The sequence below is a fragment of the Adiantum capillus-veneris genome, chromosome 13 (assembly GCF_014529385.1).
Source record: "Adiantum capillus-veneris isolate H3 chromosome 13, ASM1452938v2, whole genome shotgun sequence".
Classification (NCBI taxonomy): domain Eukaryota; kingdom Viridiplantae; phylum Streptophyta; class Polypodiopsida; order Polypodiales; family Pteridaceae; genus Adiantum; species Adiantum capillus-veneris.
The window spans coordinates 10,757,633-10,810,985 of NC_140943.1; the positions used below are offsets into that span (position 1 = coordinate 10,757,633).

Consider the following 53,353-nt stretch of genomic DNA (forward strand, 5'->3'; position numbering starts at 1 on the left):
CCAATTCTTGGACATTGCTGCTAGTGTGACTTGAGCATTGATCCAACGGCTATGACTCAGCCGCTCTAACCACGGAGCTTTCCACTTTTCGGTGTCCCAATTTTAGCAACCTTTTTGGGTCGACGAGCCCACAAATAGGGACCCGCCCCATTCCTGCCCCTGTATCCTTTATGCTGAATTCATGCACACAAAAGTATACCCCGGCAAAACAAGGTAAACCCCCCCTCCCCCCCCCCCCCCCCCCCCCCCCCCCCAAAAAAAAAAAAAAAACAACCCACCCCCAAAACATAAAAAATAAACTAAAAAAAATCGAATGACTAGAGCTTTGTTGAGACAACTCATTTGTTTCAAGAACACAGTCGCAGCTCGTGTGCTCTGCTTCCTCTCGGTGGCAGCTACCATCGCCAGGTAAGATCATGGCTTAAAGTTTTGAAGTGAACGCGCGCGCTCGCTCTCTCTCTCTCTCTCTCTCTCTGAGAGAACAGAAATGTTCATCCGCTCAACGGCACGCTTGTGTACACACACGTGAGCTGCGTTCCATACATTCTGGCATTGGTGAGATCATTCATTAATGTCTGGCCCTGGTGTCCTCTTTGCTATCCCTGGTTTTTGGTCAGGCTTCTTCTTCACATTGAAGACCTTATGCAGACATAGGTGGGCTTGGTAAGCCATTCATCTCATAATATTCCTGCTGAGGAAAGTATTGATCGGATAAGAGTTATTCTGTTTGAGGAGTCACGGTTTCAAAGCCTAAATTGGATAGAAAAGGACCTGAACATTTATGAGCTTTTCGCTTCCATGCCTTTTTGTACTGCTTGCATTTCTACTCTTTTCGACAGTGTCTCAGTGTATGCCATGCCTGTACTATCTAGGTGGTGGCAATCTTTGCATGGTGTTAGTGTCAACTGATCTTCGTGCTATATCTGTTTCGACAGCCCTAATCTTTGGATATTCCTTCTTTGACGTGGGTCTGTCACAAACTTATGAAATGGCACTGCCAGATGTATGGGTGGAGGTTATACGGATGCTGGTTGATGACGTGACACTGCTGTAAGGACGCTTTGATGATGTGCGACTGATGACATAGCTGTCCCATTGCAGAAACTCTTATTGGCAGCCCTTATGTGGGAACTTTGTGTACAAGTTGTTTTTACTAAAATATTGCTTTTGAGAGTCGACTACCTTTCAGCGAGGCGAGTGTGCCAGACACGCTCAAATTATGTGAATGGTCTCTTTGAGTAGAAAGTAGTTGTCCTATGTTGCTTGACAGTGATACAGTAAACAAATACTGCAAGGGGAGCCTACCTTAGCGGTCATTGCATCTCACAAGAAAACTCTGTGGCTTTTTTGTCGCTTGTTATAATCACCCATTGAATGGATGACTCACCGAAACATGTAAATTTGCATTGAAAGACTTGAAAAGAAACGAGGAGATCACACTTGCACTTCGTACGTAGACAACACGAGAGCGGCGGAGTTCTGTTCTAGAGAGTATCGACCCTCAAGCGAGCACCCCTTGCGATATTTCTTTATTTACAATTGTGCCGTCACGCGATCATAAACTGAGTTACAACTAAGGCTAGGCCTCAAATTTAAAGGCACCAGTGCATAAAAGCGTTGGAATTAGGGTTGCAAGAAAACACACACAGCTTGGAGAAGACGAAGGAAGCTCTGGCACACAACAAAGAGTATATTACTTAGTGTGCAATGGAATGATTGATAGCCCTAGAGTGATGGGCGTATATACAATGCACCTCCTAGCGAGGGAAAAAATGCCTTGGCAGTCCTAAGTGTGTTCACACACATCACTACCACATGTATATGGTAACAAATCTCCCCGGGGAGTGATGCGGTGAACGAGAGCTTGCACTTAGAGTATAGGGAAGTGCCATGCCCTGATGACATGATCAGTCCACAAAGGGGAGTGAGTCCAAAGCTTTGCGGAAAGCTTCTCACTTCTCACAAGACAATGCCTTTGTGAAACGATCTGCAAGGTTGTCCTGTGTTCGCACATAAGCCAAGCTGATCTCTCCTGCTAAGAGCCTCTCCCTGACATAGTGGTAATGCACCTCAATGTGCTTTGTGCGAGCATGAAAAATTGGGTTCCTCGCAACTGCCAATGCTCTCTGATTGTCAGTGTAGATAGTGTTGGCAGTGTCCTGTCTTAACACCTAAATCAGCCATAAGGCATCTGAGCCATACACACTCAATCGTAGCTGTGAAGATTGCGTTGTACTCAGCCTCACAATTGGAAGTGGCCACAGTAGCTTACTTCTTGCTCAACCATGATATCCATGAGCTGCCAAGCATGAAACAAAAACCACTTGTGGACACTCGTGTGTAAGTACTAAGAACAACCAACCCAATCTGAGTCTGAAAAAGCATGTAAATTTGGCGGCAATGATCCCCTCTTGGGATAAAACAAGCCAAGATGTAAAGTGCCACTTAAATAGCGAAAAATCCTCTTGACAGCGTGCCAATGCTTAGACCCTAGGCTATGCATGAATCTGTTGACCTGTGAGACTGCAAACTGAATATCCGGCCTTGTGTTGTATACATAAATGAGGCAGCCAACAACAGTTTGGTAAAGAGTGACATCGGCAAGATCACCAGCATCATGAAGACTCAATTTTAAACCTATTTCCATGGTAGTGGCAATAGGTTTGCAATCCTCAAGTCAAGACTTACATATCAATGTCTCTATGTAACTTTTCTGACACAAGGCAATACCACCATCACACTGCTTCAATTGTATACCCAAGTAACGATGCAACAACCCGAGTTCTTTCATCTTGAAAGTAGCATTCAAATCAGCCTTAAATTCAATAGTATCTCTCTCTTTTGGTCCAATGATCAACAAATCATCTACATAGAGAACCACATTGAGAAGTAGATCACCCTCACGCTTTACATACAATGTGCTTTCTGTTGGACTGTTACGAAAGCCTTGTTTGACCAAATGAGTGTCGGTCTACTCATACCAAGCACGAGGAGATTGCTTCAACCCATACAAATCTTTCTTACATTTGCACACTCTATCTTCTTGTCCTTTCTTGACAAAACCGCGAGGCTGCGTTACATAAACTTCCTCAAATATGCCACCATTCAAGAAAGCAGTAACAATGTCTGACTGATGTACATCCCAACCAAAATGAGTTGTCAATGCACATAGAAAACGCACAGTAGTCATACGACAAGTGGGAGCAAAAGTCTCTTCATAATCTATGCCTTTTTGCTGTGCATAACCTTTTGCAGCAAGTCGAGCCTTATAGCGATCAATCTCACCATCCGGCTTGCGTTTCAACTTGTAAACCCACTTCGTACCAATGGTCTTTTTGCCAGGAGGCAAATCACCTAAAGTCCAAGTGTCATTTTCTATAAGTGCATCATATTTTGATTTCATGGCAGCCATTCAATTTTCTGAATTCTGTGCTTCATCAAAAGACAGAGGTTCCTCAACATCATGTAAGCTAGACATGGCCAAAGCTTAACAATTTGATGCATAAGATGCATGGCGAGAACCTGAACGAGTCCGACTAGACAAAGGTGCATCCAATTTATTGTCACGCAAAGTATGCACCAGCCGTTTAGGCATACCTCTAGCTTGCTCATTCTCAGCCCTTTCCTCCTCAAGTACATCATGTACATCTGTATGAGTACTAGGCTGATCTGTAACATTTTCAGAAACCCCCATAGACTGTATATTTGCCTCATTGGAATCTACATTCAAACTTCCACCACTGAAAAGAGACAACAAAGTGTCATAAATGTCTTATGACCTTACATTACTGTCTCTAGTACATGACAACAAGTGCTGAACAGAATCTTCCACAAACACAACATCCAGTGAGACCAAGATACGCTTTGTTTGGGGTTGATGCAACCTGTAACCTTTGCTTTCAGCACTATAACCAACAAAACTACATTTGACAGCCTTATCATCCAATTTCATGCCCTGCATTTATGGCACCAAAGCATATGCCAAACAACCAAAAACAAGCATGTGCTCAATAGAAGGCTTTCTATCATGCCATGCTTCATATGGAGTCGTATGAGATTGAGAGATAGAGAGAGAAGAGAGATACGACACCAGAGACGTTATAAAACCCTCCTCCGAAGGCCCCACTCTCATCGGCGAGAGTGGTCTACTTATGATTGCACAATCTGGTACAAATGGTATGCATGAGACTGATGCAAGTCTAGGCTATGTCGACGATGACGACGGTGATGACGAAGTCGACCTAAGGGCTGAAATCTGCAATCTTTTATCTGCTGTCCAAAAATGCTATGGGCTGAAATCTGCCAATCTTCTATCTGCTGAATTCTGACTCTATGTCGGTGGCGATGTCGATGGTGACGATGCGACGACGACGCGCTGAAAACGCAGATGCTGAAATCTGCTTTTTCCGGGCTGAAACTGTAAACATGGCAGAAACTGACCGTGCGGTGAGGAACTGTTGCGGGAAGGTGAGATCTGCGAGGTTCGGGACTTGATCTGTGATGTCTAAAGGCTGAAAACTGAAAACGCTGGTGGTCCTTGATGTTTCGTCGCGATGATCTGCAAAAACGCTGAGGTTGTGCTGCAAATAAAAAACGCTAGGGGCTGAAATTGGTCTTTCTGTCGCCGTGGTTTTTCAAATGCAAAAACGCTAGGCTGATCTGCTGTGTAGCGATGGCGCCGGGGCTGATCTGCTGTGCACCAACACGCTAGGGCTGATTTGATCCCAAAACGCTAGCTTTAGGCTTCTGATCCAAAAACGCTAGGTCTCCTAGGGGGTTCTGCTGAGAAATTGCCTGTTGAGCATGGAGCTCCTGCTGCCTCTTCTGCCATTGAGTGCTAACTTGGGTTTGCTTATATACAAACTTAGCAAAATTGCCCTACCTACTTTTGTTGGAAAGTCGCTTAAATTAATAGGTGAAAAATGCCAAAGGGAAAATAGACTAAATGCACTGGAAAAATCCCTTAACTGATTCTAATGGATTCTGATGGGAATACTGATGATCATGCTGTGTGCAACCAGAGGATATGCATCTATGCTAAGTGACTGGGCATGCACGGTCTACGAATAGACTCACAAAAGTGCCAGATCACTTCTAATCTAGACTGACTGGACTCACTGAACCCTGATCATGTTGTAGCTTGTCCACGGACACATAGGGTTGGATGTGTCACGTGACAATATACTGTTCGGAATGCATAGTTCTTTGAATTGCATTTCATATAATGTGCGGGGGGTTATGCAACCACGACAAGTGGCGACTTACCTGGCACTATGTAAGGCGGACATAGTTGTTCTTTGAGAGCATAACCAACACCATTTCGTTGGACAAACTTCCTTATTTGCCGGTTATTGGATGGCTTATGTGTCACCAGCGTGTGACTACTATCTATCCTTTTTGTTGATTTCTTTCTTATTATCTATTTACTTTCACTTTTTGGAAACACCCCTCGGGAAATCTAACTGCCCTGCATTGCATAGCTAGTGTGGAACTGTCCAGAGGGAGTCCATGCCTGAGGGCAAGAGAGCACTAAGGTTGGACAAGGACTATGGTTAGCCAAGTGGGGTCATTGACTAGCCAAAGTGGAATCCTTTGCTACAGAGGCTACATTTCAGTTCTGGATGTGACCGCAGTGTACAAAGAGGGTCGGATGACCTAGAAAGATACAATGGCAGCATCTCCTAAAATTTAGGGAACTGCTATTTTGGGACGTGAAAATGTGTTTGCGTCATTACCTCCGGAATGACAAGGGGAACATTTTCTTACTCTGTCGTGAAGTCAATTGGGCAACCGGTTGAGAGATTTTTAGGCGGCAACCCCGAAACGAGAAAATGCTTATAAATGTGCCAAGTGGCACCTTCTGGTGCACTTTCCCGCAACAAGAAGTGGCGCTGAATTTGAAGGAGGGAGAGCCTCATTTTCAGTTTTGTCACAGGTTAAGAGCTATGGAGTGCTTGCTTTCCCTCTTATGCACAGTGCGGTGCCAGGAGTGATACCCTGCACGCTACGCACTGCCCTCTCTCTCCCCTTTGGCAGTATGTGATGCCCCTCTAGTGGTTTCTTCATTTGACCAATGTACAGTTGTGTGGGTTCATGCGCGATTGCCGAGGCAAGAGCCTCTTGCACAGGTACTGGATTAGCTAGCGGCTAATCCCCCCGCAGGTACAGGTGAATTCGGAGAGGTTTCATGCCAGAAATCTCGTCCGATTCAAAGGGCAAGTAGCCCTACAGGTGCGGGAGCTCGAGGACTTGCTAAGGATGTGACCGGCACGCGAAACGGAGCCTGAGACAGTAAATTACAGCCTGCTGTGTATTTTTGCAGGTTTAGGGTTTTGGCCCTAAACGGACCCTAGTACCCCCAGGAGGTTCGGGGACGCAAGGGGACCGCTGTACAGGCGATCTGGCGCATTTTCAGGGCTGAAAACAGAGAATTCAGCGTGCTGCAGATTCTCGCCAGGTTTTGCAAAGTGCCCGTATGCGTCGGGAAAGTCGGCCAATGCGTGGGAATATTGACTGTGAAGGGTTCTAGTACAGTTATGCTGTCGAAATCGGGCTGGAACAGTGGAAATTGAGCCGAGTTTGTGCGGGGCAGCTTGTAGGGAACCACAACGTTTATTCCCTCTTTTGAACAATAAAGAAATACCGAAAGGGGCGCCTAAGTTAGGGGCCAATCTGGTGTCCGTCTACTCATACAGGTGCAATCTAGCAGCCTGTATCCCTCTCCCCTTTGTTGTGTCTTGAAAGTACAGGTAAAATAGATGACTAATAATGGGTGAAAGCTAAATCAAGGTTTAAAGTAAAGTCTACCGTCCTTTTTGGATTGAACAGGCCGGTTTCATTATGTGTATCGACTGGTTTTTTTGGAGTGCTCATGCTCGTTCGGCATGAGCTCTTCTTGACTTTGGTCTGCAATGACCCCGATGGGAGATGGATGGTTGTCCAATGTATTGTTAATGGGGAAGTATTTGAATTCGGTGGATTATATGCATACAGAGCGTGTGTTGATCGAGCACGGTTGTGGAGTGGCGTCTCCTTGTATTCTTGGTGTTCCAAATTCTTTTCTCTGTGGGGATTTTAATAATGCTCCGAATATCATAGACAATACTACTGGGCGCTCTCATATGCTTCGGGTGGAATGCCAATCATGGGATCATTTTATGCTGACTTGTCATGGTTTGAATTTATTGTCTCTTTTGAATGCGGATGATCCTGGATTCACATTTCAACATAATGCTCAATCCATGTATCGTGCTCGACTAGATCGCTAGTATCTTTTCAATATGCAGTAGTATGATGACTTTGTATGTGACGTAAGGATTGATTACACCCTGTGCCTCTCAGATCATGCTCCCATTTGTTTGAAATTGCGCTTCGGATCTTTTTCTGCTGACGGCTCCCTTCCTAGGAAACATCTTTTGCATGTCAATAATGCTTATCTTAAGCATGATCTTTTCCGCTCTATGATTGGGGATATAATCCCGCCTTTGACTTTGCAGATGCATCTTTTTTTTTCGACACACCAGAGGGCCCACAGGGGGAGGTGCTTATCCCTTCCAAATATTAGCCATGTTACATGGTTGAGCAAGGGCCGCGTACCATCGGGCAAGAGCCACGCGTAGGCATCACCATGGCCACCTAATTGATGCACCACATGCTGGGAACGACGGAGAGAACTCGTAGCAACCAGCTGCAGATGCATCTTGATATGTACATTGTCACAAAGTGATGACGTGGCGGGACCACCCGGACTTTCCGCTAACTGGCTGACGTGGACAGGCGATACGAAAACGATGACGTGGCCTGCTGATGTGGCATATTGTACGGAATTCCACTCTGTTGTGCTGGATGCTTTTATTGGCAGATTTTGAGTCAGTTGCTTTTGGAACAAATTGCTTTTGAGTTTAACAACTTTTGGGGATCTGCTTTTGGCATCCCTTGTACGAATAAAAGAACCCTTAGGGCCTCACTTCTCAGAGCATCTGGACGTAGAGTTTGAGAGTAGAAGACCCCGAGGGAGTTGTACTTTGCTAGTTGTGAATTATTTTAAGTGATTCTCTCGTGTTGTGACCGATTCTCGACTTGGGGTGCCCAAGCTTGTGACAGTGGTATCATAGCATTAGGCGTGTGCTTTTCTCAAAGCATACCGGTCGTATCAAAGAGCAAACAGGGCACTTGGGCAATTGTTATTTCTTCGTGTCCTGACCCCTAACTTATTAGCCATTCCCACCCTTCATCATGCATCGGGCGCGCTCCTGACTTCATCGCTCTGTCTTACAGGGCATAAGCCATAAAGAACCCCAAATTACACATGGGTTCTTGAAGAACCTGAGGGAGATAACACCTCTCAACGGGAAGGCAAAGAAAAGATGAGCGGCGTGGGAACTGAAGAAAAGAATAAAGACTTTCGATTTTTTTTTTTTGGGTGGAGAAGTTTGCCTGAGCAGAATACAAGCGTCCATTGCAGGTTGACATGGGTGTGAAAAGATTGATGAAGTACTCCAGAGACCTGAGATTTGCGAAACACCTGAAGAATTACCCGATTGATGAGATTCACTTGAGATGGCGTGAGACCATTGAGTCTCCTTTCAGGATGGGGTGGAAAGGTGAAAGGACAGACGATGCAGAAAAGCGGAATCTTTACTCGCAGGAAGAGCTGAAACAGAATCGTTGACTTGAAGATGAACCAGATACTGGAAAGGACACCGAAAGGGATATTGATGTACTGACAATCTACTCGCTTATATATGGATTGGGAAGCATGGAGCCGGACATCCACTCTTTTGCAACGAGGTGAGCTATCTCCTTGCCTGCTTTGTAGGTGAAATCAAGGATGAGATGGTGAGATCGAGAGCGACGACAGCTCAGGAATGAATCGGTTATCCTTTCGATTCAAGAAAGAATGATGAATTTGAATGGATGATGATGCATGTTGAATGATTCTGGTGCATCAAGACTCCCATATGAATGAGATGATTGGATACTGTGGTGAGCGCATCAAGAGTTCCTGCGGGATGAGATGGCTACATAGGGATCTAGGTGCATCAAGACTTTTGGACGGATAAGGTGACTATATGATTGAAACACCGTGTTCAGTATGAACTAAATATGTGAATGAAGAACTTTGAAACAGGAATTTCCCAAGGTAAATCTCATTTATATATGAGACTAATGTTGTTTGAAAGAACTTTCTAGTTGTGTGCAGATAACAGGTGAAATCGATGATGATGAATGCAATTGCGAGCAATGACCGCTCCAGATTGAACTCGATAAGTATCATGAATTTTGAATGAAGCCAATGTGGTATGGAAGAACTTGCTATTTGCGAATAGATAACAGGATCTAGAAAGAAAGACGGAACAAAATAAAGAATGAGATGATGATGACTTTGGAGCAGTGACAACTCCCGAATGAACTGAATCTCAAAAAGAGCGAGAAGATACTCGTTCAGGAACAGATACTGACTTTCCAAGACAGGAAAGAGAAAGGTAAAGTGAATTGTGGATCTTAGATAAGAACCGTCTGACATTGAATGCGAAATGAATGGAGGAGGACGACGTAGCAGATACTCCTCAGATTTGGAACTTTACGTTGACGCTTTTGGTCTAGCAGTGGCTATTCCATGAGTTCCCACAGATCAACGGGTTGAATCTGGTGCAGGCAGGACTGCACAAGAGGGGAGTTACTCTGCTCCTTTGTCACATATTACCTAGAAAGAATAAAGTCATTGATTTTCCTTTGGATTTCAGGGATACTGATGGGTTGATAGTATTCTGTTGAATGACTTTATGAGAGAAGTACTTCGACTTGGGATCCCCGAAAATGATTACTTGCACACGACAATGCTTGAGTTGAAAATCTCTATAGACATGATCGCAATATAGGATTAGTTAACCCGACATCAGTGAGGTTCGAAATGGATCTAGATGTGGTAACTAAATACGTTGCTGGCAGTCATGGTCTAAGATTTGGAATGAATTTTTTGTGATTGATTTGTCATGTGATGTCCAGTGATGTCATGTGCAGTGATGTGACTGTTGTCTTTGTACAAGTGCTAGATGTGTCGTGTCTAGTGCATTGGTACTTAAGAGTCAGTGTCTGTTGAAATGGTTTATGGCCTCTATCTGTTTTGTAGGCGTAATCGAGGGCGATTACAATTCTTTCAAGAGGGGGGTATGTCACAAAGTGATGACGTGGCAGGACCACCCAAACTTTCCGTTGACTGGTTGACGTGGACAGGCCGTACGAAAACGATGATGTGGCCCGTTGACGTGGCAGTACGATGCTGACGTGGCAGACTGTACGGACGTACGTAATTTGCACTGCTGAATGATAGATTGTATGGAATTCCGCTTTTTGTGCTGGATGCTTTTACTGGCAGATTTTGAGTTATTTGCTTTTGGAACAAATTGCTTTTGAGTTTAACAGATTTTGGGGCTCTGCTTTTGGTATCCTTGTAAGAATAAAAGAGCCCTAAGGGCCTCAAAGCATTTGGACGTAGAGTCTAAGAGCCGAGGACCCCGATGGGTGTTGTACTTTGCTCAAGATTCAATAAAATAAAGAAATACCGAAAGGGGCGCCAGGTTTTGTGGCCAATACCTCTGGGCACGGAACTACACCGGGCCATGTCGTCTCGAATTGAGCTGTGATTTAAAATTGTGAATTATTTTAAGTGATTCTCTCGTGTGTCGTGCCTGATTCCTGACTTGGGGTGCCCAAGCCTGTAACAGACGCAGCCTGGTTTCGCTTTGTTATGGGTGTTCAATGTGTTGTCCAAGATTATGCAGGTTTTATTTGTCATAGTTGGGAGGCCAAGTTCAGTAGGCAAAAGATTGTCAAAGGTTGATGCACTTGTCCAACACTTCCTCTCTTACTGAGATTCAGTTGATTGAGTTGCTTTCTACCCGTACTAATGTTACGTCTTAATGATGAGAGGAAATTGGCCAAGTGGCAGACTCGCGCTCGCCAACAGGCTTGTATTGATAAAGGCTGTGCTTCGAAACAATTCTTCCAGCACTTGCATCATTCTCGGCAGTCGCAAGCTATCAAGAGAATTAAACTTCCATCCAGGGAGTGGACCTCTTTCCTACTGGAGTTGGCTTAGGCTATGCACTCGCATTTTAGCAAGCTTTTTGAGGCTCCCTTACTTCCCACATGAGAAGCTTGCCAGCGCGTCAATTGTTCCTATCGCATGTGCCTCCCATCCTTTCGGTACAGAAGGCTGAAGACTTGGAAGCCATTTTCACCGAGTCGGAATTATATGCCAGCTTGCTTGACTTGGGTCGTTGGAAAGCTCTCGGTCAATTGTTCTCATCGCATGTGACTCCCATCCTTTCGCTACAGTAGGCTCAAGACTTGGAAGCCATTTTCACCGAGTCGAGATTGTATGCCAGCTTGCTTGACTTGGGTCATTGGAAAGCTCCGGGATGACCGAAAGTTGCCCTTGTTGTTGTCACGTGACACATCCAACATTATGTGTCCGTGGACAAGCTACACCATGATCAGGGTTCAGTTAGTCCAGTCAAGTCTAGATTAGCAGTGATCTGGCACTTTTGTGAGTCTGTTCGTAGACCGTGCATGCCCAGTCACTTAGTGTAGATGCATATCCTCTGGTTGCACACAGCATGATCATGAGTATTCCCTTCAGAATCCATCAGATTTAGTCAGGGGAATTTTCCAGTGCATTTAGCCTATTTTCCCTATTTTTGGTATTTTCACTTATTATTTTTAAGTGACTTTCCAACAAAAGTAGGTAGGGCAATTTTGCTAAGTCAATACATAAGCAAACCCAAGTTAGCACTTTCTGGCAGAAGAGGCAGCAGGAGCTTCCCGCTCAACAGGCACCTTCTCAGCAAGAACCCCATTAGTACCCCCAACGTTTTTGGTTTTCCTTCATCGTCGGGCATTTCCCTCACTTGGGGTTTTCAGCATTCCCATGATCGCCATCATTTCCAGTCCCTAGTGTTTGCAGATTTCCCGCATCGCCAGCACATCAGATTTGCATAGCGTTTTCACTAACGCTAGGAAGTGTCACCAGGAGGTGTATTTTTAGGAGGTGTATTTTTCCTGTTGCCTTCCGTAAATAAGTATTAGATATATTTATTTTATTTTTACTTGTTTGTCCCAAAACCCTTGAAAAGGTGCAAGTGGACATTGCATGGCCAGTGTGAAACGGCTGCAACCAAATGGGTTTCTCACATCGGGGATCTAGGTCGGTTAGACAGGGATTGCCCGGGCCAGTTAGCACTTGAATTCTGATGAGTATGGAAGCTCGTGTGCGCCAAACTGGAATTTGGGCCACTCGTCAAGTCACTGCAACTTTATAAGTTGAAAGGGGCCAGTAAATTAACCCACATTGTAGATGTTGGTCAAATGGTAGTCTTCAATGATGGTCAGGAGACCGATAGGGACGCCATGGAAGCATCTCCTAAAATTTAGGGAACTGCTATTTTTGACCGAAAAATGTGTTCGCGTCATTAGCTTTGGAATGACAAGGGGAACATTTTATTGCTCTGCTGTCAAGTCAACTGACGCACCAGTTGAGATATTTTTAGCAGGGAAAGCCCAAACTCGGAAACTGGGCGACGTGTCAGCCTATGAGCGATTCTGCCACTCTGGGAGGCAAAAACGAGCTGCATATCAACAAAGGGGGCGCCATTTTCAGCCTCAGGTGGATTGTAGCAGGTACAGAAGCTATGGAATGCTTACCTTGCCCTCTATGCACAGGATGGTGACGGGAGTGATGCCCCGCACGCTACATACTGCTCTCTTTCTCCCCTACGTACAGTATGTTATGCCCCACTAGTGGCCTTCTCATTTGACCTATGTACAGTTCTGGGGGTTTATGCGCGTTTGCCAAGGCAAGAGCCTTCTGAACAGGAACCGGATTAGCTAATTGCTAATCCCCCAGAGGTACGCACAGTTCCATCACGAAAGATTGTGAGTTTGGAGAGTTTTCTCGCGTGAAAACTCATCCAATTCACAGGGGAACTGTCCCATTGCGTGCGGGAGCCCTTGGGACACGCGTAGGCGTGTTCGCTCCGCTAAAAACGATCCGAAACAGGGAATTACAGCCTGCTGTGTTTTTCTGCAGGTTTAGGGTTTTGCACCTAAACTGCAAGGGAACATCGGGGGAGCCTCGTGAGAGCCTTGGGATGCGTGTACAGGCTTTTGGGCTCCCGGCAGTGAAAAACAGAGAATTACAGCCCGCTGAATTTCTGTGACAGCTCACCAGAAAGCTTCCAGATATCGAGGGAATCCATCCTAGACAAGTGTTTTTGACCTACAGGGGTTTTTGCGCCGTTATGTTGTCGAAATCCGGTCGAAAACTACGTTTTCAGCCCTCGCCAGGTTTGGACAGCTTTGTGAAAGCTTGTGCTAAGTGGTTGGATCGTCTACCTTAATTTGAATAAAGAAATACCGAAAGGGGCGCCGGTCTTTGGGGCCTAGAGGGTGTCGGTCTCGTGTGCGCAGTGACATTCTAGTCGCTGGACGCAACTGTGTTCTCTTCCCTTCTTAGTGCTCTGTGTAAAGTTAACAGGTAATTGAAATAGTACCGCCCTCTACGTTGTATAGGCCGGTTATATGGTTCCATCGACGGGATAGTCACTTCTTCTTCAAAAAGTGCAGCGTGGATTGTTGTGGGTGAAAGCAACACAGAGCTTGCCGATATGGCAGAGAAGAGAGACCAAGTACTTGAAGAGGGATCTTCCTCACATGGCACAGAGAAAATTCCTTCAACTCTTCAAGAAGAGGACAGGTTGTTTAGAACTCAACTGCGTTGTTGCATGGACATGTTTCAGCAGTTGGCTAACAACCCAAGGATGTAGGAATTCTTACAGGGTCCGACACAGGGTTTTCAGCCTCCTACATAGGGCATGATTGAGCCGTTGCAGGAAAAGGAGTTACTTTCAAGTGGACAGCCCAGGAAATTTTAGCGTTCAAACACTTGAAAGAGAAGCTGACTTCAGATCCGGTAATTATTTTGCCAGATCTTTCTAAACCTTTTGTGGTTCAATGTGATGCGTGTGGCCATAGTCTTGGTGCAGTTCTAATGCGGAATGGCCGAGTAGTCGCATATGAGAGCAGAATTCTTTTGAAGAGTGAAAGGAACTTGCAAGTCTATGAGAAAGAATTGCTGGCAGTAATTCATGCTCTCACTAGTTGGAAACACTATTTGCTAGGGGCTGATTTTGTTGTCCTAACGGATCATCAAACCTTGCGATATTTTCTTACACAGACAAAGTTGTCCGAGAAGCACATGCGATGGGCAAACATCTTGTCAATGTTCCATTTTCAGATTGTGCATGTGCAAGGGAAAAAGAACGTGGTGGCTGATGCGTTGTCACGAAAGCCCCAAATTTCAGCAGTGTCAATTCCGTACCATTGTGAACTAGACGAAATGAAGACACAATATGCTGAAGATTCAGATTTTGCAAGGATCTATGACCAGCTTGTTGATGGGCAACATCATGAGCACTATATGCTTAAGAATGACTTTCTCATGATGCATGGAAAGTTATGCGTTACTAAACAATTACGGCCAAAGATTTTGATGGAAAGTCATGCTCCACCTTATGCTGGGCATCGTGGAATTGATGCGACAGTGAAAGGGGTTGAGGCATTCTTCTATTGGCCAGCTTTGCGTCAAGATGTTGACACATTTGTAAGATCATGCTTAGTATGCCAAAAAGTCAAATTTGACAGACAAAAGCAACCGGGATTGTTGCAGCCATTTCCGATCCCTGATAGGCCATGGGAAAGTATAGCAATGGACTTTATCTTTGATCTTCCAAGGACGCAAACAGGAAATGATGGGATTTGGACTATCATTTGTAGGTTCAGTAAGCAGGCCCATTTCATTCCTGTTAGGAAGAAGATAAAGCCAAAACACATGGTCAAGATATTCATAAGCAATATCTTTAAATATCATGGGATGCCTCAGTCAATTGTCAGTGATAGGGATCCACGTATGACGAGTCTTTTCTGGAAGGCATTGTTTGAGAACATGGGCACTACGCTCAAGTTCTCTTCTTCGTTTCATCCGCAAACTGATGGACAGTCAGAAGAGGCAAATTCTACTGTCTTGGACCTACTCAAATGTTATGTCTCAGAGCACAAGGCAACTTGGGAACACCATCTCCCATTGGTTGAATATGCTTACAATAACACTGTGCATACATCAACAGGTAAGGCACCATTTGAGATAGTGGAAGGAGGAAAGAAAGTCCCACCCATTTTGCAGACTAAGGACAAGATATTTGAGGCAGACAAGTATGTGCAAGATATGGATGAAACATACACGAAGATAAAGATTGCTCTTGAGAAGACTCAGGCTAAGCAAAAGAAAGCTGCTGATCGTCACCGTCGTGAACTTGTATTTTCACTTGGTGATTGGGTACTTTTGCGCTTTGAAAAGGCCAGGTTAAGGAAAAGGAAAGGCAAGGAACGCTTGTTTCCTAAGCTCAGTATGCGATATAATGGTCCTTTTCAGATTTCAGAAAAGATCAGCGATGTAGCTTACAGGTTAAAGCTACCAGAAGGCTGGAAAATACATAATGCTTTTCATGTCAGCCTTCTAAGGCCCTTTGTTGGTGATGTGCCTGAGAATATGCTTGATGAGGAACAACCCGAAGTGGAAGAATTGGATGAAATCCTTGTTCCTGAACAGATATTGGCACATAAAGAAAGAAAGGTTAGAGGAAAGGTTGCAAGACGCTATTTGGTGAAGTTCAAGAACTATCCATCATTAGATGCCAAATGGATGGAAGAGTCTGAATTGCTTGATTCACCTCAGCTATTGCAATTGTATCTTGAAGCCTTTCAAATGGAACCCACAGTGACTTGATGCAGCCTTTTTGGAGCAAGGCAAGAGCATGGTTCATGATGCTCAAGAGAGTAGTTAAGCAATTGTATCTACTCTTTCCATACAGAATTTAGCTAGAGAAGTTTGTGCTCAAGAGTACACTAGAAGACTTCTATGCTTGATATATGTGTCGTAGCCAGGTTGGTGGGATTGTTTAATCGTCCAACGCTACATTTCCGGAAGCATGTATATCTTGGATTCCCATCATAGAATATATGTGATATCAGGAGATATCCGCATGTATTATTGGCATGCAAGCGAGGTCGCTTGCAGTATTTCAAGGGTGGGTGTGTGTCACCAGGAGGTGTATTTTTCCTGTTGCCTTCCGTAAATAAGTATTAGATATATTTATTTTCTTTTTACTTGTTTGTCCCAAAACCCTTGAAAAGGTGCAAGTGGACATTGCATGGCCAGTGTGAAACGGCTGCAGCCAAATGGGTTTCTCACATCGGGGATCTAGGTCGGTTAGACAGGGACTGCCCGGGCCAGTTAGCACTGAATTCTGATGAGTATGGAAGCTCGCGTGCGCCAAACTGGAATTTGGGCCACTCGTCAAGTCACTGCAACTTTATAAGTTGAAAGGGGCTAGTAAATTAACCCACATTGTAGATGTTGGTCAAATGGTAGTCTTCAATGATGGCCAGGAGACCGATAGGGACGCCATGGAAGCATCTCCTAAAATTTAGGGAACTGCTATTTTTGACCGGAAAATGTGTTCGCGTCATTAGCTTTGGAATGACAAGGAGAACATTTTATTGCTCTGCTGTCAAGTCAACTGACGCACCAGTTGAGATATTTTTAGCAGGGAAAGCCCAAACTCGGAAACTGGGCGACGTGTCAGCCTGTGAGCGATTCTGCCACTCTGGGAGGCAAAAACGAGCTGCATATCAACAAAGGGGGCGCCATTTTCAGCCTCAGGTGGATTGTAGCAGGTACAGAAGCTATGGAATGCTTACCTTGCCCTCTATGCACAGGATGGTGACGGGAGTGATGCCCCGCACGCTACATACTGCTCTCTTTCTCCCCTACGTACAGTATGTTATGCCCCACTAGTGGCCTTCTCATTTGACCTATGTACAGTTCTGGGGGTTTATGCGCGTTTGCCAAGGCAAGAGCCTTCTGAACAGGAACCGGATTAGCTAATTGCTAATCCCCCAGAGGTACGCACAGTTCCATCACGAAAGATTGTGAGTTTGGAGAGTTTTCTCGCGTGAAAACTCATCCAATTCACAGGGGAACTGTCCCATTGCGTGCGGGAGCCCTTGGGACACGCGTAGGCGTGTTCGCTCCGCTAAAAACGATCCGAAACAGGGAATTACAGCCTGCTGTGTTTTTCTGCAGGTTTAGGGTTTTGCACCTAAACTGCAAGGGAACATCGGGGGAGCCTCGTGAGAGCCTTGGGATGCGTGTACAGGCTTTTGGGCTCCCGGCAGTGAAAAACAGAGAATTACAGCCCGCTGAATTTCTGTGACAGCTCACCAGAAAGCTTCCAGATATCGAGGGAATCCGTCCTAGACAGGTGTTTTTGACCTACAGGGGTTTTTGCGCCGTTATGTTGTCGAAATCCGGTCGAAAACCTACGTTTTCAGCCCTCGCCAGGTTTGGACAGCTTTGTGAAAGCTTGTGCTAAGTGGTTGGATCGTCTACCTTAATTTGAATAAAGAAATACCGAAAGGGGCGCCGGTCTTTGGGGCCTAGAGGGTGTCTGTCTCGTGTGCGCAGTGACATTCTAGTCGTTGGACGCAACTGTGTTCTCTTCCCTTCTTAGTGCTCTGTGTAAAGTTAACAGGTAATTGAAATAGTACCGCCCTCTACGTTGTATAGGCCGGTTATAAAGGCAGCCCATCGTTTTTGGTTTTCAGCCCTTTTGCAGCAGAAGACTCAGCGTTTTCAGCATGCATCAGAAGCAGCAGATTCAGCCTTAGTTGATTGCAAAAGATCCCCATTTTCAGCCATCGGAAACGCAGCCAAAACAATCATTTTCAGCCACCGAAACAGCCCCGAAATTCAGCAGTAGAAGACCACAGATTTCAGCCCTAAAGTCGTCGTCGTCATCACCGTCGTCGTCATCGGCATAGTCCCAAGTTGCATCAGTCCATTGCATACGCATTGTACCACTTTGTGCAATCATAAGTAGACCACTGTCGCCGACGAGAGTGGGGCCTTTGGAGGAGGGTTTTACGACGTCTTTGGTGTCGTATCTCTCTTCTCTCTATCTCTCAGTCTCATTCACTTGCACGCACATTGTCCATTCACTTTGTTTGTGATCATAGCATTTTCCATTAAGAACGGAAGGCTCTCCCTTCCATAAGAACTAAAAGGAACCTTGAGCACAGTTCGGAGCACTCATCTTGAGCAAAGCGTAAACATTCATTCTGCTGCACCCAACATTGGTATCAGAGCTTTGGCAGTGTTCTGTATCACAAGGAAAGAACCACAAGAACCACAAGAATTTTTTTGCTTGTTGAGGTCTCACGAACCCAAGTTCGCTTGGGCGTGTCGATTCCTAATCGTGTTTTGTTGAAGAGTGACAAGAATCCCAAGAAAGAAGGGCTTGACCAGCGTCCCCTTGTGCCTCTTTTCACTCATTGAGAGCGGACTGTGCACTTAGCGGCCGGCCAATCAACATGAGGTGGGAAAAAGCAACCTTGGTGTGAGCGCAAGGCCGGCAAGAGGTGCGCCCGCAGAAAGGAGTAGAACTCGGGTGAAGAGAAGATCCTTCTCCAACGCGATTTGCAAGCGAAAGAAAACCTCAAGAACCTCAAGAACCTCCAGAACTCAAGACCCGCAAGAACCCAAGTTCCTCGTGAACTTAAGAACCCAAGACCCGCAAGAATCCAAGTTCCTCGTGAACTTAAGAACCCACAAGAACCCACAAGAACCCAAGACTTCAGAATGGTCATCACTCGAAGCGGACTGCATACTTCGCTTGGAGGTGATGAGCATGAGAGAGGTGCAGAAGAATTTTCCCCACCAGGAGGTTTTTCCGACCCTCCCCCTTTTCGACAAGAGGATGATGGACAAGAAGTTAGAAGACAAAGCAAGAGATGCCGAACGAGAAGCAGAAAGAAAAGCCTACGAAGAAGACATGGCAGCCATAGAGCGCCAGTACCAAGAAAGAATGGCAGCCATAGCGCGTGAGAGCGAGTAAGCACGCTTGGAAGCCAAAGCAAGACAAGCAGAATATGACCGCGAGACCACAACAAGAATGCAAGTGATGTTGCGACTCTCTTCTCAAATGCAGGCACAGATTCAACAAGATCGAGAAAAGGAGACTCTCAGTCTCTTCTTCTTCAAAGCATGACACAGGATTTGCGTGATTGTGAACAGCATGATGATTTGAATGACAATGATTTGCACGATGATTTGATTGACAATGATAAGCATGATGATTTGGATGATAATGATGAGCATGATCAAGATGTGATTTCTCACGAGCATGATGAGTTGCATGAAGAAGATGTGATTGATCACAAGGATGATGTGTTAGTGGATGCTTTTTCTAGCGAAGCTAACCTCGTTGTAGATTCGATCAATCACGAAGAAACGATCTTGGCTTTCGAGTCGAGGTCCAAAGAACCCCCACAGGACGATTCGATCATGCAGGAAGAACCGATCTTGGCTCTCGAGCCTAGGTCCAAAGAATCCTCACAGGAAGTATTATGTGTTCGCATGATTGATACGCACGCATTGTTCGAGTGTTTCATTCGTGATCGTTTCCTGTATTTTAGTCAACATCGTTATGTGATCCCTTTTCCTAGGCATGACATATTGTATATTGAACACATTTCTCTCATGGATGAGCACGAATGTATGCGGATTTCTCATGAAAAGCTGAAAAGTATGTATGTCAGGAAGTCACATTCCATGTCTCTTCCTTGGCATGACACAGTTTCCGAACGAGCACATGAAAGTATGAGCACTAAGAATGGGCATTTCCATTGTGATTTGCCACAGTTGATTGATTTCGATCAAACAGAAAAGATTCGATCTCATTGTTTGCATGTGTTTGATGAACGGGTTGTCACTCCGTCTCTATGTTCATCTACATTGCATACAGAGTCTTTAGAGAAGACAAGATTTTTTCCCTTCACTTTACATGGAATGGGTATGTTCATGGTTTTGTGTTGGAAATGGTTTCAGGAATTTTCAGCCATGGAGATTCTTGAAGAAGAAAGAAGCAGGTCTCTAGACGAAGTTGAAGCATCGAAGGAGCCACAGAAGACTTTGAGTCGCTTTCGGCGCGGCCCAAAGAAGCAAGCGTTGCAGACCTTTATGAAGTTCAAGTACCGCACGACCCACACATCAGAGTGGGCCGGTGAAGAGTCTCTTCCAGGATTCCGGATGCTATTGGCGATCTCCCTCGACGCCATACAGTTCGGTACCAATACCTCACTTTGAAAAGGAGGGGATGTCACGTGACACATCCAACCCTATGTGTCCGTGGACAATGTATACCATGATCAGGGTTCAATTAGTCCAGTCAAGTCTAGATTAGCAGTGATCTGGCACTTTTGTTAGTCTATTCGTAGACCGTGTATGCCGAGTCACTTAGTGTAGATGCATATCCTCTGGTTGCACACAGCATGATCATCAGTATTCCCTTCAGAATCCATCAGATTCAGTCAGGGGAATTTTCCAGTGCATTTAGCCTATTTTCCCTATTTTTGGTATTTTTCACTTATTATTTTTAAGTGACTTTCCAACAAAAGTAGGTAGGGCCATTTTGCTAAGTTAATACATAAGCAAACCCAAGTTAGCACTTTTTGGCAGAAGAGGCAGCAGGAGCTTCCCGCTCAACAGGCACCTTCTCAGCAAGAACCCCATTAGTACCCCCAACGTTTTTGGTTTTCCTTCATCGCCGGCCATTTCCCTCACTTGGCGTTTTCAGCATTCCCATGATCGCCATCATTTCCAGTCCCTAGCGTTTGCAGATTTCTCGCATCGCCAGCACATCAGATTTGCATAGCGTTTTCACTAACGCTAGGAAGGCAGCCCAGCGTTTATGGTTTTCAGCCCTTTTGTAGCAGAAGACTCAGCGTTTTCAGCATGCATCAGAAGCAGCAGATTCAGCCCTAGTTGATTGCAAAAGATCCCCATTTTCAGCCATCGGAAACGCAGACAAAACAGTCATTTTCAGCCACCGAAACAGCCCCGAAATTCAGCAGTTAGAAGACCACAGATTTCAGCCCTAAAGTCGTCGTCGTCATCACCGTCATCGTCATCGGCATAGTCCCAAGTTGCATCAGTCCATTGCATACGCATTGTACCACTTTGTGCAATCATAAGTAGACCACTCTCGCCGACGAGAGTGGGGCCTTCGGAGGAGGGTTTTACGACGTCTCTGGTGTCGTATCTCTCTTCTCTCTATCTCTCAGTCTCATTCACTTGCACGCACATTGTCCATTCACTTTGTTCGTGATCATAGCATTTTCCATTAAGAACGGAAGGCTCTCCCTTCCATAAGAACTAAAAGGAACCTTGAGCACAGTTCGGAGCACTCATCTTGAGCAAAGCGCAAACATCCATTCCGTTGCACCTAACAATTGTTCATGATGAATACGACATGGGAACAACAGGCAGTGCCCGCCCCTTGGAAAGAAGGCTTGCTCAAGTTGATACACAAGCATGCGTTGTGTGAAGAGTTCTCTCATTGGAGGCCAATTACGCTCATGCCTGTGGTGTATAAATTGATGGCTATAATGCTTGTTAATCCCCTCAAGGGCTTTCTGTATGATGGCCTACATCAGTATCATTATGGCTTTACTCCTCGCTGTCAAATTTCTGATAACATGGCGAATGTCATCATTGGCATGGAATATGCGAAATACACTTGACAGGATGTATTAGTCATGCAGGTTGACATTGAAAAGGTCCTTGATACTGTTGTTTGGGACTACATTTCGGACACAATGCTTCAGTTGGGATTTGGGCCTAAGCTTTCTCGTGTTGTGTTTTATATGCACATAGTACTTTGTTGGATGGCTTTCTCACAGACTCTTGGCCTCTGGGACGGTCTGTCAGGCAAGGATGTCCTCTCAGCGCTTTGCTTTATGCAATTGCCAGTCACCCCCTGCTTATGTATTTGGATGTTTGACTTCTGCTGGTAGATTGCATGGCCTCGTATTACCATTTGGGCAACACTTTGCTGGTCAGGCTTATGCGGATGACTCTTTGTTTATGCCTCGTAACAGCTATGATGATGTGGAACAAATTATGCATGCTCTTCACTTGTTTGGTTTGGCGGCATGCCTCAAAGTTAATTTCCGTAAATCTAAGCTGCTTCCTTTGAATGAGTATGATTGGCATAAGCTGTTGTGGCTGGGGGAGATTGTTCCTCCACATGTCATAGTTTGTCATTTGGGTTATCCCCTCGCTTGGAATGCGTCAGCTTCATAGAAAACAGATTGAATGCTGCAACGTTTGTACTTCAGTTGAATTATTGGAAATAGTCCACTTGGCCTCTACATGTGCGGCTTAGGATTGTCCAATGCATTTGTAACCGGCCTATTCACTTAACTGGGCGGTAGTCCGTAAACTTATCTAGCTTTCACCCAATTTATTGTCGCCCACTTAACCTGTACTTAAAGACACAGTAGAAAAGAGAGGTACAGGCTGCTAGAACGCACCTGTAGCCGAGACCGACACCAGATAGGCCCCTAAAACAGGCGCCACAGTAGAAAAGACACAGTTGCCTGTTCACTTAACTGGGCGGTAGTCCGTATACTTATGTAGCTTTCACCCAATTTATTGTCGCCCACTTAACCTGTACTTAAAGACAGTAGAAAAGAGAGGTACAGGCTGCTAGAACGCACATGTATCCGAGACCGACACCAGACAGGCCCCTAAAACAGGCTTCTTTAAGAAGGAAAAGTTACAAAATAGAGTCCTGAAGGTTTCCACCTGTATCCCGCTAGGTGGCTACTGTTCCAACAAAATTTCGGCAGCACGACGGCCCCAGAACTTGCTCGGAATAAACCCCCATGCTTGGACTCACTTCCAATGAGCAAAATCCTCTGTTTTCAGCCCAAAACAGTAAATTTCTGCTCGCTGTAATTTACTGTTTTTTACCTGTTTTCAGCCCTAATCACTCCCATTACTGTCCTCTGACAGTTAGGCACTGTTCCCAATGCTTCTGGCACTGCAATGGCTGAAAAACAGCCCCAAAACAGCACCTAATTTGGGGCTGAATTTTCACATGTACGGTGAGGCACCCTCACCTGTGCCTGCTTTGGAGTAGCAGTTAGCTACTCCCGTTCCTGTTCAAAGAGGCTCTTGCCTCAGCATAAAAGCATAATGCCACACAATTGTACATGAGGTCAATTGAAGAGCCCTCTTGTGGGGCATCACATTAGTGTGCGTAGGGAGGAGAGAGAGCAGTGAAATGTGCGCAAGGCATCACTCTTGCACTTCACTGTACATGAGAGGGAAAGCAGGCATTCAATAGCTCTTCAGCTGTTGCAAGCCGCTTAAAAAAAAGTTTGCAAAAATCAGCCCTTTTGTAAAAATGAGCGCTAGTTCTCTCTCTCTTGGAAAGTGTGCCAAAATGTGCCACTTGGCACTCATGTGTGCAATTTCCCGTTGCAACCTTCAGGTCTAAAAAGATCTTAAACGACGCGTCAGTTGACTTAGCGACAGAGCAATGAAATGTTCCCCTCGACATTCTGGAGCTAATGACGCGAAGACCTTTCCTGGTCCAAAAATAGCAGTTCCCTAAATTTTAGGAGATGCTGCCATTAGACTCCCACTGGTCATCTTACCATCTTTCACCACTGAGACCACATCCAAAAATGCAATGTAGCCCAGTTATCGGGTGATTTTCTACTGGCAACCCCACCTTAGCTAGCCTTAGCAATTTTGGCAATTTTGTCCGTCCGTTTCACACTATGCAACTCTCGGGCCTTTAGATTTCTAGAGGGGTGCTTCTAAAAACAAGTCAAATAAAGTTTCCCTCGAAAGAAAATCAACAAATAAAGCTACACAGACTCGTGACATACCCCCCTCTTGAAATCGCAAACGTCCTCGATTGCATGCATTCTATACACGTTACAGATGATTTTGTGTGATTAGCACTCTTTTATCATCACATGTAAAGAATATCAAACGTATAGACAAATGACTTAATGAGACCTTCATACTTTTGTCATTTCTATTGCCCAGAATCCATATAGACATGGGAAGTGCTAGCTCGTAGATCATCCCGCTCTTGAGCAGGTCTCTTTCCTTTTGACCTTTGCTCTACTAGAGTTGGAGAGTGCGTGGGTTGCAAACCAAAGGCTTCAAGGTAAAGCTGCAAAACATTTGGTCCTTATTATCTGACACATAGCATTTGAGCAAATCTGAGATAGTAGAATTAGCCTCTTTTGACTGTCCATCAGTTTGTGGATGAAATGAACACGAAAACTTAAGCGTTGTGCTAAGGTTTTCAAACAATCCTCTCCAAAAGAGACTTGTCATGCGAGAATCACGATCACTCACAATTGATTGTGGCATACCATGGTACTTGAACACATTGGACATGAATAAGCGTGCCATCTGATCAGATTTTATCTTCTTCCTGACAGGAATGAAATGGGCCTGTTTGCTAAACCTGCAAATAATGGTCCATATTCCATCGTTCCCTATCTGCGTCCTCGGGAGATCAAAGACAAAATCCATAGCAATGCTTTTCCATGGCTTATTCGGAATCGGCAATGGCTGTAACAGTCCTGGTGCCATTTGCCTGTCAAACTTGACCTTTTGGCAAATGACGCATGCTCGCACAAAGGCATCCACATCTCTCCTGAAGGTAGGCCAATAAAAGAATGTCTCAACCGCTTTCACTGTAGCATCTATACCACGATGCCCTGCATACGGTGGGACATGACTTTCTACCATGACTTTATGTCGCAACGGCCTAGTGACACAGAGTTTGCCATGCATCATCATAAAACCATCTCTGAGGAGGTAGTGCTCATGACGTTGTCCTTCCTGTAATTGCTCGAAGATCCTTGCAAAATCTTCGTCACTCGCATATTGTTCCTTCATGTCATCAAGCTCATGATGATAAGGAATTGACACAGCTGAAATCTGTGGCTTTCATTGATCACGCATCAGCCACAACATTGTTCTTGCCTTCCACATGTACAATCTGGAAGTGAAACATAGAGAGAATGTTTGCCCATCGCATATGCTTTTTGGATAGCTTTGACTGTGTCAAGAAGTATCGCAAGGTCTGATGATCCGTTTGGACAACGAAATCAACACCTAGCAGGTAGTGTTTCCAACTTAATAGCGCATGAATCACGGCCAGTAACTCTTTCTCATAGACCTGCATGGTCATCTCTGGCCCTTATAAAATTTTGCTCTCATAGGCTACTACCCTGCCGTCTTGCATTAGCACTGCACCAATGCTACTGCCACAAGCGTCACATTGGACCACAAATGACTTCCTGAGATCTGGCAGCACAATGACTGGATCTGAAGTCATCTTTTCCTTTAAGAGATTAAAAGCTGAAATCCCTTTTTGGGTCATCTGAAAGTGACCTCTTTCTTTTGCAAAGCATGTAAAGGTGAAGCAATCTCTGCAAAGTTGTGAATGAATCTTCTGTAGTAAGAACATAGTCCCAGGAAGCTACGGACATCGTGCAGAGTCCTTAAAGCTGGCCATGTCTTAATTGCTTCTACCTTCGCAGGATCCATTCAGACACCATCTTTTGACACAATGTGCCCGAGAAAGTGGATCTCTTCCAAGAAGAACTCGCTCTTCTTGCCATTGATGAGCAGCTTGTGCCTGCGTAATTCTTCAAACACAATGGTCAAGTGACGCCTATGCTCCTCTTCATTCTTCGAATACACTATCATGTCATCGAAGAATGTGCCAACAAACTTTTGATGTGGGCGGAAAATCCGATCCATCATCCTATTGAATGTAGCAGGAGCATTCATAAGACCAAATGGCATCACTAAAAACTCATAAAGACCAAATGTCGTTCTAAACGTAGTGTTATGCACATCTTCTGGCCTAATTCGAATCTGATGGTACCTACTTTTAAGGTCGATCCTGCTGAAAATCGCCGCACCCTCTAGGCGGTCAAGAATATCATCAATCCTTGGAATAGGAAACCTATTGTTGATGGTATTCTTATTCAACGCATGGTAATCAATACACATGCGCCACGAGCCATCCTTTTTCTGCACTAAGAGCACTGGAGAGCAATAGGGTGACGAGCTAGGCCGAATCAGCCCTTTCTCTAAGAGTTCCTCCACTTGGCTCATAATCTCTTTCCGTTGCGTCTCACTAACCCTATACGGTGGCCTATTTGGTGGGCTACAACCTGGCACCAAATCAATCCCATGATCCTCGAGCCTCTCCGGCGGTAGCTGAGACGGTAATGAATCAGAAAAACAGCCATTAAACTTTTGCAAAAATGCTAACGTGTCTTTATCTAACACAGATAAATTTGATTGACAACTATCTGAAACATCACGTGCAAAAACCAAGTATGCGGAAAGATGATTCTTTATTACAGAATTGATAGTAGAAGCAGATACAATAGGGACTGACTCTCCTTTGAGCTTTACATCCAAAATGTGAGTTTTGCCCCTATGCTGTACAATGATCTTTTTGTTGAAGGCATCCAAGACTCCCATGTACTCGGAACATCCACGGGATCCCCAACAAGGCATCACTCCCTTCCAGTGGCATTATGTAAAATTCCTCTGTGTCCACATACGACTGGATATGCAGACGCAGTTTTCCAATGATTGGAGTAGCACACTTTGAGTGCCCAGGGCATGCCAACCCTGCCTCTGCTGTGTACCCCATCTCTTCAGCTTTAATGCCCAATTTGCTGGCCAACTCTGGGGAAATGAAATTTGCCTTTGCACTAGGATTGAAGAAAATGAGAGCTGTGTGATCCCTGATCTTTCCCCATGTTCTGCATAACTCGCTAGCATCAGAGCTGGGCTTATCACCCACCATGTCTGGCACTAAACCTGCCGTGGGCTTGGGCTTCTTGCCTTTTCTGTCCTCTTTGTCCTCGGAATCAATTGGCCTCTTCCTCTGGGGACAATCTGCAGCAAAATGGCGAGGCTGCTCGCAAATAAAGCACTTGTTCTCAGCCATTAAAGCCTTCTTTTCCTCGAGCGATCTGTGCGCAAAAGGCTTTCTTTTATTTTTCTTGCCTTGTGCTATAGACGCATCAGCTGAGTCCTTGCCTTTATTTGCCTTTTCTGACCCCTGTGATGCATCAGGAGCTGCTTTCAAAAGGGCTTCTTTGCTGAATTTTTCTTAGGCTGGCCCCCTTTAATGTTGCTCTGGAACCCACTGTCCTCTCACTTCAGCAAGGCAAGACCAGTGTTGGCAACTTCCATAAGCTGAGTTAGGGTGGCCACTCTGTTCTTTGTACAATAATCCCTAAGCCCTTTTGGCAACCCGCAACAATACTTCTCAATCTGCTCTATCAGTGGCACAAACCTGTAGGAAGTTACTGAGAGCAAAGCTTTACAGAACTTTCGATTGTATTCCTCTAAACTCCTGCAAGTAGCCGCAGTGAGTTGGTGCCAATTTGTCATGACATTGGCTTCGAATTCATTTGATAGCCACGCAGATGCAAACATTTGCTTGAAGTAAACCCAAGTGGCGGGTGCCTGTCCTTGCATCAACAATGTCGTCCACCATGTACGCGCATTTGATTTCAAGAAAGTGGCAGCTTTCTTGACCTTGGATACTTCGGTAAAATTTCCCCCTGCGTATGCATTGTCAAACTGCTGGAGGAAGGTAAGAGCCTTCGTCTTATCCTCGAAGCCACTAAAGGTTTCAAACTTGATTGCTGCACCACTTCTTTGTACGGCTTGGGCTTCTCCAGTGCCCCCAAATTGTCGTAGGGAAGTGTCTGCAACATGGGCACTGTCATAGGGATCATCGGTGCTTGGCCATCGACATTCTGCGTCACGGGGGCCATATATGGCTGCTGGTCGGGAACACCAGCCATGCCAAAATTACCTTGCGGCACCCCAAACTGGCCCTGATTGCACTGAAACCCTTGCTGCATGCCAATACTACCATACATGGGGTTTGGCATCATGCCTTGCATACCCCCAAAAACTGTTCCTGGCATGTACTGCTGGTTTCCAGGCGCATAACCAGCCATGCTCTGGAACACTGATCCACCCCCGAAATACCCAGGATGTACTGTGGGTGGTGGTAAAACGTGTTGCATAGCTTGGAGTCTTGTTCCCTGTCCATTCAACACAGCATGTGGACTTTGAAAAGTGGCGGGCTGAATCGGAAAAACCTGTGGAACCGGCGTCCTAACCACTTGTTCATGGACAGAAAGGATTTGTCTTGGAACCCGAACTGACTCTGCAACATGCGAGTGCTCCTTGCCCTGCTGGGACACATAGGGTATCAGGGCTTGAATCTCAATAGGCTCTACTGGCTGAGTTGATTGCCTTGCCTGCTGTGACTCTGATGGAGCTTGCAGAAAATCCATAAACCTTGGGTTCTGCACCAACTGTGTGAACACATTCACAGCGGCAACCAACTGTGTCCTGAACGCATCCTCATCAAGCTGCCCAGTCATATACCTTGGAACCTGTTGCCAAGAAACATTCGCATCAACAAGAGGGACAGAGAGTGTCACAAGGCGGGCACCACGTGCCAATAGAAGAGAACAGACTGAGCAAACTTTTAGCACTTCAATAACAACAGAACTCTGAGAGAGAGAGAGAGAGAGAGAGAGAGAGAGAGAGAGAGAGAGAGAGAGAGACGACACGTGACACGGAGTGGCGGAAGTCCACCCCAGAGAGTATTGGCCCCAAACCTTGGCGCCCCTTTCGGTATTTCTTTATATTGCATCATCAAAGTACAAGCCGGTACTCCAGACTCTGCACCTTCTCCAGGAAGCATGCCAGAGAATGAGTCCTAGCCTCATATTTAAAGGCCCTTGGCCTAAAAAGCAGTTTACATGAAAAGCTTTCAAACTCAAAAGCTTCTGGTCCAAAAAGCAATGCCAAAAGGTGCCAGCGCAATTTACGAAAATCCGTACAGCCTGCCACGTCAGCAGCCAGCGCAATTTTCGGAATTTGTCTGCTGCCTTAGGGTTAGGGTTTTTGGCAGAAATTAGGGTTTGCAGGTTTTAGGGTTAGGGTTTTCAGAATTAGGGTTTGCAGCAATTAGGGTTTCTGGCAGAAATTAGGGTTTGCAGGTTTTAGAGTTAGGGTTTCCAGAATTAGGGTTTAGGCCCCTCGGCCACATTTATATGTTGACTCCATTCTTTAGGCTTTGACACGTCAGCAGTTTGTTACATCTCGCTCTGATACCACTGTCACAAGGCGGGCACCACGTGCCAATAGAAGAGAACAGACTGAGCAAACTTTTAGCACTTCAATAACAACAGAACTCTGAGAGAGAGAGAGAGAGACGACACGTGACACGGAGTGGCGGAAGTCCACCCCAGAGAGTATTGGCCCCAAACCTTGGCGCGCCTTTCGGTATTTCTTTATATTGCATCATCAAAGTACAAGCCGGTACTCCAGACTCTGCACCTTCTCCAGGAAGCATGCCAGAGAATGAGTCCTAGCCTCATATTTAAAGGCCCTTGGCCTAAAAAGCAGTTTACATGAAAAGCTTTAAAGTCAAAAGCTTCTGGTCCAAAAAGCAATGCCAAAAGCTGCCAGCGCAATTTACGAAAATCCGTACAGCCTGCCACGTCATCAGCCAACGCAATTTTCAGAATTTGTCTTCTGCCTTAGGGTTAGGGTTTCTGGCAGAAATTAGGGTTTGCAGGTTTTAGGGTTAGGGTTTTCAGAATTAGGGTTTCTGGCAGAAATTAGGGTTTGCAGGTTTTAGAGTTAGGGTTTCCAGAATTAGGGAGGGTTTCAGCAATTAGGGTTTCCAGAATTAGGGTTTAGGCCCCTCGGGCACATCTATACGTTGACTCCATTCTTTAGGCTTTGACACGTCAATAGTTTGTTACATCTCCCCTTCTTGAAAGAGAGTAATCGTCCGTGATTACAGCATACCTGCAAAACAACTCAAGTTAGCTCAAAAATTTCCGAGGGTCATTCTGAGGGACAATCGGTTTGCTCTTTTTATTAAGGAGTTAGCTTCTCCTTTCTGCTCTTTTGATCAAGGAGTTCGCTACTCCTATCGGCTCTTTTGATCAAGGAGTTAGCTTCTCCTTTCGTCCAGATCGGAACTCTTGATATTCCGGCGTAGTAAAATTAGCCATCATACCCAGACCGTACTGATCTTCCTCGGGTGTCTTGATGCACTAAAATTACATACCCAGGCAATCTCATCCAATTAGGAATATTCAGTGGTTGGCACATCACAATGCAACACAAATGCTCACATATGCATGTTACAAGACATAGAAACATAAAGCCGCCGATGAACACTCCCCCCGCAAATAACCATCCAGGTGCGGGCCATGAGCTGTTCAACGACTCCCTCATCACTCCTCCCGCAAATAACCTAAAAAGGTCCGGGCCATGAGATATAGAGGCCTTTTACAACCCAACGCCCCCCAGACCGCAGCCTGCGTCGTTTGGAGGTGCTGAGAGTAACCACTGCTCAGACTTCTTAATACTCCTCCCGCATAACCATCCAGGTCCGGGCCATGAGTATGAACAAGCATTCTCAAACATCATTTCTCACTTCTCCACCCGGCAGTAAAGTCACCAATCATTGAAACTAGTATCAAACCAGAGTCGAACAATTCAAATCGGCACCAAGACAGGTTCAAAATAGATACTATCCATTTCAAACAAATTCCAAACAGGATCACCAAACAAGCTCAAACAGAACTCAAACTTAAAAAGCAATCTCCACATCAATCGAGCTCGAAAAGTCGACTGACTTTCCATCCTGAAACCTGCACCAAAAATTAGGGTTAGGTTTCTTCCATAAGGTTGTAGCCGAGCACGGCATGGTCCATCAGCTCTTGGATAGACAGTGTTTCTTTGGCGGCGATGGTAGTCCCAAGATAGCAATCACACTGGATCTCCTGCTTGTGAAGAGACATCTACTGGGAATATCGAGAAATTCCAAGTTATAATCTGCTAGGGTTTCTATGGCAAGCATTTCAGGATACCCGACTCTGCCAGAAGTTGCACTCCGAAGGAAGATGTTAGAAACCATATAACTTCGGGCAAAATTTTTCTTTTCTTGAAAGCTTGCCAAGTACTTGGAGTATACTACTTGGTATCTGTAGATGTCAACATTTGCATGGCACTACTTCTGAGAAAAACAGTGACTTGAAACAAATCTGGATCCTTCTCTTGCAAGTGATCTTAATTGGCTTATGCCGTGTAAGACACTGCGGTGAAGACGGGAGCGCACCCGATGCGCGATGAATGAGCGTGGGAGTGGCTAATAAGTCCAGGTTCGAGGGCGAAGATATCCTCGAATAAAGCACTGTCTGCTCTTTTGTGGGACCGGTATGCTTTCAGAAAAGCACACGCCTGATGCTTTGATACCACTATCACAAGGCGGGCACCATGTGCCAATAGAAGAGAACAGACTGAGCAAACTTTTAGCACTTCAATAACAACAGAACTCTGAGAGAGAGAGAGAGAGAGAGAGAGAGAGAGAGAGAGAGAGAGAGAGAGAGAGAGAGAGAGAGACGACACGCGACACGGAGTGGCGGAAGTCCACCCCAGAGAGTATTGGCCCCAAACCTTGGCGCCCCTTTCGGTATTTCTTTATATTGCATCATCAAAGTACAAGCCGGTACTCCAGACTCTGCACCTTCTCCAGGAAGCATGCCAGAGAATGAGTCCTAGCCTCATATTTAAAGGCCCTTGGCCTAAAAAGCAGTTTACATGAAAAGCTTTCAAACTCAAAAGCTTCTGGTCCAAAAAGCAATGCCAAAAGCTGCCAGCGCAATTTACGAAAATCCGTACAGCCTGCCACATCATCAGCCAACGCAATTTTCGGAATTTGTCTGTTGCCTTAGGGTTAGGGTTTCTGGCAGAAATTAGGGTTTGCAGGTTTTAGGGTTAGGGTTTTCAGAATTAGGGTTTGCAGAAATTAGGGTTTGCAGCTTTTAGGGTTAGGGTTTCCAGAATTAGGGTTTCTGGCAGAAATTAGGGTTTGCAGGTTTTAGAGTTAGGGTTTCCAGAATTAGGGAGGGTTTCAGCAATTAGGGTTTCCAGAATTAGGGTTTAGGCCCCTCGGCCACATCTATACGTTGACTCCATTCTTTAGGCTTTGACACGTCAGCAGTTTGTTACAGAGAGTGGTGGTCGTGAACTCTCGCCAACCTCATGAACCATAGGAATCGGTTGTCCTCTTCCCTATTGTTGTCCATCCTCCCGTCAGCCATAGCGTGCAAAAAGGTCTGCAACGCTTGCTTCTTTGGGCTGCGCCGAAAGCGAGACAAAGTCTTCTGAGTTTTCTTCAATGCTGCAACTTCTTCTATGGACGTAGGTCTGTCTTCTTCAAGAATCTTCGAGGCTGAAAACTCCTGAAACCACTTCCAACACAAAACCATGAACATACCTATTCCACGTAAAGTGATTGGAAAAAATCTTGTCTTCCTCAAAGACAGTGCATGCAATGTAGATGAACAAAGAGACGGAGTGCTAAACCGTTCACCACACACACACAAACATCGAATCTTTCTCTTTTGATCTATAGCAATCAACTGTGGCAATTCACAACGCAAATGCCGATGCTTGGTGCTCATACTTTCATGTGCTCGTTCGGAAACTGTGTCATGCCAAGGAAGAGACATGGAATGTGACTTCCTTGAATGCATACTTTTCAGCTTTTCACGAAAAATCCGCAAACATTCGTGCTCATTCATAAGCGAAAAGTGCTCTACTGCTATGCCCACTGGCCTGGCTCCCACTGTGAAATCCTGAATGCAGGGAACAAAGCTCGGTTGTGTCATAACATAATCCACTGTACTGGCCCCATGTTTGTGTGGAAAGCATGTGAAACCGGTTGCTCTAGGAAATCGCTGTAATCCATGAAGTATGGCTAATCCATGTGTAGTCGTCATTTCCAAGAGGTATCTCCTATACTCCGTCTGCTTTCTGTCATCTAAGCATCTGTCAGGTCCTTACTCACCTACATCTAGCTCTCTAAGCATCTCATTTGAAGTGTCGTAGAAGACTGTCTGCGAGTTGCCCGTTCGGGCATTGAAGTCCCCTAGGAGAATGATATCACCATCCCTAGAAAACTCCCATATGTCATCATCTAGTATATATATATATATATATATATGTAGAGAGAGAGAGAGAGAGAGAGAGAGAGAGAGAGAGAGAGAGAGAGAGAGAGAGAGAGAGAGAGAGAGAGAGAGAGAGAGAGAGAGAGAGAGAGAGAGAGAGAGAGAGAAATGAAATGAAATGAAATGTTATATTAACGTCTTCAAAAGGCCATAGTGACCTATGAGACCAGAAAGTTACAAGGCGGTGGATCTGATACAAAGTCAGAGTAACAAAATAACAACAGTACAAAACAAAGATATATACTATGGGATCCTAGATTGGTCGATGTGAACTAAGCAAAAAACTAAACAAAAACTAAGCAAAAATGGGCGGCTTGCTGGGATGGCTGAATCACAAGAGATCTAGCATTGGTCGTTGGTGAATCTCATCAATCTCCTCCATGGTTAGTAGTGACCGGGCGTCGTGCATGCCTGGCCAGCGTGCTCCGAATCTTCTGACGTAGCCTCCGTCGACGCTGTGTGGTCCTCCGCAGTCGTGGGCGCCTGGATTTCCCCAGTTCAATCGCTCGGTCGATCAGTGTGCCTCTGGTATGAGACGAGGGGGAGCTCTGCTGTTGGAGTGGCTCTTGCGGCTGTCCCGTGTCTGCTCTGAAGAAGTCTGTGATCCGTCTTTGAGACTGGCTAGCCTCGCCATTCATCAGACTATCTCTGTGTCTGCGCAGCTCGAGCAAGAACAAACCCAGGCATCTCTGATCTTCGTATCCCATGACTCTTGAGAGTGGTCCAAAACCCTCTCTGAACAAGCAATGGAAGCGGCCTCGTATCTCGTAGTAGACGGGGCAGCAGCATGTATAATGCAGCTCTGTCTCAGGCTCCATGTCACACAAGGGGCATGTCCTGGCCTCTGTTGGTACTCCGCTGTATCTCCCAGTCTCAATCCGCAGTTGGTGAGAAGATGTGCGTAACTGGACAATAGCACATCGTATCCCATGAGACAAGTGGGTATCCATGTATTTGGGTCTCGTCATAAAACCATCTTCCGTAAGCTGGAGAAGGTGGTCTCTGTAGAAAGCCATCTTCGTGCCCAATTCTTGTGCTGGTTGTATCCATGTCCTCCTGGTGTCTAGCTGGGTCAGGTCTTGGCGGATGAGCTTGGTGATCTCTGACTGTGTAAGAGTGAGAGATGGTGCATCCAATGAGTACTGGAATGGTGGCAGCCTGTCTATGCTGAACCCATGCGCCTGAAACCATGATGTCGTCTCCCCATACTAGCATGTTGTATCTCCTTGTATGGCTAACTGTCAAGAGGACTCAAGTGCTATGCGAGCATATCTGTCTCTAGGAAGTTCCCATGTGCGGTTTATGAAGGAGACTGATCTGGTGAGCGCCTCCACCACTATTGGGGGGGCCGCTAGCTCTGCTCGGATAATGGCCTGTGGTACCGATGCCTTGGCTCTAATGAGCCGCGAGATCATAGAGACGAGAGGTTTCTCCATGTTCCCCCATCCATCTGTGCGACCCGGCCTCCCGCGGTGATCCAATGAAGGTCCCCATATCTCAGCTCCATAGAGCAATGCTAAAGCCACCAAAGTGTCAAAGAGCTAGAGCTTCGTGCGAGGCTCCTGAAACTGAACCTGCGAACACATCTTCTCCAATCTACCCAATGCTGCGTGGGCTCTAGTCAGTCTCGTCTCTGCTGCTCTTCTGAGTGAGAATGCAGGTTCGATAAAAACCACTCCAAGGTAAGTGTAAGCATCTGTGTACTCCACAGTCTCCTGGCCGTATGTGAATGTAGGTGCTGACCTCCTGGTCCACTGTGGGGTGGTATTAAACACCATAAGCTTGGTTTTACCAAGGTTGACAGACAAACCACTTTCGTGGGCAAACGTATGCAAAGCATCCAATTGACGTTGCATTCCCTGTGGGGATTCGGAGATCAACACTATATCATCAGCATATAACAAAAGTGGAATCCATGTCCCTGCCAACTGTGCACCTCTATCCCCATCGCTCTCAGTGTAGTCAGAAACCTCATCCACATACATACCGAAAAGAGTAGGAGAGAGCGGGCAGCCCTGCTTCACCCCTATAGTGGAGTGAACCGGTGTAGAAAGTCCCTCAGGGGTGCATACATGCCCTACTACTGATCTGTACAATGCCATGATCCCCCAAATGAGCTCTGTGGGTACTCCCATTTCCTATAATCTGCGCATCAATCTAGCTTTGGGTACTGTGTCAAAAGCTTTGCGGAAGTCCACAAAGCTACAATAGATCCATCTTCCATGAGATCTGCCTTCCTCGATGATGGCCCTGAGTGTCAAGATATGGTCAAGAGTAGAGAAGCCTCTCCTGAACCCTGCTTGCCCAGTTGTACGCATTCCTTCCCTCTCTGCCCATCTACTCAGCTGTTGCTCAAGAATGGATGCATACAACTGTGCCAGTGTGTGTCCAATCATGATAGTGCGATAATTCCCAGACTCCATGGGGTCTCTTGACTTGAAGATAGGTACGATCGTAGATAGGCTCCAAGTGTCCAGTAGGCCCTCACACATGGCACGGTTAAACATAACTGCTAGAAGCTCTGCTAGTAGGTCTTTGGCATGCATGAAATGCTCAGCGACTAAGCCATCATGATCATATGCTCTCCCAGTCCTCATCCTGTCAATAGCTTTCTTCACCATCTTAGCGGCGGTGAAAAAAACACATGTGTGTGGGCATGGATCGGGGGGGTTGGGGAGGGGCAGCTGTCCAGGTACTGTGTACAAAGATGATGCGTACTGACCCCAGGTCTCTGTGGAGGAAATAGCAGGGGGGGGGGGGGGACTGCTCATGAAAGAGCCACCACGCCTTACGCGAGTCCTGACTCAAGAATAGCTGATATAGATCCTGCTCGAGTCGAGCCAAAAAAGCCCTCTTCTTCCGCCGCACCAGGCGTCGGAAGTCAATCCGTGACTGTCTGTGAGTGACGTCCCCCAAAAGCACCTCTTTCTGAAGTCTGGCTCTAGTCTGGCGGCACTTCTCATCGTACCAGTTGTTCTGAGGCATGCTCCCTGATCGGCGGCTCTGCTCAGGCTGGGTGTGTGGGTATACTTCTGCTGCTGCATCATGTAATGTCTGTCTCAGTATAGTAGTTCGCTCCTCCAGAGGTCGCCCCGGGTCCTCAGTGCATCGGTGTCTGTAGATCCCGTCCATGTATACAGAATCCGTCTCCCGTGTGAAGGTGTAGCGAGTAGGGGCTGCTACCCGTGGCCTGTGTGCTACACTGAACTGGAAGGAGATGGTCATCGACACCAGAGCATGATCCACTGCCACCCCGACCGGTCTGTGCCCAACTGTGAGATCCTGGATACTAGAGATGAGATTCGGCTGTGCCATGACATAGTCCACTGTGCTGGCTCCATGTCTGTGTGGGAAGCATGTAAAACCTCCTACAATAGGAAATCTCCGTAGGCGGTTCAAGATGGCCAATCCATGTGCGATGCCCATGTCTATCAGGTGTCGCCCATACTCAGTATATTCCACATTGTGTGATAGTCTGGACAGGCCCGTCTCTACAACATCTAGCTCTCTTAGCATCTCCTCTGAAGCATCATAAAACACTGCCTGGTGATGGGCAGTCCTAGCATTGAAGTCCCCTAGGATGATAATGTCACCATCCCTAGAGAACTCCCATATGTCATCATCCAAAATAGAGAAAGGGGACTGTCCTCTGGGTGATGCATAAACTGATGTACTCGGGGGAAAGTAGCAAATAGCAAGGTAGAGATATCTGCCTGTCTTTGCTTTCAATCTCACCCACATGTACCGAGCCTGCTCATCCCTGCGGGCTATATGTATCAGTGGCTGCAGATCCTCTCTAAATAACATTGCCACTCCCCCCGAGCCCCGCCCTCTGTGCTCTGAGCGTGTCTCCTATGTGTAAGCTGTCTCCCACTTGTATCCACTGATGTGAGGCATGGATTGCCCAGGGGCGTGGTGTGTCTCAGAGTAAAAGATGATGTCTCTTCCAGTAAAGCTATCCTCAAAAGCACCCACATCAAGACGCATAGATCCATTACAGTTCCAAGCAGCCACTTTGAGTGTGGTCCCATAAGTCTCGCACCGTCATGTGGAGCGTCACTCTAGTATTACCACTTTTCCATCTCGGTAAAAGGCAATCTTGCCTTTTCCCCTTGCTGCTCTAATCTCCGGCATTACTTCCTGCATATGAGCGATCTGCGAGAGGGTGAGATCATCCCCGAGAAAGATGCCAGTCTCTTTAAGAGTTGGTCTTTTCTTCAAGAAGGACTTCTTCGCTTCCATGGAGGGAAAACAGAGGATGAGTGCTCTTTCTTTTGAGGTTTCTCCACTGCTTCCATTTTTCTTTATGTTGCCCACTCTCCATGCCCTTGTGTGCGTCGGCTCATGAACCCCCATCAAGGCTGTGAGTTCTTTTACTTCTTCGTCCATATTGCCTTTGTCTTTAAGACCGCAAATTCTCACATGTAAAGCGCGCACCCGTCTTCTTTGCTGCTCCTCTAGTGTCTGATTAATGATAGTGGGTGTGGACGTGGGTGTTATCTCCTTGCCTTTTCCTTTCTTGGCCACCTTGATCCATTTCTCGGCTTCATCCGCCTTCTGTTGAGTTTTGGTAAGAGCATCCACCCAAGAAGTCGTCATTTCTTTGTGTTGCTCTTCTCCCTCTTTGATGGCCCGTACTTGCTCCTTGATCGTGTTGATTTCTTCGATTACTAAGGGTTGCAGTTCGCCCTCTTCCTGTTTGTTTCTTGATCGTGCTTCGGTGATATCTTTCTTGAGTGACGCAATCTCTTCATCTTGAGTCGTCACTCGGTCTTCCAGCGTACTTATCTTGCTCTCTTGGATCAGCACGCGTCCTTCGAGCATGTTTATTGTGCCCAAGAGATTGCGGTTCATCTTGGTAATGGTCTCCGTCATTTCCTCTTTGCACTTTTGAATGGCATCCTCTAGGGGGTCGGCTTTATCGTTCAGCTTCCTCATGCTTGATCGCCGTCCGCGAAGGAGTCACTAAACGTACGTGTGCACCCACACTAGCAGCGGGCGCGGTAGCTGGGCAAGTGGGGGAGCGTGAGGAGGTATGGCAAGAGAGAGAGAGAGAGAGAGAGAGAGAGAGAGAGAGAGAGAGAGAGAGAGAGAGAGAGCATTGGAGACAGTCCAAGCATACATTGCACCTTAAAACCATGACGAATGACTACCCACTTTAGCTACATATTGGGTAGGGAAAACACCCAAAAATACCGATGTTGGGACTGAAGCACATAAAGATTCTTCGTCTGTCCGAGAGTTGGATGTGTTGGGCAAATGGGGGACTTGTTCTTACACACGTACTCATGGACGTTCATAATTATTTTGTGTTTTCCATGTCTTGTCACTTCTGATGTGCTAGTGGAATGACAGCAAAGGATGAACAGGCTGCCCTTTGTTTGACACCCTGTGTGCACTGTGATTTCGCTTGTCCAGGACGTGGGCCTGCCGTACGTGCGGGGGGGTGGGGGTTGTGCCCAAGGTTTTGAGATCTTTGGGTGCAACAGTCAGCTGCCAACTCACGGACATATTGGGGGTGTTTCTCAACTATTATAGGAAATGACATGCCAGAAAGTGCCATTGGTTGGTTGGCCAGAGTAGGATAACACTAGTTCCATACATACTGGTCACGTATTCTAATGTATTACGGCTCTTAGCCTTGGTACATTAAATGGCAAGTAGTTGGGAGGGTTCTTGGCGTGGCCAAGGATTCTGCCAACCAGTGATTACCTCTTGAAGTTGCTAAAAGATCCAAGATTCCTCTTATAGAAGGAACTGCACCACATAATAACAAGACATGCTGATCCTGCAGTCCTGCTTTGTTTTATCAAGTGAGAATTGCAGTCCAAGTAAACCTGAGAGGAGACGAGGCATAGGGACAAGGGGATTTGGGTTTCAAGCCAAACTTGTGCTTGATTAAGCAATGAAGAAGCAACTCCCCACCTGCTAGAGCCAAATGGTAACATGTGCATTAGGGGTTCTTTTTGTGTGTGTGCACAACTGTCATATGGCTTAAGAAAGCTGAAAGATATTCACCCAAATTCAGACACGGTTCAGTCTATGAGAATTGATGAAGAGTTGAAAACCAACAAATCACTCTAAAAAGTCATAATCAGTCTATGGAAACTCAACAAAGGGCTACAAAACTGCTTTAATGGGCTTCATTTCAGAAGTTCTTTCAAAATTGTGGGTCTGGAAAAGTTTGGGTTACGTGGACAATGAGCGACACATTGAAGCTATCAAATTACACTCAATAAATGAGTAGTGATGAGAGAAGCATGTGTGTTGCAACCTTATTTTGTTTACAATTAAAACTATTGTTCATCTTTGCATGTCTTACCAAATTTCCATGCATCAATTCTAGTTCTATGGTTTATGGTGGCCCTTCTATGTAGGAGCTCCTATACTAATACATTCTCGCCACGAGATGATGAAAGCTGCCACTTCAAAAAAAACTGAGGGTTCTCCTGTTGTAAAAAAGATTGTGAGAAGAGTAGTTTCCAAAGCTGGGGCACCTCCCGTTTTGACTAAATCGGCTGCGGGTCCAGCAGAACAATCCCCTGTACTGAAGAAAGATGACAGCTCTAAGCCCACAGCTAGTCAAGTGAAGCTTGCTGGGCCACTGCTAGAAGAGGCAGAAACTCGTATAGTGTCGATGACAGATGCAACTCCTGCCAATGAGCTGAGTAAAACTCAAGAGAAGCCTAAGACGAGGAAGGTAATTGTAAGAAAAAAGGTCATTGTCGTAAAGAAAAGCTCAGCTTCAGCTGTCTCGTCAGCATCTGAGCCTGCTAATACTCTTAGTCAAGTGAATGTGGGAGAGAAATCTTACAGTGAACCTACAAAACACCACATTGTCACAACAGGGATGTCTTTAGAGAATGCAGCGGGGAAGGAAGCAAAACCAAAGAAACTAACATCTGAAAAGCCTCAGAAAGTAATCAAGAAAGTCAAAGGAACAAGCAGTATGACAGGATTGAAGGAAGAAAAGAAACAAGGGCTAGAGGCTAGTGTAGAAAAGAATGAAAATGAATTATCTGCACTTCAAAAGGTTGATGCAGCCATGAAGACAGATACAAGCAAGGCTGACATACAAGAGGCGTTGCCTGAAAATGAAAATCTTGAAGGAGCTGAAGCTGATGAGGTTGATGAAGATGAAGCAGTAGTTACAGCTGCTGAAAAACTGCAACTTGATGAGAACCACCATTTTGAAGAGGAGCCAGAGGATGTGGCTCAGGAGCAAGTTATTGGTGCAGAAATTGCACCAACAAGACCTATCAGTGAGAGGCAAAAGAGGAAGAAGCTAGAGGTGTTTGTTGGTGGGCTCGATAAAGATGCCACCGAAGATGATATCAAGGCTGCATTTCAGCCTGTCGGAGGTGTCATGGAGGTGCGATTAATGATGAACCCAGCAACCGGGAAAAACAAAGGGTATGCTTTTGTTCGATTTGCAACTGCCGAACAAGCAGTGTTAGCTGCCACCGATTTTTCTGCTATGCAGGTATTGTGGTTGGATCATTGGTTGCTAGAACATATCAAATGTATCTATTCGGGAATAGTTTCTGATGGCATTGTTCCCATAGATAGTGAGATAGTGTACTCGTCAATTTGTTGTTTTCCTGTGCAGTGGATAGTTACTTGCAATTTGGCTGTTTTCCTATCCAGATCCGTGGGAAGGAATGTGGCGTGTTGCCTAATCAAGACAATGACACTCTGTTCATAGGCAATATTTCTCGAGATTGGAAATCTTCTGAGGTTTGGCTTTTAAAAACCGTTTGAAGAATCTGTATGACAAAAATCCATTAATTTACACTTGTTTGACACTCGCTTTCCATAAACTTAGGTTCTCCAAAAACTGAAAGAGTTTGGTGTCAATGGAATTGAAGAGTTGACGCTGATTGGGGACCCTCAAAATGAAGCATTGAATCGAGGATATGCATTTCTTGAATTGGCTACTCATTATGATGCAGTGAATGCATTTCAGCGACTGCAGCGGCCAGGTGTGACATTTGGATATGACAGGGCTGCAAAGGTTTCATGGGCCCAGCCCTTAATCGAAGCTGATGCTGCAACTATGTCTCAGGTGTGATGATAGGCCGTGTTGTGTTTTTCAAGTCAGATGCTACTTTTTTGCAAGGACTAGGGTGGCGTGCGTGATCTTTGTTTGTCTATTAGGTGAAATCTGTCTTTGTGGATGGTCTGCCACCCAACTGGACGGAAGATATGGTGAAGCAAAATTTTGGAAAGTTTGGTGAGATTGAGCGCATGGTCTTTGCTCGCAACATGCCATTTGCCAAGAGAAAGGATTTTGGTTTTGTCAATTTTACAAGTCGTGAGAGCGCTCTAGCTTGTGTTGAGGCATTCAACAACACAGAATTGACTGATGGAGATAGGAAAGTATGTTGTAACTAAACATTTTGCACATTTGTAAGAGAACCCTTGTGAGGTGTTACAGTGACTTGTGATCAATTGTCTACTGTTGTCAGGTCAAGGTGAAAGTCTCCCTGACTAGGCCATTGCAGAAAGGGAAAATAGATAAATGGAGCACATTTAGATACAGTGGTTATCCTGGACATGGCAGAGGCCGGGCAGGAAGAGGTGAAGGTGAGCTAATGATTTTATAATCTACATATGATTTGGCCTAAAAACCGGTTCACGAGTATCAATTCCAGGTTGGTTTTCTACTCGCTTTGGAGCACGAGGAACTGGCCGGGGTTTTGGCCGGAGCGGTGGTGGTGGAATGGTGGCACGCAGTGGAAAGCGTCTCTATGATGAGGATGAGGTCCGGATGCTGCTTAAAGCTGCAAGAGAAGGAGAGGGCTGGCCATCCACTGGAAGAGGGAGAGGTTCATTAAGAAACTTTTAAGCTTTTTGCTGAACATGTTTCATGGTTTTCCTTCACATTGATGCATCTCTCTTTGGCAGGGGGTCGCTTTGGACGAGCAGCGAGGGGCATGACAAGAGGTGGTTATGCTCGAAATGATGAGACTCAATATTACGATGCTCAACAAGCTGAGAGCTTCAGGCAGGAAGAGGAGGTCTTCTATACACATGATGCATATAGTAGGCCTTCTCCAAATCTAGCACCTTCCAGAGGGAAAGCCCCTAGGCCTGGTTCTATCAGAGACGAGTATGAACCTCATCATCCAGGTGCTTCCAGAGGGAGACTGTCCCAGCATGCAGAACACTACGTGTCTCCTCATCATGATGTTGCATATGATCCTAGATATGAGCAGGGCCCTATGTATGGTCGGGATGAGGGAGCATTTGTGGGTGGTGCACAGGATTACAATGAGATGGGTGCTGGACTGAAACGTCAAGCTTCAGCCTGGGTACTACGTTTGGAAATTCCGAGTGTGTCATAAGCTGTGTTTCTTGTTAGTTAAATCTTTCTTGTTTTTTGTTGTGAAAGGATGAAGAAGTCTATGAGTCAAGTCATAGAGGTTACCCTAAACCTAGGGTTGACTATTCAGATCATGCGGACATTGCTTCTCACTATGCTAGCCACACGAGGTATGGATCCCCCTTTTTCTTGTTGGGCTATTTTGATAATAGTCTTTCTTGATTGAATTATTTCATCTTGTTGTGCTGCATGGCGTAGATCTCCAACTGGACCTGTTACACAGACAGTGAGCATAAGACAGGGTAGATCCACTAGGGAAGGGCCAATGCCTTTGTTTTACGAGGGTGGAAGTAAGCAGACCTACCATTGTTTAAGTGGGTGCTACTTGTCAATGCAGAGTGTAGCTAACAGTATGGGAATGCAGGTGGTCTTGGGAATGCAGGCCCGACTTTTAATGACCACAGCTATAATTCAGTTCCCGCAGAAACGTCAACTTATCCCTTAGAAGCTTCTGAGGTACGCATCAAATTCAGGGTTTTTGTTGTCAATTGTTGTGAAGTTGCTTCAATGAGCACAGCTGTAATAAGCTTGTTTGTATCACCTTGATTTATGGATGTTAGAGAAGGGAAACGACAATGTATCCATCATCTCTTTATGGAGGGCATGGAGCATCTGTGGGGTATGACCTTCACTCCTCCGGTTACTACTGATATGGACTGTAAGTATGTTTTTTATTGTTCTTCCATGGAATTTCTGATTTGTTAAGTGTCCCAAGCAATTGCAACTGTTTCAAATCTTGCATTTTCAAGTTCACAGTAGGCTGTAGTTTATTATTGGGTCAGCAATTCTGGTGTAAGGCAAGAAAGCAGCATGAATTTAGGCAACCTTTGTGTGCCATTTGTTCAGTATTTTGCCTTGTGGCAAATCTGTAAATCTGGTGTAAGGCAAGAAGGCAGCATGAATATAGGCAAACTTTGTGTAATTTATTTACTGGTTTCACTTTTTACACAGATTTTGACTTGTGAGGCATAAGGGGAGTGTTTTTGAGGGACAAAGACCTTCTCTTCCACACAATTTGAGATTTCAAGTACATCTGCATACCAATCTTGCAGACTAAGGTTCAGTCAACTAGAGCTATCCATTGCTTTGCTTTTACAAGCTGCACTCTACTTGATTAAGGATAAGATAAGATCGCATGGATGCCTACAAATTTTGAAAGCATGATCGGTTTGAATCAAAGTCTTCTCTCCAAAGTAACAGCACTAGGCTTTACTGACGTTTATGGCTCAGTGTTCCAAGTTTCGTTAACTCTCGACACGATAAGTTTCTTATCAACTCGCAATATGAAGTTCTTACAATGTACTAGCGCAAGTGAAGATTGTCTCAAGCTTTGTAAAGTTAAGGTCTCTATCATCAACATGGTCAAGTTGGTTGTGGTTTGGAATGACATTGTCATCTCTCCAAAGCGGTGATTGCAGAAAGAGATAAGAGCAAGCTATTTAGATGGAGAAACAAACAGGGTCTTTATTTTGTTCAAATGTTAAGATGATTGATGGCAAGTATTTCTTTCTGTATCAGAAGATCAGGTCAATTTACTTGGTTGCATTTTCAGGTGGTTGAGTGATACCAAAATATGTGCCTTTGGCATTTGGACTCAAAAGGATCTTCATTTGAAATGATTAACACATACAGCTTCAAGAAATCAAAGGGTTTTTGTTGGTTGAAAGGTTCAGTGCCTTCCTTGAGTAGAAAACTGATTTTGCCTGGATTTCAAGGCTCAATTAGCTGAGAAGTTTCAAATACCCTAGAATGGGCATGCGTAAATAGGACCAAACATACAAAGTGGGCCATAAGAGAGCTGTTCAAGTAGAGACGGTTGATTTAAAAGAAATCATGGGCTTATAAAATCAAGCTTTCCATCTTTCCACCAGGCGACAAGATATAAGATTTGCACGAGAAGCTTTTGATATCATTTGGTGGGTTACCATTTCAATACGGTGTGTTTTTTGTAAAAGCATTTCTCATTGTATTTGGACGCTAACTGTTGGGTTGAAGTTTGGTGTGAAAATGATTTAAAGCTCTTCTATGAATTTTTCTTTATTTGCTTAAGGATTAATTAATTAACTAACTGAATGCAGGAAGGTAGTAATTGCCTGACACGTGTTTATATCTCTAGCACAAAATGCAAGGCTAGTATTTTTTAATGCAAGTTTCAGTGTCCTCTCAATAGGCTCCTGCAAGTCTGGTAATTGTGTTTTGGAGGGTAATCTTTCCCTGCTAATCTCGCTTCCGTGACATCAAAAGAAATTTCCTCTCATTCCAAAATTCCTGTTTTCAAAATGCTGGAGTTAAATGGTTCTTGTTAATTCTGATATATGGGTTTCAGAGCGAAGTGCTATTTGTATGATACCAGTCTCGTGTTGGAGGACATTGCCTTCATAAATTGCCATTTATTCTGACCATGAATATTTTAATTGCTTTTGATAAAGCTGTATACGGTTTTGAGAGCCAGTAAAAAACACGTGATGCGTCAATGATTACAAGAGCGATGGCTCAATGAAACACGCAGATGCTCACTCCATGACATTTGGTGAGTTTAAAGAGTTGCCTTGCTATATCTACCTAAAGGTAGGTTCAACATTATGTGCGGACTCGCAAGCAACAGTCTTGTTTTTGCAGCTTGTTGAAGCGAGTTTACTTGACAAAAACCACGACTTTCTCCGTTGCAAGGCCATATATATCCATCATGGATGGGCGTAAAGTTGAAGATAGCACGCAAGATTGGCCTATTTTAGGGAACATGTATTTCCATATTGTGGAATGTTAACCCTAGCATTGACCTAGGGTATACCCGCAAAGTATTGTTGCAAATATTGCCAAGAGCCCATAACGCAGGAGCTTACATGGCTATCATCTATTGCGTTCCAAACCAAGGCAATGAAAGTAGTTAGATTATGCTTTTTACTGCCTTCTGTAGTGGGATGCCTTGCCCGAGTACTCCTTGTTTGGTAATTTGAAGCATGCGTGATGCTATTAGCCGACTGAGGTTTGAAGATGATGATTTGTACAAGGTTGCTGGATACTTGATTATTGGGAATGCAGCTAACATTGTACTATCAATAAAGTGGGATCTATTCTGCAACTCGAATTCAAAGCAAACCAAGAATAGTAAATGTTGGAGTTGCTCATGAGACATGAGGCCATACAATTAACTAGCGCACAATTTAAATATGTTGGAAGTATTCTACTCGGATGTTTTGTAACTGGGGAATGAACTAATTGAGAGCGCAACACAACACTATTGAAATAAGGTTTGTAAATCTTGAATTAGAATCACTCATGGACCAAGACCTTGAGGTATAGTGACAAGATTTTCCATGCGCTTAATGAAGCAGATAGAATGCTAGGCTCATTAAAGAAGCAGTTTTAATGTCCACCCTTGCTTAAATTTTGTTGACCATGTTCATCACAAAAATGTTCAGCAACAATGTAGCAACCCATGAAGGTAATATTCTGTGATATTCTTATCCGATTTCTAGAGACCTAAACTTCTACAATATCAAATGCCTAAACTATTTCACGATTTAGTACTATAGAATGCCCACTGTGGAGACAAGTTTGTAGACAATATCTCCTCATTAGCTCTTGCATCTCTGTTAATATAAATGAAACAAATGCATGGGTGGACATTCATGGGTTGGTATTAATTTTTTTTCATAATTGGCAAACCAATTCTTCCTTATGGTCTTGAAGGTACACATTCCATGTACATGTTTGGAAATCCTCACGGGTTCCTTCATCCCCTTAGATGCTTGATGCTATATGTATGTATATACATAGGGGTATGTGTGTGTGGTCACTCTCTTTATTGAAATATGTGAATTCAAGTAGGCTACCTTGTATGAGCAAAGGGAGTCATGGTCCTAAGGGTTGTACCCATATTTCCTTTAGCTTAGCTTTCAAGAGAATAGCACTGTCTAAGCTTAGTGTTAGGTCTTGACACCTTGTCACCATTGGGGTCCTTTGATAGCGGCATCTCAGTTGTCACCCACAGGAGAGTTAGAAGACCCTCTAGTTGTGAAAAGAGTATGAATAGAATGCTGGATTCCATTTATGACCAATTCACATGTTTATTGAAGAATGCAACTTCTCTTAAGAGTTTATGAGCCCCAAAATATGGAAGGCATGTGTGTTAGGTCTATGGATAAGATTTGTTGGTGAACCTTTGATCCACCCACTTGTCCTCAAAAAAGAAATTATGCAAGGCTATGTCATGAAACACTCATTTAAGAATCTAAATATAGGTCTAGTCAAGACACCTCAAAATTTTGAAGTGAGGATGTAAAATCTCTAATTTCACAAGAAAATTTAAATACAAAAGTTCTTTTTAAAATTTCAGTTGTTGTTGAAGGTAGACAATGTTTGGTGAGGGTAAAAGGCATGTGGATAGGTGAAAAGTTACCTCCTTATTTGAAAAATAGATATTGTAGAGGGAAAATTGAGGATAAGGAGCACTTTTGAACAAAGGTTTGTGCATTGTTGTAAGAGGCATAAAATGACACCACAATGCAATACTTGGATTCAATAATTTTGACTATGCTTCAAATTTAAGGACGACATTAGTGGTAGGATTGGTAAAGGCAACAATGGTGGACTTGGTATTTTCTGGGAGGATGTGCTTGATTGTGATGATATTGAGTTACATAATGGTCATTTGAGAATGGAGAAGATGAATGGAAGCTTTACGTTAAGTAAGTAAAGAGAAGTTAGCTTACAAGAGAGGAATGGAAGGTGGAAGGAAGACGATTGAGAGGACAAGTCACCTCCAACCTTTGGGAAACTCAAGACAAACTACATGTTTGCAATTGCATGTTGTGTGTGTGTGTGTCGCAAGAAGAAGGGCTCTCGGTGGCAATGTAGCATAGATAATGTGTCGTGCTCACTACCGTGGGTGCTCCTCAATATAATGTACGTAAAATCTCACTTCAACAGAATGAAAACAATGAATAGGAGGGCAAACATAGTGACTTGATAGTAAAACTTGAACATCATGGGACTTGACTAATTCAAATAACCCAGTACAAAGTTTGGCATGGCAACACACACAGCTACACGCCCAGAACTTACGGATACAATGGAGTGTCAAGGCTCAAATGTGTAGGGATGGTGCAAACGTGTAGTGCATGGACTCAAGACTGGAGACGCAAGACCTTGACCATACAAAGTAAAAGTAGATTATGATAGTGATAGTTTCCCACTGCACCCATCACTCATATGTATCTCCCAAAGAGCCACCAACGGCTAGTAGGTATCCCAATCCTACTAAGCATGTCGCCAAATTGAGGTGGTGGTGATTTGGCTTCGGTGTCCACTGGACCACCATCCGCAACACTTGCCACACGTCATTGCCCAGGTTGCGAGAGTCCGTCCGGTGTGAACTTGTGACCGACCAACTATGACCAACTCAAACTAACTACCTGTTCTACACCAATGACATTGCAGCCCTGCTACATGTCACTTGCCACAAGACCACTCACAGTCCCGGTGAGAGAATTGAAACTAGCAAAGAATATTGAAACTAGAGAGGACACTAAAACTAGCAAGAAATATGTAGTCAACGTGACTGAAGACTGTGGAGAAGACATGATGAAATGTAGGTATTTGCAAAATATGATGAAGTACGACAACCTACCATAGTGAGATATGCTACATAGAAAGCAGAAATTGAAGAAGGGCCAAGTTTGCAGCAAAAGCTCAGAACGGAGAGTAGTGTGAATGTAACCAAAAGGAAGAAAGACATTCTAGGTTTTAACCGGTTTTGATTCTAAAATCCTCCAAATTTAGCCGGTTTTTGTTTTGGTGACCCTCCAATCTTGTTTGGAATTGTCAGTTTTTTCTCGAGAAGAACGCTACCTTCTCAGTTCCAAAGTGTTGTAGGCTGAAGAGGATTACTAGAATGTCAATAGAGACAAGGACAACATATTCTTTTTGTAACTCTGTCTGGAAGCTTGTCGAAGGAAAGTTCATGATATACATAGGAGAGCTCTAGCTTGGTGTGAGAGTGACACTCCAAGGAGGTTGAGGTGAATTTTGCGGTGTTGGTGAACTCTTTTAAATGAGATTTCTTGCCTCTCCAAGTATCCTTGATAGGCTCGCCAAGTCCAAAGGTTTCCACAACCTTGGTGACCTCGACACTGGCTACTCTCTCAGGTGACACACTTGCTGCTGGCTCAGGTGGCTTATTGGGTTCAATTACAGTAGAAACGTTGGAGGAGAATGTATGCTCAAGCACATATTGAATAGAGACTCCATAACAAGGTGTAGACTTGGTAGCTGCCAACCACTCCAACAGATCTTTGTCTAACCCGTCAGGTGGAGTAGGTTGTTTTAATTCACGGTTGGTTTCTAGTGACAAAGAACTATGCTGCACTATGGGATCCATGACTCCTCCTAGGCGAATGGGTTGCATTGGGGAGCCAGGAGTATGTATCCACATTGTGTCATTTCCCCAATCATGCAATGTTGTAGTGTGTTGTAGCCATGGTCTACCAATGAGCAAAGGAAATCCTTCCTCAACTTGGGGAAGACAAACCACAAATAAATCCAAGCTAAAGGTGAAGTCTTCTACTTGCAGAGGCACCTTGTCCACTATGCCCAATGGGTAGATTGTCCTCTGGTCAGCCAACGTAACTGTGAAGGGAGCAGGTCGAGTAGGCTATATACCTAAAGCCATCATAGTGAACTCAAGCATTAGGTTCATGCCTGATCCACCTTTCACAATCACTCCTGAGAATTGCCGCCCCAAGATGGACACAGTGAGATGAGGGCTTCTATAATCAGTGAGGGAAAACGCGGGATAGGATATGATATAGGACTCTGATGGTTGCAATGGGAGGTGCCCGCCACTAGGACCTGCTCCAAGGTAAAGTGATTGAATAATTGCAAGGATCTCACTTCAAAAACTCGCATCTAGCCGCAACATGTTAGTCATAGAGAAACACTTGTCGGAAGGTGTTCTTCGAGATTGACTCTATTGTAAGCTTTTCTTTTTCTAGTAGTGGTTTCTCTGCTACCTTGATCTGTTGTAAGTTAGCCAATGCTTCCAAGAGAGCTTCATCAATATCGAAGAGCAGAGATGAGGATCCTCACTAGGCACTAGAGGATGGCTTATCTAACTTTGAATATTGTTTATGTTTTTTTTAAACTTTCCCATAATCGTATTTCACATATTTTTAACATCTCTCTCTCTCTCTCTCTCTCTCTCTCTCTCTCTCTCTCTCGTCACTTCTAATGTTAATTTCCAATCCATGCCTATCTTTCTAATTTTTATAATCACCTAAATACTAGCTTTCCTGGTAGTTCCTTGTAATGTTGTCAATTATATACTAATTTGCCTTTCTATTCTCCATGATCAAGAACTTCCCGATAATTTGCCCATGGCAATAAAACAACCTAATAAGAAAAGATAAGATATAGTATTGGCATGTCCAATGGTGCTCTCTAAGACAACAACTTTTGGAAATTTTATGCCAAAGTTCAACAATAGCCCTCCATTTTCAAGGTTGCAAGTGAGTGTGGCGATTCCCTTGCAATAGGTGCCATTTAAAAGGCATCAAGAGCTTCACTATATTGACTCCCAAATGAAAGACCTCCTTATGCAAAATCACTCTTGCTATATGAGATAATATATGCATGTCCAATAGTGCTTGCCAAAGACACCAGTATTTACGTTATGCACACCATGGAAATGCATCATAAGGTACATAATAATGGTTGTGGGGGTGTACTTCCAATTAAGCATATGAGATCCCTTGTAAATTTTGAACTATCGCTACTTCTTAGAGGCAGCGGAGGATTCATGATTAAGAGAGTACTCAAATGAGATAATGATGTAGAAACAAAGTAGAAGTAGCTTGGCATTAGATGAAAAATGTGTATAGTGAATTGCTCTTTAAATAAGAGCTCACAAGAATCTAGGGCTAGCAAGAGATGAAAAAATAGAGAAAATAAGCTCCCCTACAATGCTAAGTCAAATCTTACAAGATAGGAGGCGAGTACAAGTGGGCCAATCCACATAGGCTACACATGACTTGCAAATCATAAACTACCACAGGCTATGATTGGACAAGGGGTCACACACCAAGATACAATCTCAAGGTAGGGTTCTCACCTAGATGGTGGTGCATAGGAACAAGTCCACACTCCCCAAAATCCTCCTCATCCTGGTTTGGAGACTTTATACATAGACAATTAATGCACATAGGCTACTCATGTCACACAAACAACTCAAGTCACACTACATGTAATGTTACACAAACTACAAGATACCTCCTCTCAATCTAGGCAACAATGTAGGACCGAGCTAATGTAGCTAAATAAAAATGATACATTGAGGAGCTTCCATGCCCTGTCACTAACACTTTGGGTCACTATCCTCGGAGTAGGCATGAAGCTTACTCCCCTGCTTCTCTTTGCCTTTTTGCTTCTAGCTTTGCAACATGTGCTACTCTTGGATTGGTTCCTTGTTGGACTCAAAGAAGGTAGATGCTCCTTCTTTTTCCAATGCATGCAATATGCCCTACTTTGGTACACTTATTACACTTCTTTAAACCTCTATCGTAGGATGCATGACTAGATGAATATATAGCTGCTAAGACTCCTTGCCTTGAACTTGATTGTGGTTCTCTGTGTAATTCTTCTCCTTAGCTTGTAAAGATTTCCTACATCTTGCATGTCTAGAGTTCATTTTTTCTTCTTCTTAGTGGCTAGGTTGTCAAAAGAAGATGGAAAGCTTCTAGAAGTCCCCCCCCCCCCCCCCCCCCCCCCCCCCCCCCCACACACACACACACACACACACACACACACATGCAGCTCACGTTTTGTATATGCTAGGTGTGTCACCATGCTTCTGGCTACTTACTAGGCTAGCTATGTGCTCATTTGGTTCCATTTTGACTTTGTAGTGTTCCTTCTACAAGATAACCTTGCTCTTCTTTCTCTTATCTTTAGAGTTCTTATTTAGCACCTCCCAAGATGTGTTGAGGTCTCACATTGATTAATGAAGTGTGCATAGTTTTCATGTAATGGAGTGATGATGATGCCTAGTCTTTGGCGAAGTTTTGTGCAACCATGGCTCTAGTTTGTATACTTTGACCAAATGATGTGGGTAACTAGGAAATTTACTATATACCATAAAATATTTCTCATTAAGTACCCCCTATGCTTTGTTTTTCAACAAGTATGAAATCCCTCACCACTAAAATTCTTCTTTTTCATTGTGCTATGGAGGGTCTCCTAATAGCTGCACAATTATGTAATCACCCGGAGAGAGAGAGAGAGAGAGAGAGAGAGAGAGAGAGAGAGAGAGAGAGAGAGAGAGAGAGAGAGAGAGAGAGAGAGAGAGAGAGATGATATGATATATTAACGTCTTGAAAAGGCCAAAATGACCTATGAGACCAAACCGATACAAACTGGTGAATTTGATACCATGTTCCGATACAAAAAAGAGATGCATAAAATGAAACTAGGAGTGCTACTAGCTGGTACCGTGGGATATGTGTGATCACTGGGTACCTAGTACAAGAGGGTGATATAATGGGTCATGAGAGAGAGAGAGAGAGATCCTTTGTTGGTCCCTTGGGATTTTGGTGAGCTTTCAACAAAGAAATAATGCCTTGGTATGACTCTTCAATGTAGAAGCTTCCTAACTGTTGGGATTGCTCTCTTGAATAGAATATACCTTCAATATTGTGTGAGCCTCCCCTAATCAAAACATGGAACCTGGTGTGTGTACCATTCCTTCTCTTGTCATAGCCTATGTAATAGTTTATCATGACCTAGTCATGTGGATTTATTTGTAGCATACATATTTTTTTTGTCACCAATTTAACCCATAGCCATGGATAGGGTTGATTATCTACATTATTGAATGCATTTGTTATGCTCACTGGATTTTTGCAGGAGAAACTTGAGGAGTTTTTGATGCTTGAGAAGCTTTAGGTGCTTGAATTATGGCAGAGCACCTAGGAGAGAGGACATGGAAGGCATTTGAAAACACGACCAACAAATTGGCAAAGTACGAAGAGAAAGTGGACAATCTATAAGGAGACCCCCTATCTTGAAAAGCATGCAGGAAAGTAGGACATTTGGTGACACATGCAAGCCAATTGGAGTCCATGCATGGGAGTTAGTGATCATGCAAGGCACTGGAGTTCATGCATGGAAACTAGCTATCCCTGCAAAGAAACTCTAGTGCATGCATGGCAAGTGGTGGCTCATGCAAGGCAGGTGGACACTTGGCCAGCTCATACATGGCACATGGCCACACATGCAAGGCAAGTGCACATGCGACTACACTTGGATTGGGCGACTTATCTATAGCCAAGAAAAGGGCATTTTAAGCTAGATCACCTCGTCACATAGACACTAGTAGCCACGTAGGTGGAGACATGCCCATACCTCCCTATTCCTAGCATAGTTAGAAGAGGAAAGTGCAAACACTTGGCACATTGGCTATGTTCACGCTCGCGCGCACGCACGCACGCACACACACACACACACGCACGCACGCACGCGCACACACACACACACACACACACACACACACACACACACACACACACACACACACACACACACACACACACACACACACACACACACACACACACACACACACAGGAGTAGCGTGCCATCTCTCAAGAGTCTTGTACTATCATATTTTTATGGAAATAAACAAATACTGAAAGAGGCACCTATTGAGGGGCCAGTGCAATGTGAAGAGGAGGAACGACGCCTCTCTATTTCTCCCTGGCCTGAGAATTTTGTTTGGGGTTGTCCATTACTACATGGGAAGTAGACTAGCCAGTTACATTTCTCCACTTGTACGTGGAGCCAAATTCACCTCGTATTATATAGTGTTTGACGCATCATTGTAGGAGAGCT

At 44.7% G+C, this 53,353-nt stretch overlaps 1 protein-coding gene across 4 annotated transcripts; it reads left to right on the forward strand.

The window, feature by feature from the left end:
* Positions 1–296: 296 nt before the first annotated feature.
* Positions 297–53,115, forward strand: LOC147443601 (uncharacterized). Of its 4 annotated transcripts, none has more exons than XM_086526400.1 (13): positions 297–408; positions 39,462–40,567; positions 40,732–40,821; positions 40,910–41,149; positions 41,242–41,463; positions 41,553–41,670; positions 41,739–41,912; positions 41,992–42,398; positions 42,479–42,579; positions 42,668–42,759; positions 42,834–42,925; positions 43,030–43,127; positions 52,370–53,115. In XM_086526400.1, exons 2-12 carry the CDS (start codon positions 39,494–39,496, stop codon positions 43,117–43,119), a joined length of 2,700 nt encoding a protein of 899 aa, XP_086382526.1. In that variant the 5' UTR covers positions 297–408; positions 39,462–39,493; the 3' UTR covers positions 43,120–43,127; positions 52,370–53,115. The 4 variants fall into 4 exon arrangements, with proteins under 4 accessions (XP_086382526.1, XP_086382525.1, XP_086382523.1 ...); XM_086526399.1 differs by lacking the exon at positions 52,370–53,115 and adding an exon at positions 44,022–44,489; XM_086526397.1 differs by lacking the exon at positions 52,370–53,115 and adding an exon at positions 43,421–44,020.
* The last annotated feature ends 238 nt before the right edge of the window (positions 53,116–53,353 follow it).

Coding starts and splice junctions, on each gene's coding strand:
- LOC147443601 (XM_086526400.1), top strand. CDS start 39,494: ATGATGAAAGCTGCCACTTCAAAAAAAACTGAGGGTTCTCCTGTTGTA. Junction 41,150..41,241: donor ATGCTGCAACTATGTCTCAG/GTGTGATGATAG, acceptor TTTGTCTATTAG/GTGAAATCTGTCTTTGTGGA. Junction 41,464..41,552: donor TGACTGATGGAGATAGGAAA/GTATGTTGTAAC, acceptor TACTGTTGTCAG/GTCAAGGTGAAAGTCTCCCT.